Source organism: Engystomops pustulosus, chromosome 6 (assembly GCF_040894005.1).
Source record: "Engystomops pustulosus chromosome 6, aEngPut4.maternal, whole genome shotgun sequence".
NCBI classification, from domain to species: domain Eukaryota; kingdom Metazoa; phylum Chordata; class Amphibia; order Anura; family Leptodactylidae; genus Engystomops; species Engystomops pustulosus.
In genome coordinates, this window is record NC_092416.1 from 45706379 (window position 1) to 45778467 (window position 72089).

A 72089-nucleotide genomic window follows, 5' to 3' on the forward strand; every position below is an offset into this window, starting at 1 on the left:
GTATAATAATAGTAATCTTTATTTATATACCTTATATACTCGAGTATAAGCCTAGTTTTTCAGCACAAAAAAATGTGCTGAAAACCCACACTCGGCTTATACTTGAGTAAAAAAAATATAGGTTTTACCTGTTTTTTGTGGTAAAATTAGGGGCCTCGGCTTATATTTGGGTCGGCTTATATTCGAGTATATACGGTAGCTCCATCAAATTCTGGGGAACATAATCTAATAAAATAAGACATTACAGAGTACAGCTGTATGAAACAATAGGAGTGAGGCACCTGCTCGCAAGAGCTTACAGTCTATGAGATGGGTGGGCAAGTGGTGCTGAGTTTGGTCACTAAGAAAATGGACTGGTCTGTACCATAAACCATAAACCAGGCATCTGTGTCAGGTCTGTAAATCGTTTAAGAGGCTGCTGTATTGTTCCTCAGCATACAGAATTTTTATTCATGCTTCTCCTGATGATGTGTGAATAAGGTGCTCAGGTGTCATGTCTCTCGAGGGTTTACTTCTCCATCCTCCCAGCACCCTACTATCATCATCCTGAAGAAACAAACACGTTGACCCACACGAGAAAGGGGTATAGCACAATTGGTGGGCATAGTGTAAAATTATGCAGAAGTGTGTGCTGTATATATGTATGTATTTATAGATAAATATGTGTGTATAGGTTAATGCACATGTAGCGTAATGCTGCTTATTACAACAACAGCCATGTAGATAATATCTATAGGCTGTAAAAAGTACATTTCACTTTTTTTATGTCAGACCCCTAACAACCTGTGGAGCAGTGATAAATGCTGTTTTTGAGGAAACCCTCTTTATGCTTTTGGACATCAGAAAAATACTTGGATCTGCTGCACATTAGACAATATTAATAAATGTTATTGCATTAGATGATGTCACACCGCCACGTATCTCTAATAGTGAAGTAATTTTTATAGTGACAGAGCTCCATCTAGAGTGATTATATCGTTGTGCAACATTAAATACATAAGCACCTAGTTACAGTGCATTCATTATGGCCTGCATGCATCTATGGTATTGGGGATCATTTATAGTCCCAGCCAGGAACTATAGTTTCTGCAGAAAAAGCATTTGTATCCAGGCAGCGTATGGAGGCACTTCTGTCACATAAGACGATAGCAGTATTATACATGGCACATGGTGATGATGCACATTTTGTATTGGGGTGATGGATATTTGAGTTACACTGGTTGCACCTCCTTTATACCTTAGAGCTACATCATGGGATCAGATACATAAGGGACAATTAAGAGGGCTTCTATGCCATAAAACTAGTGCAGAAGACCTGAAATAATTGCAATTGCTAGCGGATCGCCAACAATCTACATGTCAGGAGGGCATGAAGGGTAGCATGGCCGGAGGTGGAATGGGCCAACATAGATTTTACATAAGGTGGCCTAAGCCTCTTGATGTATCCACCGGTTCCGGAAACGCAGGGATTTCATCATGCACATGTAAATCAACGTATTATGAATCTCCCCCATAGATTCAGTATCCAAAGCAGATTGACTACTATTTCAAATTATGTAGTGTTGTCCGCCATTGATTCCATATTGAGCATATTTAATGGGAAAGCCGCAAAATGTTGCAGGGGATTTCTATTTTAGCATTTTATAATTGTAAGCATTGTTTTTCTAATATTAGATGGTGGATTAGAGTCAGAGGAATGGTTAACTTGGGTCACATGGACAACTTACTTTACATCAAATCCTTCTGATATAACTTGATATAAAAGTAACAATGGCCCCGATCTTCCAGACATTAACCCCTTACCAACGTGTGATGTATCTATACGTCACACGTCAGCTGTGGGTGTATGGAGAGGGCTCACGGGCTGAGCCCTTTTCATACAAGGTGGCCGTTTGCTGCTCAGGGAAAGCGTGTGGACGCCGACATATTGGATTTGATCGCTGCCCACTGTGAAGTCATCGGGGGCGGTGATCAGTTACCATAACAGCATTGGGTCATACAAAGACCCAAGGCTGTCTGATTTCAACTCATTCATGACAATGTGCAATTTGCCCCCATATACTGACATATTGTAGTAGGATCAATCAGACGACCTATGGTTAAAGTACCCTAGAGCAGTGATGGCTAACCTATGGCACTGGTGCCAGAGGTGGCACTCAGAGCCCTTTCTGTGGGCACTCAGGCCATCACCAGAGATGACTCCAGGTATCTTCCTGCAGTCCCAGACAGTCCAATGACAGCTCAACCTGGTACTATTTTCTGCTTTATTGGTGCCCTCAGGTGCTGGTATCAATGAAAACTGTGACAGAGAAGGGAGTATAAATCACAAATTAAATTTCTGTGTTTGCACTTTGCGATAAATAAGCGGGTCATTGTTGTAGTTTGGGCACTCGGCCTCTAAAAGGTTTGCCATCACTGCCCTAGAGGGTCTGAAAAACAGTAAAAATAACATTTTTAAAAAGTAAAAAACATAAATAAACAAAAACCTAAAAATTTAAATCACCCCCCTTTCCCTAGAATTGATATAAATATAAATATACAGTAAACATCATAAACATGTTAGGTAACTTTGCGTCCCAAAATGTCCAATCTATCAAAACATAATAATGTTTTTTCCAAGAGTTTAACAACCGAACCAGAAATAGCACCCAAATTCAAAAATGCCACTTTTTTGCCCTTTTAAAAAATATCAAAAATTCAATAAGAAGTGATCAAAGCGCCATACAGTGCTTAAAATTGTAGAATTTAAAACGTCATCATAAGTCACAAAAAATGACACCACCCACAGCTTCAAACACCGAAGTATGAAAAAGTTATTAGCGCCAGAAGAGGGCAAAATGAACAAGAGGTTTTAATTTTTGTAAATGTATGGAAACATTATAAAACCTATATAAATTTGATTTCCCCCACGATCTGACCCACCCAAAGAATAAAGTAGACGCGTCATTTGGGATGCACAGTGAAACCTGTAAAGTCCAAGCACGCAAGAAAACGGCACAAATGCATTTTTTCACCAATTTTGTGGAATTTGGTGAATTTCCTTGATGCAATATTAAATACCATTACTATAAATTGCAACTTCTTAGACAGAAAACAAGCCCTCTCACAGCTCTGTACATAGAAAAATAAAAAAGTTATGGATTTTTTTTTAGTTTATATGCAATAAAGTTTTCTAAAAGACACCCGGGAAAAAGGGCTATCCTCACGTCCCATTCATCCACCTACCACCCCTTCTACCTTTATAGGTAAAATCGGGGGGTGGTAGGTGCCCTTTAAGTAGAGATATATAGAGCTGGTTAGTGGGCACTGTTGCACCTGAGTGCTCCAGAGGTCACCTGATCTGGGGTTAAGCACTAGGCATGATGTGACTAGTATGCCCTGGGAAATAACAGTTCTAGTAGTAGCGCCATGTTCTCAGTGGGAGGTAAGCGAGAGTTTGTCACCAGGCTGGTACCAGGAGCAATTCTTGCACAGTATCCATTAGAACAATGGCTCTTTTATGAAGTCATGAATGGCAGGCTTGCCACGAACATTAAGACGCTCTCCGCCTAGTGATACAGGGGAGGGCTATAAAGTTATAAATGTGAGAACGTAACCTGCCCCTTTACAGCGCTGCACCTGTGTGCTTAACCCAAGGCTTACGGGCACCTGTTGTGCTGTGTGCTGGAATGTCAGCTCCGCATTGTCATTGGATTTACCAATCCCCACCTGTGAGAAAAGCAAGCAAACACTGTGGGAAATCTCCTCCCACTCCAATTGCTGCCTCAGTACATTATCTCTAACCTGGGGCTTGGCCTGGCGTCAAAAGTCAGCAAATTAACCCCTACCATTCAAGAAAGACCAGCCGGGCAAAGCCAAACAGGTCCTGCCACTAGGAAAGAGTTAAGTAAAACAATCAGCCTGTTAACTGACATGATTTCTGCTCGGCTGATCTTTCTGCCCTACGGGGTTTACATAAAAGTTTTTCCTTCTGCTCTGCACGGGGCAGACAGATCAGGAGATTTGTAAATGAAACTACCTTCAGGGTGTAAAGGCTGGAGCGCCCTCTTTCAAGACACTTTCCTTTCTACAGACGTCACTGATGTTCTGGCTCTTGTAATAAAATTAAATAGTTTGTCATGCAAGAATGAAAACTTATTTTATCTCTTAATTGATTCTCACCCCATATCCAACCCCCCCCCCCCCCCCATAAAAAACGCTGAAGCTGAAGGTCCCATCCAGTGGCCAGAGAATATACCAATAAGCAGATATTTGTAGACCCACTACATCCGTGAGTGGTGCCTCTTTTAAGGGGGGTTGACTACTTTCAGAAAATAATTAATAATATTTGTCTCATAAAAAGTTATACAATTTTCCAATTTACTTTCTTATCAATTCCTCACCGTTTTCTTGATCTCTTCTTGCAGGAAGCTTCAATGTTTATTTCCTGTGGATAAACACCAGTCCCTGGTCATGTGATGTCACACAGGTGCACAGCTTGTTATATCCCTGATCATGTGATATCACACAGGTGCACAGCTTACTATATCCTTGGTCATGTGGTGTCACACAGGTGCACAGCTTACTGTATCCTTGGTCATGTGATGTCACACAGGTGCACAGCTTACTATATCCTTGGTCATGTGATGTCACACAGGTGCACAGCTTACTATATACTTGCTCATGTGATGTCACACAGGTGCACAGCTTACTACATCCTTGGTCATGTGATGTCACACAGGTGCATGTTATATCACACAGCTCTGACTACTCTCTTTCATACAACTGTATGACATCACATGACCAGTGTTTATCCTTCCTTCACAAGCCTGCTGATGCATCTGTTTTCTGTGCCTTACCATTACACAATGACTAACATCCCAATGGCACATAAAAAGGATATGGGTGCTCTGGCAGTCTTGTCCCCACCCCTAGTGCACTGAGATTTTTAAGTAAAAGACAGTAGGGAAGTAGGAAATGTTTCGAATACATGGTAAGGTAATGCCTTAGACAATGCTGTTGTAACATGTTTGTGTACAATTGACCCTCAATTGAAACTTGTAAGCATAACCCTTAATCCTAATTTTTCATCTGGCCATGTTACTGCTCTGTAATGTCTTATAGTGTCGGTATATGCACCCCATGATCTGTAATGTGTTGTTTAATATTTTAACACAAAATAAAGATTTATTAGTATTATTAATAGTAAACATTTTGGAAAATTTACCATGTAGACCAGCAAAGGATCAGCCCAGGATCAGAGTCAGAACGTAGCGGAAGGTCAGGACAGGCAGCACGGGATCAGAGTCAATAACGGAACCGGGGTCACAATGGGAATTTGAAAACACAGCAAAATGCAGGGAATAGCTTTCTCACAGGCACTAGGCAAAGATTCTAGCGGGGAATGCTGGGAGAGGCCGGCTTTTATCAGTTTCCTGGAAATGTCCAGCACCAATTAGAGGTGCGCTGACCCTATAAATCCTCGAGTGCCGGCGCATGCCCTAGAAGGCAGGGAGGGGAGCCGAGCACAGCGAGGGGCACGGGTGTGCCCGTCCGTGACACAGGGTAACCAAGGAGTGACTCCGTAAGAAGCATTTCAAGGTTCTGTATAGGCCTGAAACCAGGCCTGATTTACAGCTCCCCCAGCAACCACTGAATACAGCTCCCCCAGCAACCACTGTATACAGCTCCCCCAGCAATCACTATATACAGCTCCACCAGCAACCACTGTATACAGCTCCCCCAGCAACCACTGTATACAGCTCCCCCAGCAATCACTATATACAGCTCCACCAGCAACCACTGTATACAGCTCCCCCAGCAACCACTGTATACAGCTCCCCCAGCAATCACTATATACAGCTCCACCAGCAATCACTGTATACAGCTCCCCCAGCAATCACTGTATACTGCTCCCCCAGTAATAACTTTATACAGCCCCCTATAATAACTATATACAGCCCCCTATAATAACTATATACAGTCCCCCTATAATAACTATATACAGTCCCCCTAGAACTATATACAGTCCCCCTAGAATAACTATATACAGTCCCCCTAAAATAACTATATATATCCTAGGTATAAATAATAAAATTGTTCTCACTTTCCATCGTTCCCCCGATGCGCAACGTCCTCATCCTCCATCGCGGTGTCAGGGTGGATTTAAACAAAGATGGCGGCACCCTGCAACAGGCGGCGTCATGATGTCGCAGCGTGCCGTGACATCACATGCTGCCACGTCACACTATGCACCGTCAGTGGCAGGAAGCCATCATCTTTGCTGAAGCCTGATCGTGTATGGCAGAGCAGGGAACTTATTGTTCCCTCGCTCTGCCATAGACTAAAGTAAGGACACCGGCAGGCATTCGGCCCGCCACTCAGGGCCAAATAAACTGTTGGCGATTCGCCTGCATTTGGTGGGGGCCCCTTGGGGGGGCAAGTCCCCCTTATGATCCGGCCCTGATGGTAGAGTATACTTATATGTAGTTGGTCGGCACTCGGTGACCCTCTCCTTGTGCTCTCGGACAGGTAATAGTATATGAAGATAAGCAGATCACGGCACCTTGAGGTAGTTCAGAAAGTAAATTTCTCCTTTTTATTTGTAAAGTGTTATATGCAACACAATATACAGTACGCAATTTACTTTTTGACCTACCTCGGGGTGCCAGGATCTTCTTATCTTCATATTGATGGTAGAGTAGTTAGCTGAAGTTTTCAAAATTCTGGTTCTTTTTTCAAAACTTACTAATTGTTATGCAAAATGCTTTTAGCCATATTTTGACTTTGAGTCATTCAGGCTTGTAAACAGACAAAAGTTCAGGGGTTTCCTGAGACGGACAAAATCTAGTCAATGGAAAGAAATCACATAATATAAAAGTAGACTCATTGTTTACCTGATAAATCCCATATTGTAACAGCACTATTGCTCTGGTGCTTACTGCCAACACTTCTACAGCAAAGTAAGGAAAACAAAGAGCACCAAAGCTGCTGCACTGGAACCACAGGGGATTTGTCAGGTGAGCAATGGATGTTTAATTTATTTTGTGCCTTAAACCTCTCCTATGATACTGTGGTTTTAAATAATCTATAATCAATGTTCTGCTTGATATCCAGTTTGAAGTGTACTGAATGCTACAGATAGAGGAAACTAAGGAAAGTTTCATGCTTAATGTTATGGGGGTTGCCTCACAAGGTAGCTAAGAGGCAATGTTTTCCTTATCCCATCCAAGAAAACATATTACCTAAAATCCTCCAGTAAATCATGTAAGTCTCAACAAACCTGCAAGGCAGCTCTAATTGGCAAAGTCTTCGTAAGTACTTGTGAGCAGGTCCCTCATTTCTATTCTTTCATATGACTGTTATTACTCTGTAATGTCTTTTTTTATTTATATATGTTCCTCAGAATCAGTAAAATGCTACAGAATCTGATGGAAATATATAAATAAAGATTATTATTATCACTTCCCATCCCTGGTCAAAAGCCTCTCTCTCAGCTAAACCAGTTCCCCAGTGGCATAACTTGATGCTGATGGGCCCCAGTGCAAAGTCTGCGCCAGGCCCCCGAATATGATGTATGGTTCATAGTACTAGTCTTCTCATATGGGAAAGTGAGACCTTATGGGCCCCCAAAGCCTCTTGGGCCTGGCTGCAACCGCATCCTCTGCACCCCCTTAAGTTACGCCTCTTCAGTTCCCTACAAAGTACTAAAGAGATGCATACATATCAACAGTGTTGTCTACAGTTGGGAATTTGTTCCTTCTGGAATATGTATATTAGTTTGGCTTTTATCCGGCATTATGTCATTAGGCTTCCTGAAAGTCATACTTGCTGCCTTGCAAGGAAGCTAAAATGGTAATATTTGCGTATTTTCCAGAATTCCCCAATGGAGCATCAACAGCTCTAAATCTGTACACGGTTGCAAGGTGGCCTTAATAGGCAAAGTCTCTGTAAGGAGAATTCTTACTTACTGACCTTAGGGGTTTTATACATATTCAGATGTGTTTCATTATATCCTGTACATTGGGAAAAATGCACAGAAGTATTATACAAGTGGTCAAAAGACTGGATGAAAAATTACCTAGTGGGATATACAGTAAATACATTTTAAAAATTTTTGGGAAAATAAACATTATTTATTGCATTATTTATCAGGCACAGTGAAAGTAAGGAAAGATACGGTAAATATTGTATTTTTTTTTTTTATTACCGTAACCCATCTCCCAAAAAAAATTATAAAAGAAGATCAAATATTCACACCAGTAAAATCCAGTAGATCTACAAAGTCAACTGAAATAATTTCGAAGCCTAAAAACTAAAAAAGTCACCAATGCTAAGTCGTAAGAAAAAAGAGACTCTGGCTGAAAGAACTTATTAGGTAATGCTATTCAACTGGATTGTCAATACGAATGCTCTCTAAAACGTTCTCTTGACCATATACATTGCTCCATTGTGTATGTTCAAATTTCATCTAAAAATAAATGAAAATACAGTTAAATTAAAAAAAGTCACCAAAATTTGCCAAGGTTACCCCTCGGAGCAACATAACGACAACGGAATCAATTTCAAACTATTTTAGGTCAAGAGTTCAGTGATTCCAGCCAAGGATCCAATGTCTCGTATTAATTTATAGTACAATATTGGAGGAAGTTACTCATATTTACCTAGACTCTTAGTAGCCCCTTGCCACTTACCAAGGAAATGACACAATAATATTAAACATGTTCTCCGGCCCTGTGATCTCAGAGGCAACGTGATCTTTCCATATATTCTGCACTTACATACTTTGCACTTATCCTGGGTTCCGGACTAGTTGCCAGACATGATGGAAATGGCACTACTTCTAACATCTTGGCACTAGTTCCTTCATATGGGGAATAGAACTCATTAAATAGTTTGCAGAGGATTTACGTCTAGCTACCACAGGGTCTGCAATGCATTGCTAAGACTTCTCTGGATGGGGAATTATTATTGCTGGCAAGAACACAGATAGCACCAGAAAGAGTAATCAGAACGTGTTCCAAGCTCAGAGCTCTAAACTATGTCACCACTACATTGGTCACTTATTAAAACCATGGCAGCTGTAAACTGTGACATAAAGGTAAGGAAAATGAAGTCATATGACATGTAGGTAGTAAAATATGGGACAATAAAAAGGAATGTGGTTTAGCTTAATAAGAAACCAGTAATGTAGACTGCCAGACAAATGTCCGCCAGTTATTATCAACAAGGAGTTCTCCGCTCTTTCTGTAATTCCCATAGACTTCAAAGGAAAAGGTCTGCATTGAAGTCATTGGTGACAGCAGCTGCAAGGGATCAGCCAACAGGTATCACAGAACCCCTCTTTTGCCAATAAAAGGAGACAAATAGGTGGCTTGGATGCCATACTGTATATGTTTTCTGTGCAAAACTTTGGGGCAGATTTATCAAAGGTGTCTAAAAGTAGGTGCTACAAGACTAGAAAGCCTTACCAGATTAACGAAATGTGATAAATCTGAGTGTAAAATAAATCTGGTGTAGTTTAAGACTATCTAGTCTATCTTTGCACATCCCATTAGTTTACGAAAAATGTATAATTTTTGGCACTATTTTCCGTGAAAGTCTATTCCTCATTTTTTTTTCATGGGCTCCGCTCCTTTTATCTTACAAATCAAAATTTGTGTCAGAAAACCTTTGAGAAATGTGGTGCAATGAATTGTAGACCGTTTTTTGGTGCAAACAACAACAAAATTCTGTTTTGAGAAATCTGCCCCATTTAGTTTATCACTTTTTCTTTGGACTGCTAGGAATACAGGTACTGACACTCCGGTCGACCGTATGATACTGACAGAGATTTTAAAATTCTTTACCTAGCTTCTCTTTAGCAGTCACACGTGAGGCTGCAAGAAAAGCATCATGAGTTTCAGACACTCGTAACCTATAAGCAGAAGCATAAAAAGGAACCAAGTTATTTCATAATACTCCTCCAATGGGTAGTATTCACACAGTATAGTGATAAGTGATATGATACAGTACAATAACTCATTACTTCTTCTTTCCTACAATACCATTCATAGAGTTCTCCATCATGTCAGTCACACTGCCCCACCACCATGCCTTCCGCACTGCCCTATTAACATTGTCTCCACAGGATCACCAGGCTATTTTCAACCGTCCCACATAAAAAATAAGCCCTTACACTTTAAGTTAAGCTTTATCAGTTATGAATATGTAACGGTTAATCGGTGGAAATCTACTCATGTCTTTAAAGCAAGACTTTATGCTCTTAGCAAGAATGGATTACTTTTATCTTTGTGCAAGATATACACAATGTGACATTTACAGTAGTATTACACTTCTTGTGCAATCACCTTTACACACATAGCAAAATACAGTAAAAACTGCTGCATTCATTTACTCGATGCACAACTATTTTAACATATTACTGCTTTGCTAGGTGTCTGTAATCTGTCTGGCTCAATCCTATTTATAGATGTTAACTTGTAAAACTGGTACAGCATCTTTAAGTGCCCTTTCTTTACAGATGTTGATCCATTTGTTACAACGATAGCTCAGGTGTTTATTTGTTGGGAGTGTCATGGCTGGCATGCCCAGCAACCACAAGGGTGGAATCCTGCAAAGTAAAGCATGAACAACAGAACTTACTGAACATAGAGCAGTTCAGTGGACTTGTTGGACCCCACTTTCATAAACACTAGGTGTCCCCATGGTTGTACCATGGGGAGCCAAAGCCAAAGGAGTTAAGTGTATAGATAAGCACATTAAGCACAGTAATTCACAGTTGTCTATTGATGCAACCATACTAGAGTTACACATAGATTATCCGTAATTTTCATCCATAAAATGAAATATCATTATTCTGTCTCCTCTTGTTCTATTATATGTTGCCTTGACTTTATTTGAATGAACTTCTATCATTTGAATGATCTATAATATTAGAATTTTAACTGTTTTTTTCTTCCCCCTTTCAGATGTCATCCAATCTATATTTCACAGGTGAACAATCATGTCCGTCTTCTAGAAGGAAGTCCTGCTTATAATTTAGGTAAATGTTGTGTTTGGCAGGAAGGTGACATAGAATAACAGTGTGACAGCTTCTTATTATAGGAAGCCTGGTATGACTGTGACAGCCAAGTTCCACCAGTGGGTGTGTGCACATGATGTACACCCAGCAGGTCCACAATCTATGTAAACACACCCTGAGGCCAAGTGTGAATATACAATAAGCAGTAGGAAATGAAGTTCCCGTTTACTTATATCACTTGGTTTCACTGATCCCAGCGTCCATTGACAGGCAAGTACTATTGACCAACACCACCCAGTGACCGGCAGCATCTTTATGCTATTACCTTCTATTAACCAAGTACTATGACCTGCTAGAAACGTCTGCCTTCATGCTCCATCTCTACATAAGGAACACAAAAATAGCAAATATGTATTGTTGAGATAAATCTTTCTGGGTAATAACCAATATTACCCCATATAAATTTATACATATCTTCAAAGGTAAAGATTGATAAGAAGCTGAATCCTGATCGCTGTCCCATGTAAATATTGCAGGTAAGAAAGACCAATTTTTTTCAGTTTCACTTGACAGGATCAGAGTCGCGCAGACGACATAAAAAAAGGTTCATGAGATGAATCGCTGTAAAAACAATTGGAAGTTTGCATATTCGCTATTTTATCTCTATACATATTTATTGAGCTACCGGGTGCTGGACCTTCCAGAAGTATACTGGACTTCTTATCACCTTACATACCTCCTAACCGTTCCAGATTCAGTGGAACAGTCCTGGTTTTTGAGCGCTGTCCCGCCATCACAGGTGGCTGGGAGATTATCCCACGCTGCCCTTTCTCCTCCAGTTTGACCCGCCTCCTCCTGGTCCTGTACATAAGAGCTGCAGAGCAGCCGAAGCATCGGGAACTTCCAGGATGACTTAAAACTCCCATAATTCCTTTTCACTATAGGGTAGCTCAGTGCAACATGTTATCCTCAGTTCTTCAAACAGTCAGACCCCCAGCGATTGTACATTGCTTAGCGTATACACCTGGAAATCTCTGGACATATAGACTGAGCATATACATAGGTACAGGGGCATAACGATCGCGGTCGCAGGGGGTGCAACCGCGGCTGGCCCCCGGGAAGAGAAGGGCCGGAGCCACAGCAGTCACTGTGCCCTCCTGTAAAGTATATGGTGGTCGCTGCGATACCGGCGGGAGGCGGGGCGCACTGGCAATACCTGCAGGAGGGGGGTGCGCTGGTTATACCTACGGAGGGGGGGCGCCAGCGATACCTGTGGGTGGGTGCTTGCAATACCTGTGGGGGCGCCAATACCTGCGGGTGGCGCCGATACCGCAACTGTCAAAGATTAAAATCTGTGCAGCCGCTGTTACTCTCCTATTACTGCCCTCCAAGCTGAGATTTGGGGATAATGTCCCCTATATATAATAAGGGGATGGGGGGTAATATCTCCTCTGTATGTAATAAGGGAATGGGGTGGGTAATGTCTTCTATATATAATAAAGGGATGGGGGGAATAATGTCTCCTGTATAAAATAGTGGATAGGGAGGATAATGGCTCCTGTATATAATAAGGGAATGGGGTGTATAATGTCTCCTGTACATAATAAGGGTGTGTGTGGGGTGTTATGAAGGCTCCTGTATATGATGGGTTGAGGGGGGCAATAATGGGGCACATTTACTTACCTGGTCCTGTCGCTATCCTGCGGCGCGTTGTCCGGCGAGGATTCGGGTCCGGCGCGATTCATGAAGATCATGCGGCCGAGTTCCTACATGTGAGGCTGCTGCGCCGAGGTCCAACGGAGTTCACCTGCTTCTTCCTGGTTCATGTGAGTGCTTGATCTTGCAACACGAATCCTTTAAATTCCGCTGTTTGTCCGAATCCGTCGGGTTGTCCGACGGCCCGCCCCCCGATTTCTGTTTGGTGCAAGGCGGCGCCGATGCGCTACAATCCGAGCGTGTGCGCCAAAAACCCGGGGCAATTCAGGGCAAAAGAGAAATATTCGGGAAACCCGACGAAAGTACGCCGTTCGGGCCCTTAGTAAATGAGCCCCATAGTCTCCTATATATAATAAGGGGATGGGGAATAATGTCTCCTGTATATAATAAGGTTGTGGGGGGGGATAATGGCTCCTGTATATAATGAGGGGGTGTTGGGAGGGATAATGTCTCCTGTATATAAAAAGGGGACGTGTGCGTGTGGGTGGGAATAATAGCTCCTGTACATAATAAAAGGGATGGGGGAATTATGGCTCCTGTATATAATAATGGGGTTTGGGGGGAATTATGGCTCCTGTATGTAAGAGGGAAAGCTGCTGAACAGTGTATTAACTAAATTAACTAGTAAGAGAAGCTGCATTACTTCTATAATATTAGTATTGTACAGGTAGATGGGTATTGGTTTGGGGACATATATTTATGGGCATCTGTATTTCAGTGTTTATGCTGTTGATGTTTCTGTAGAGTATACACAGTGCTGTGTTTATATATGTGTATTTTGCATGTACATTGTATAATATATAGGGGCTCATTTACTAAGATTCCGAACGCTGCACTTTCGTCGGTTTCCCGAATATTTCCGAATTGCTCCAAAATGCCCGGGGATTTTGGCGCACACAATCGGATTGTGACGCATCGTGCCAGCTTTCACGCGACAAAAATCGGGGGCGTGGCCGTCGGACAACCCGTCGGATTCGGAAAAACCACGGAAATAAAAAAACAATTTGTGTCGCAAGATCAGTGCTTGCATTCACCGGGACGAAGAAGGTGAACTCCGGCGGACCTCAGAGCAGCAGCGACACCTGCTGGATATCGGGAGCGCGGACCTTAGTTAATTCCGGCAGACCCAAATCCTCGTCGGATAACGCGCCGGGGGATCACGACTGAACCGGGTAAGTAAATGAGCACCATAGTGTGTGTGCATTCTAAAGTATTACGTGAGGGATGGGGCTGGCAGTGAGAGTGTAGGTATATGGGGGCCCCGATTCTAAGTTTGCATCGGGGCCCACTGGAGTCTTGTTACGCCACTGCATAGATATACACTGGCAGATGGAGGCATCCTTTTTGACTCTGTATGCACAGTATGGGGGATATTTTCCAGAGCTTCTGTGCCACATTAGTGGCGTAGAATCCATGAAATAATCGCAAACACTAGCTTATAGCTAGCACTTGTGATTATTTTCCCCTATCCACCACCTTCACACCAGCAAAGTGTGGAGTGGCATGAAGGGGGGTGGCGGGGAGTGGCCTGCACTAGATGAAGCCAGCAAATTTTCATATGAGAATTTATTTGTACGCCAGACAGGGCCTGGCATTGAGATAAACGCAGCACAGGACCCCGCCAAACACATCAATAGGCCAGAGCCGGCGTATGATAAATAATCCCCTATATGTTTATGGTGAAAAATACAGAATGAGAAGATACAGCAAGCTACGTCTTTCCATTCTTCTTCCTTCCTGCTGAACGACGTATGCGCTCAGTGGAGATCAGTGGAGGCAATAGAGCAACATATTGTCCCACACTTATCAAAAAACTATGTGCAGTTTGCCTGTGTAGTGTGCAGGGTGCGTCTGATTCAGGAATTGTGGCACCCGTTCTTCATTAATGCACCATTTTTTTTTGTGCACCGTGTTTATGCTGCCATGTTGGACAGAATTGTGGCGCATGGTCCAACTAAACCCTAACACGCCCCTTTCGGTGCACATTTTTTCTGGCGCAGAAATTTTATAAAAACCGTATATTCCGGCGTATAAGACGACCTGGTGTATAAGACGACCCCCCTACTTTCCTGTTTAAAATATAGAGTTTAAGATATATTCGCCGTACAAGACTACCCCTTTTCCACGCATACAAAACACCGGTAAAAATTAAAAAAAAAAAACAGATTTGAATTTAACATGGTCCTTTTTTTAATGTAAATTCTTATGACATGCAGGTATATAGCAGGAAAACTGTCACTCATAAACATAAGGCATACAACAACAACTTTACCATCGTCCATTTTACTGTAAATGTTACCATACTGTACCTTAAATTTTTATTTTATTAAATATTCCATGCCATGTACTCAGAAGCGGGAAAAAATTCCAAATGCAATGAAAATGGTGAAAAAACGCATTTGCGCCATTTTCTTGTGGGCTTGGATATTACGTCTTTCACTGAGCGCCCCAAATGACATGTCTACTTTATTCTTTGGGTCAGTACGATTACGGAGATACCAAATTTGTATAGGTTTTATAATGTTTTCATACATTTACAAAAATGAAAACCTCCTGTACAAAAACTATTTTTTTGATTTTGCCAACTTCTGGCGCTAATAACTTTTTTATACTTTGGTGTACGGAGCTGTGGGTGATGTCATTTTTTGTGAAATTTGATAATATTTTCAATGATATCATTTTTAGGACTGTACGACCTTTTGATCACTTTTTATAGATTTTTTTATATTTTTCAAAATGGCAAAAAAGTGCCATTTTCGACTTTGGGCGCTATTTTCCGTTACGGGGATAAACGCATTGAAAAACCGTTATCATATTTTGATAGATCGGGCATTTTTGGACGCGTCGATACCTAATGTGTTTATGATTTTTACTGTTTATTTATATTTATGTCAGTTCTAGGGAAAGGGGGGTGATTTGAAATTTTAGGTTTTTTTATTATTATTATTTTTTTTAACTTTTTTTTTTTTTATTTTATTTTTTTATTTTTATTTTTCAGACTCCCTAGGGTACTTTAACCCTAGGTTGTCTGATCGATCCTACCATATACTGCCATACTACAGTATGGCAGTATATGGGGATTTTCTTTATTCATTACAATGTGCTATCAGCACATTGTAATGAAGGGGTTAAAACGAAATAGCCTCGGGTCTTCGGAAGACCCGAGGCTACCATGGAGACGGATCGCCCGTCATGGGGAGCGGCGATCCCAGGTAAGATGGCGGCGCCCACGCGCTGCTATCTCTTTGAGGCTGCCGGCAGCTTTGCCGGCAGCCCACGCTGTAAAAACACCCGCGATCGGTGCTAGCACCGATCGCGGGTGTTACCATAAGCCTTAAAGACTTACCGTCTATGGAGAGGGCTCAGCCCGTGAGCCCTCTCCATGCACCAGGACCCGACCGCCGCCGTGAATACAAGGCGGGCGGGATTACCAGCGTATAAGACGACCCCAGAGAAGACAGAAGACAAAAGTCGTCTTATACGCCGGAATATACGGTACATGTGCAGGCAGTTTACACGTTCATTCTAGTGCAAAGTCACTGGCCACTGCCAAGCTTTCCCTCAGGGAAGTCCCCAGGGATATATTAGCACTGTGACATCACTTTGGGAAACGCCCTGAACAATGGCAGCAGCCAGTGATTGGATCCCTCCCACTCTAAGGAGGTAGGGGAGGAACAGGACAAAATATCCCACTGTATGAGTGTCACAGTTCGTGAGGGTAGAACTGTCAGAGTCTCTTTGGGAAGAGTCTGTGGACTCTCTGGGCCACCGCAGGGGTTGGTATGGGACCCGCAGTGGCGGCCAAGGTAACTAATGTTGGAAACAGTTACAACCTGAGATGACAGCAGGAACACAAAGGAGCACTGGTAACGCTGGTACGGAGGGAAGACAGTGCTGGGCTGGAACCCTGGAAGGCACGGCGGAAGCACAGGAAGGCAGGAGGTCACCACTGGGCTGGAACCCTGGATGGCACAGCAGGAGCACAGTTGTACAGGAATGGACCGCAGGATACAGACCGCATGATATGGACCACAGGATAGGGACCACAGGATACGGACCACCGGACACGGACCACAGGATACGGACCACCGGACACGGACCAAAGGATACAGACCACCGGACACGGACCACAGGATATGGACCACTGGACACGGTCCACAGGATACGGACCACCGGACATGGACCACAGGATATGGACCACCGGACACGGACCACAGGATATGGACCATTAGACACAGACCACTGGACACAGACCACAGGATACGGACCACTGGACACGGACCACAGGATACGGACACGGACCACAGGATACGGACCACAGGATATGGATCACAGGACATGGACCACAGTAAACACACAGGAACACGGAGGCATCTGGAAATGCACAGGAAACTGAATCACGGGAAACGCACAGGAACGGGACCTCGGGAACACACGGGAGGCTTTCACTTCAGTGGGAAGACTTGAAGATCCGGTCGGGAGTGAAGGGTTAGATAGGAAACCCGGAAGTGACCAGCGCCAATGGAAGGACGCTGGCCCTTTAAGTTCAGGGTTCAGACTGCAGGAGACGGACCACAGAATACTGACCACCGAACACAGACCACTGGACCACAGGAGCAGACACGGAACACAGGATATGGACCACAGGACACAGACCACAAGATAGGGACCACAGGATATGGACCTCAGGATACGGACCACAGGATACGGACCGCTGGACATGGACCACAGGATATGGACCACAGGACACGGACCACAGGATATGGACCACAGGACACGGACCACAGGACACGGACCACAAGAGGCGTCTGGAAACGCACAGGAACATGGAGGAGTCTGGAAACGCACATGAAACGGGACCAAGGGAAACACACAGGAACGGGACCTCGGGAACACACGGGAGGCTTTCACTTCAGTGGGAAGACTTGAAGATCCGGTCGGGAGTGAAGGGTTAGATAGGAAACCCGGAAGTGACCAGCGCCAATGGGAAGGACGCTGGCCCTTTAAGTTCAGGGTTCAGCCTGCAAGAGACGGACCACAGAATACTGACCACCGAACACAGACCACAGGAGCAGACATGGAACACAGGATATGGACCACAGGACACAGACCACAAGATACGGACCACAGGATATGGACCTCAGGAGGGAAAAAGAATAATAAAATATTACTAGGGGTTTGTTATAAGGCTCCAAATATAATGGAGGCAACAGAGGAAATGCTGATAAGTGAAATGGATGCAGCTTCAAAGCTTGGTGAAGTACTTATCATGGGGGACTTCAATTACCCAGATATCGACTGGGGGGCAGAAACCTGCAGGTCCTTCAAAGGCAGCAGGTTCTTGTCAACAACAAAAGACAATTACCTGTCGCAACTAGTCCTGGAGCCAACAAGAGGGGGGGCACTGCTGGACCTTATCCTAACCAACAGACCTGATAGGGTATCAAAACTACAGGTTGGGGGGAACCTGGGGAATAGTGATCATAATATCATTGATTTTGTATTACGCTTTACTAAGAGCGTTCGTGAAGGGACAACCAACACTCTAAACTTCAGGAGGGCAAATTTTCAGCAACTAAGGGAAGACCTTAAAGGCATTGACTGGGATAATGTTCTCAAAGACAAAAGCCCCCCCCAAAAATGGGACTTTTTCTCATATATTCTGAAAAAGTCCTGTGAGAAACACATACCTTATGGGAAAAAGCATAAGAGGAACAAGAAAAAGCCAATGTGGCTAACTAGTCTTGTAAGGAAAGCAATAAGCGAGAAAGATAAAGCGTTTAAGGTGCTAAAACGTGAAGGTAGCGATGAGGCATTACAGGATTATAGAGAGAAAAATAAATCCTGTAAAAAGCAGATAAAGGCCGCAAAAATAGAGACTGAGAGAAATATTGCCAGGGAGAGCAAAAATAATCCCAAATTATTTTTCAAGTATATAAATGATAAGAAACTAAAAACAGAGAGTGTTGGTCCCCTTAGAAATAACATGGGGGTCATGGTGGAAGGAGATGAGGAAAGGGCCAATCTACTGAATGTCGCCTTCTCAACTGTCTTTACCCAGGAAAATCCCCTGGTGGAAGACACAATGAGGAATAATGTAAATTCTTTTTATAATGTCAACAGTTTAACCCAGGAAGAGGTACGGCGCCGCCTCGCAACCACTAAGATAGATAAATCACCTGGGCCAGATGGCATACACCCCCGGGTTCTGCATGAATTATGTACGGTGATAGACAAACCTTTATTTTTAATATTTGAAGATTCACTGAGGACTGGTTATGTTCCACAGGAATGGCGCATAGCAAATGTGGTACCAATATACAAAAAAGGATCAAATAGCGATCCTGGAAACTACAGACCCGTGAGTCTAACTTCTGTGGTGTGGAAAATATTTGAGGGGTTTATTAGAGATGCTATCCTGGAGTATCTCACTGTGCACAACCTTATAACCCAGCGTCAGCATGGGTTTATGAGAGATCGGTCCTGTCAGACTAATCTGATTGGTTTCTACGAGGAGGTAAGTTCCAGACTGGATCTGGGGGACGCTGTGGATGTTGTATATCTGGACTTTTCAAAGGCATTTGACACCGTGCCACATAAAAGGTTGGTATATAAAATGAGACTGCTGGGAGTAGGAGAAAATCTGTGTATTTGGGTAAGTAATTGGCTTAGTGATAGAAAACAGAGGGTGGTCATTAATGGCACATTCTCAGATTGGGTTGATGTTACCAGTGGAGTGCCACAGGGGTCAGTATTGGGGCCACTTCTTTTTAATATTTTTATTAATGACCTTGTAGTGGGTTTACACAGTCAAGTTTCAATATTTGCAGATGATACTAAGCTGTGTAAAGTAATAAATACTGAGGTCGATAGTTTAGCATTACAGAGGGATCTGTGGAAGCTTGAGGAGTGGGCAGAGAAATGGTTGATGAGGTTTAATGTAGATAAATGTAAAGTTATGCACTTGGGCCATGGTAACAAAAAGTATAATTATGTTCTAAACGGTCAATTACTTAGTAAAACTGAAGCTGAAAAGGACTTGGGGGTATTGGTGGATGGTAAACTTAACTTTAGTGACCAGAGCCAGGCGGCTGCTGCTAAAGCAAATAAAATAATGGGGTGTATCAAGAGAGGAATAGATTCTCATGATAAAGACATAGTTTTGCCCTTATACAAATCCCTGGTCAGACCACACATGGAATATTGTGTACAGTTTTGGGCACCAGTGTATAAAAAGGATATAGTAGAGCTGGAACGGGTGCAGAGGAGAGCAACCAGGATTATTAGGGGAATGGGGGAACTAGAATACACTGACAGATTAAAAAATTTGGGATTATTCAGTTTAGAAAAAAGACGACTGAGGGGAGACCTCATTACAATGTACAAATACCTGAATGGACAGTACAAGGATCTCTCCAAAGATCTTTTTATACCTAGGCCTGTGACCAGGACAAGGGGGCATCCTCTACGCCTAGAGGAGAGGCGATTCTACCATCACCATAGACAAAGGTTCTTTACTGTAAGAGCAGTGAGACTATGGAACTCTCTGCCGCAGGAGGTTGTTATGGCGGACTCTATGTACATGTTCAAGAGAGGCCTGGATGACTTTCTGGAGAGAAAAAATATCACGGGTTATGGGGATAAAACATTTATTTAATTCTTAAAGGTTGGACTTGATGGACTTGCGTCTCCTTCCAGCCTTATATACTATGATACTATGATACTATGATACGGACCACAGGATACGGACCGCTGGACATGGACCACAGGATATGGACCACAGGAACACGGAGGAGTCTGGAAACGCACATGAAACGGGTCCAAGGGAAACACACAGGAATGGGACCTCGGGAACACCCGGGAGGCTTTCACTTCAGTGGGAAGATTTGAAGATCCAGCCGGGAGTGAAAGGAGCGGCCGGGTTATAAAGGAAACCCGGAAGTGACCAGCGCCAATGGGAAGGACGCTGCACGCTGCACGCTGCACCCAGCACCCCGGGATAAAGAGCACAGCCAGGAGCCGGGAGAGGTAAGTGTGGGCAAGGGGACGGGGACGGGGACAGGCAGCCACTTGAGCACGGGTGTATCCGCGACATGGATCGTGGGAGCACTTGTGACAATGAGCATTTAGTGAGATATTTCATATCCCTCTGTTGTAAGATTCTTCCCGACATAACCTTACAACTGATAACAAAACGAGATGTGAACGCAGCTTATGTCTTAATTTTTAAAGGGCTTTTTTTCTTCTAATGATCCTTATCATAATACTTGAGTGATCAGACGTAACTTGTCAGAGAATGAAGTTGAAGATGAATCATTTTCTCACACTGCCGCCCAGGAGAAGTTAAACAGTACACCGTGCCCACCAATTATCTGATTGTGTTCAAAGTAGTCCCTTATGTGTGAGAAATCTACTTTGTAGCATTTGCTTTGGCTTTTAGGGTCCTGTATGTGGAACCCATCTATATTGTCTAATGGGCTATTTGAAAATGGATTTAAAAATCAGACAGCAACTCTAAGAACTTTATATAGAAACAGTGACACTTAAGTCCCTCTCTATATTATGTCTACAGGTTAGTAGCAAACTTAGTGGGTGGTTTGGGTGGCCATGTACCCTCTAGAGACCTTTGGCCCTGGTCTTTCACACAGACCCCTCCAACTGACCACATCTTTATGATAGTGATGACAAAGCATTGGTGATATTTTTGCCCCCTGGAAAGCCCCTTTGGTTTTCCTTATTGCTAGTCCCTTATTTCTGTAAAATGGACAATCCACCCAGCAATAAGATAGATCAACAAAGGTCTAGAGGGAGTTGCTTAGACTACCGATGTGAAATGTACATATATACTGGTATTGGAAAACATATGGACCTCTTGGGAGAGATTAAAAAGTAGTGCCTCAACTAGTTTAACTCTTCACTCCTTATCAACACCTAAAGGGGCAGCCACCTATGACGGGCCTTGGTGCTGAAGATCTGGGCACCAACTTTAAAGATAAAACTGATTGCATTTGCCAGGAAAAATATTTCTCAGTCCACTCACTCCATTAATCCCCTTCCTACGGTACCTGTTCGCTCTCTTCCTTTGAGCCAATCACAGAGAAAGAAGTGTCCAGGCTCCTTTCCTCTGCTCGACCCATTACCTATATCAGTGACCCCTTCCCCTCACATCTCGTACAGTCTCTCTCCCCCGCAGTCACTTCTCACCTCACTAAAATCTTCAACCTCTCTCTCCCTTCTGGTGTGATCCCCTCTTCTTTCAAGCATGCTGTTGTTGCCCCATTACTAAAGAAACCTTCCCTGGACCCATCCAGTTGTGCTAACTACAGACCAGTCTCTAATCTCCTTTTCATCTCCAAACTCCTGGAACGCTTGGTCTATTCCTGACTAAATGGCTATCTCTCAGCGTACTCTATCCTTGTACAATCTGGTTTTTGTACTATGCACTCCACTGAAACTGCTCTTTATTAAAGGAAACCTACCACTTGTAGTGGCAGGTTTCTGAAGGAAATACCGGGCACCAGCTCAGGGTGAGCTGGTGCCGGAGCTTATTTTTGTTAGTGTTTTAAACCGCTGTATAGCGGTTTAAAACACTTTTTAAACTTTATAGCCGGCGCAGGGAGGTACGCGCTCGGCGCTTACCATGCGCGCGGCTACATAGGAAGTGAATGAGAGCCGCGGGCATGGTAAGCGCCGAGCGCGTACCTCCCTGCGCCGGCTATAAAGTTTAAAAAGTGTTTTAAACCGCGATACCGCGGTTTAAAACACTACCAAATATAAGCTCTGGCACCAGCTCACCCTGAGCTGGTGCCCGGTATTTCCATCTGAAACCTGCCACTTCAAGTGGTAGGTTTTCTTTAAGTCTCCAGGAATCTCCTAACTGCTAAATCCAAAGGTGACTTTCTCTCCTCATACTTCTGGATCTATCTGCAGCGTTTGATACTCCTCAGGATGCTTTGCTCCATTGGCCTGAAGGACACTGCCCTCTCCTATGTTTCTTCCTATCTCTCTTACCGCACTTTTAGTGTCCACTTTTGGATCTTTCTCTTCTCATTTTCCTCTGACTGTCCATGGTCCTCTTTTCCCTTTGTACTGCCCCCATCTGACAAACTATGAGCACATGTGGTTTCCAGTATCATCTTTATGCTGATGATGTACAACTATATACTTCTGCACGTAACATAAACCTTGCCTGTTTTCAGAACACTAGTGATTGTCTCCTCTCTTATATCATGTCCTCTCTCTTCTTGAAATTTAATCTTTCTAAGACTGAACTTCTTAACTTACCACCATGTACAAACCAACTCAACTCTGACCTCTCCATCTTGGTCTGTGGGATAACTATAAACACCAAAGCAGCAGGCCCAGTCTCTTGGGGTTCGGCTGGACTCGGACCTCTCTTTTGCACCACATATTCAATCTCATGCTCTCTCTTGCCACATGCATCTCAGAAACATCTCTAGAATCTGCCCATTCCTTACAACTGAAATCTCTAAAATGCTAATTGTCGCTCTGATTCACTCTTGACTAGACTACTGTAACTCCCTACTAATCAGTCTTCCACTAACTAAACTCGCTCCTCTCCAATCTATTCTTAATGCAGCAACCAGGCTTGTCTTTCAGACCAAACGATACACGGATGCCTCCAGTTTGTGTCAGTCACTGCACTGGCTGCCAGCCTCCTTATGAGTACAGTTTAAAATAATAACCCTCATCCACAAAGCTCTGCATAATGCTGCACCTCCCTATCTATCATCTCAGTCTATTGACCAACCCGAGTGATGTTAGATTAATCTCTAACTTAATTTGAACCTCTCAGTTATCTGGAATGCCCTTCCCTGGACTATCAGACTAATACCCAACCTCCTAAGTGCTCCTAAAACCCATCTCTTTAGGCAGGACTATGACATGATCATTTCAACTCTCTTTACTAACCTTCTTCCTGTCTGTTATCCAGCACACACTAGATATATACCGAGCTCCAGGCTTCTCTGCAGTTTCATTTATATTTGACTTTGTATATAAAATGGCGGCTGATAACTGCTTCAAGCAGCTGATTTTTTATCAAATTATTGTATTCTGTTCCCTAATAAAGAATGGCTGGACCATTATACAAGCTCTTCTACCTCTTGTGTCACCCACTTCATCCTCATAGACTGTAAGCTCTTGTGTCACCCCTTAATTTTCATAGACTGTAAGCTCTTGTGAGCAGGGCCCTCATTCCTATTGTTCCATATGACTGTTTGAACTCTTTGAACTCTGCAATGTAGTATTATATTTGTATATGTCCCTTATAATTTGTAACGTGCTATAGAATATGATTGCGCTATATAAATAAAGATTATAATTTTTATTACTGTATTTATTATGCATTTATTGTGAAATCTGCTTTAATATTTCAAGGCAAGCATCATTCTTTTTAACTCTGTCATATATACAGGGGATTAAATACCTGGAGGTACCCAGAAAAGGAAGGACATCAATGAGTAACATGAATCCGGATCAGTACAACAACAATAGTGACTTGAAGTCATTGGAGGCATTCGTCATATGAATTCCAAACAGGCTTGGAGACCAGGTTAAACCATTTGATTTAAATTAACTTTGTGAGTTCCCTTTGAGCTTTAAGACTGACTTTTTTTTTCTTTTTTTTTATAAGTACCCACTTCTGTGCATTGAGAAGTTTGCACTTGCTTGCAGCTGAATAAATAAGAGTGCCGTTCTCCAGAGACACATATTGATTTTCCACAATCCTTTATGTGAACCTTCCCAAAGCCACTCAAGGTGCTGAGACTATGGAATGCCTTGGAAGTAAGACTGTTCTATAAATGATGGGAGTTGTTTAACCCTTCAAAAACGTCTTAGCTCGCCATTCGCATGATTTTAAGGCTTTTTTTTGCTATTTGGCACTGCAAACACAGACATACATTAATGTTTGCCGAAGCTTAACGTAAGTTACATTCTCCAAGTTTAATGTATCATTTTACACAAGTCAAATAGAAATGTGTAATGGGGAGAGTCACACGGGCACCAGCGTTTTGCCTTTTTATAAAAGATTAACAGTCTTATTTCCATCCGCCTAGGATTTAATTACTCTTTTTATTTTTGCCCCTGTGTGGTCTATGAAAAAACTAATGTTCACCCTAGACAGAGGATTTGTAGCAATCATAAAGGTAATTGATTTATTCGCCATTTAGCTCTGTGTATGCATTGGAAGAGGAAATATAGCATTGGACTGCACACCTGCCTATGGTAATGTAAAGCTAAAGATGGCTGGTAAATTAAGAAAGTAAAAAGTTCAAAATGGATGGTCTTATCTATATTATACTAAGGAAATATATGTAACAAATATCTTTCCCAGAGGGTGTGCTGGATAACAAAACACAATGGAGGATATTCAGGGGTGTAAATACAGGGTTAGCCGCCTTAGCAGCTGCTATGGGGCCAGCAGTGTCAGGGGGGCCCAGATTTAGACCTGAAAACACTAAAGAATGGAGGATTTGCATCATTATATACATATTATGCTGCACATTGTACAGCGTGATATGCATATAAGGCTACATTCACACGATGTATGCCCGCCGTACCGTAGTATGGCGGGCATACATTGGCTCTGCGGAGAGGAGCAGGGGATAAGCGCTGCTCACCCCCGCCCCTCTCCATAGGAAGATACAGCGCACGGCGCCGTAACACGGGAAAAGATAGGACGGGGCCGTGAGCCCATAGAAGTGTATGGGGGACATATATCGGCCGTACATACGTCGGCCGTACATATGTCCCCCATGCATGTGTGTGAATGTAGCCTAACAGTTCACAGTAAACAGTTGAGATAAAAAATGTTGTGGGAGCAGGACAACCGAACGGCAGGACTAGGAATTTCTCATCTCTACTTCCTGCCATATACTTCCTCTATGTGGTCAGAAGCTACTGGGAGAATGTTGTATAAGTGTACAAATGTACATATCAGTGCATAAATGTGTAAACATGAGTGTATAAATGTGTGACCATATACAAATATGTTTATTGTTGAGGGGGAGGGGCCTGCTATGGGGCCCCGCCTCTACTAATTACACCCCTAGGGACATTTATATGCAACATGCCCCGTTACAACTGTTTTGTCGGAATTCTGCCACATTAGGCGTGATTGGGCGGGGTGCAGGTTGGGGTGTGAACCACCCAGCCCATCGTATTTAGTGTATTTACTGTAGTCTGCAGGCAGAGACTATAGTTGAAATCTCTACCAGGTCAGACATGGTCTAACCTGGCAGAGAATTCCTGACATTGTAGTCTGATGTGATGCTTTAAAGGTCAGGTGTCATTTAAAGAAGCTACTGGGTCCAATGGGGTGAGATGTAAGGCAACCCAGATGGTGTCTATTACTGTACCACTCATCAGACTTCCATTGATCTCATGAACTGTTCAGAACATAGGTCAGCAGTATCGAAAATGTACCTATGTGAGTATATGTTTTTAAAGCATCTACTAAAGTGGCGTAGAAGCCCTGAAATAATCGCAAATTCTAGCGTATTGCTAGCGTATATTTTCCACCACCTTCACTCCAGGTTGACGGAGGAATGGGCCAGCAAGGGCCTTCCTGTCCATGCATCAACGCACGCACTGCAGCTAGGGAATTATTAAAGTGAAAGTCATGGCTGTGCTTATTTCAACGGCACGTCCGTTTGAGGGGAGGTGGGGCTATCACATGCTGGTGCAAATGCGCTAGCGTGAGGTAAATAACCCCCAAAAAACGCAAGTCTAAAACATTAAATTCATTCTCAATTAAGATTTCTGCCTTTGACCAAGAGATCCAGTTTAAACCTTTAATAGGTGCAACTTCAATGATTCTGGTCCAAATCCTCTTTCTATCACCCACCTGTCTGTGTCAGCCTAGAAGCACCCATATGTAAGTAGAGTTATAGTACAGTCCTTGGCTGGAGCCGTAAGACTGTAAGAAGGGTGCTGAAAATTTTGACATTGGTCATCAGGAATGGTGAAACATGCAAAAAGTTTGGGTTGATGAAGGTTCCCCTTTAATACTAGAGGTTCATGAAGTAAAAGTTTTATCTTTCTCAAACAGATTCCTTTCTAAAATAAGAAGTCTATTCAAGAACAAGAAGACATGTTCCTCAAAAACCAAGAGTATCCATCCTTCTAGGTCAATACAAGAATTAAAAGTCTAGAAAAAGTGAAATCTACACGAGGGAATCATCTCTGAACAAGATCTACATTTTAGAGCCCCATCATAGAACAAGAGGTCCATCACTGAACATGAGTCCAGAACAACATGTCCATTCTACAACAAGAAGTCCTGGCTTTCCAGGGTATTATCATGTTATACTTGGCACATAGTCATTAAGTATGGGTGTCAATAAAGTAGCATGTAAAGTTTTAGTCACAGGATGACATTTTATTTTACCACTGAAGCCTTTCAAGTGCAGCACGCTACCGTTATGCTCCCCTGCGTGTTATTTTTGGCTCACCTCCTCAAGCTGAAACCACTCCAGCTTCTCAAAGGCTGAAGTACAATTTGATATTGGTCCTGAATGTGGAAAATAAAAGTTTAAAATAAAGAAACATTGCAGCTGGATAAATACCAAAGGGGAACTTGCCCAAGCCAAAATCAACCCCCGCAAAAAGACCTGCATCTTACATGGGATATCCCACTATATAGAGAAAAGAAAACAACCTCCTGAGCTTCGTTGGGAGGATTATTACACTTTTCTATAACTTGTGTTATTTAAAAAGTGAAGTGAACGAGAAATGAAATTTAAAGCATGTGCAGCTTTTGGTTGTCGACCTTTTAATATTTATGATGTTTCTACAAATATCTAGGCAGAATATCAGTTGACCCAGGATTCTTAAAGAGGACCTGTCATCCTGAAAAAGCCCCCCAACATATGTGCCCCCCATAATCCTTTCCCTAGCCCCGTTCTATATCTGCAATTTCTTTTAAATTTATGTTTCTTTTAACAGATCCGACCTCTTACCAAATAAGAGGTCTGATTCTCGTATGCCCTGAGCTAGAAGTCGGCCTAATTCATAAGGGGGGTGGCCGACACACCCCCTCAACCCCCCTGTCAGCAGAGACCTTAAAAGAAGTATCTCATATATTGCGTAATTGCTGTCCGCTCTCCATGATGCCGGCCAACAATGTGAATAAGCAAGCCCATGTTCGCAGCGGCTGTCAATGCGTTGTGGCCGCATCACGGAGAGCCGGCAGCTCAGGGGATACGAGGATCTGACCTCTTATTTGGTAAGAGGTTGCATCTGTTAAAACAACCTTTACAAACGTAGATTTTAAAAAAAAGCAGATATAGAAAGGGGCTAAGTGAAGGATTAAGGGGGCAAATTTGTTGGGGGGCTTTTTCGGGGTGACAGGTCCTCTTTAAGAAACCTTGCCCCAACAACCACTGCTTGTATAACAACACCGGTTTCATCTCTTAAAGAGGTTGGCCAATTATACCAAACTTTAGCAGGCTAAGTATAAGACCATCATATGGTCATCCATACTACACTTACCCTGTTAAAGGGACGTGGGACTTCCTGTGACATTCCTGGGACTTTCAGTGGATGGAGGGCCCCATGCAATCATTAGTGTCTGCACACCCACTCCAAAAACTAATATGGGAGCGGTTATGACCAAGTGGTCATAATGACATCATAGCCCCCTCCATCTGCTGGAAGCTAGCAGGACACTGGGCACTGTAAATGTATTGCAGATACAGGATAAGTATAATATATGTGTCCCTGTAAGGATCTTATACTTGCCCTGTTAAAGTTTGGTATAAGTAGCCATCACCTTTAATAAGCGATATTACCTCCGCTTTTTGCTAGTATTAGATTTTATGTGAGCTATATTTTGTGTAGTTCTCAGTTCTATCCATTGCCTAAGCTGAAAATGTATCCAGATAGGACGATCACCTCATATAACATGATGTTTCTTTATCTCTAGGTCAATAATTGTATAGAATTTTACACATTTCCAATCTGTTCCATAGGATTTACTTTAGAACTGTACTGTTTCTTTTATGATTTGTTATCCTCTTACATTAGGTTTTATTGTTCCACTTGCATAGACTGTACACATTAAATAAAGGAAAGGAAAAAGTGATAGGTAACCTTACAATGGCCAGCATTGTAATATGGATTAGTACAAAGATCACATTCTAAAAGATCATTAGGACAACATTTGGATGATCTTTAACAGTATTCATTTATATATTCAATGATCTTTTCAAAGTTTGGTGTAGGTAACAAGGAACCGCTTGGTCAAGGAGTCTAGACTTATCTTGATTGGTCACATAAAATTTGGGCCCCTTTACAAACTATAAAATCATAGTTCATAATGATAGTATTATTGGTACAGAAAACTAAATTTGGACTATGATTTACAGGTCAGTCGGGCCAGGATAGTAATATGGGCAGGGGCGTAACGATCGCGGTTGCAGGGAGGGAAATGGAGGGGACGGTCCTGGGCCAAGCCTGTCACCTCTTCCTGTGCACGGTTTTAAAATAAAGACTGCTGCGGCCCGGGCATAAATATGCTGCCTGCGTACTGATTGATATGTGGGGAGTGGCTGTTACCCAGGTCCCATATTGTAGCTTAGAAGAGTATTGGAGCTATGACAGAGCAAGAAGTGATACACATGGACACTTCCTGCTCTGTCAAACTGTTTATTATAGTAGCCTGTAGACGGAGTGCAAGTCTGCAGGCAGCGAAAAATGCTGCCAGCGCTGGGTGCATTACTGTGTGCTCAGGAGAGTGAAGAAGCCGGGAGAAGCACAGAGGACTGGAGTCCATGTACCCCAGGCCAGCCCCTGCCGATCCTAGCAGGCTGCCGCAGGAGATTTCAGAGACATTTGGTAAGAGTGGAGGCAGCCGCTGGTCATTTTTATTGAGTGGAGGCTGCTGCTGGACATTTAGGTGAGTGGAGGCTGCTGCTGGTAATTTTTATTGAGTGAAGGCTGCAGACGGTCATTTTTATTGAGTGAAGGATGCTGACCGACATTTTTATTGAGTGGAGGCTGCTGACGTTCATTTTTATTGAGTGAAGGCTGCAGACGGTCATTTTTATTGAGTGAAGGATGCTGACGGTCATTTTTAGTGAGTGTAGGCCGCTGTTGGCCATTTTTATTGAGTGAAGGAGGCTACTGCTAGACATTTTATTGAGTGGAGGTTGCTGCTGGTCATTATTATTGAGTGGAGGCTGCTGTTGGTCATTTTTAGTTAGTTGAGGCTGCTGCTGCTCATTTTTATTGAGTGGAGGCCGCTCTTGGTCATTTTTATTGAGTGAAGTAGGCTGCTGCTAGACATTGTTATTGAGTGGAGGCTGCTGACGGTCATTTTTATTGAGTGGGGGCTGGTAACGGTCATTTTTATTGAGTGGAGGCTGCTGCTGACGGTCATTTACATTGACTGTAGGCTGCTGCTGAACATTTTAAATGGAGGCTGCTGTGTGATGTGTGGTAAGGGGGTGGCAGCATGATGGGGGCACTGATCCAAAGTTTGCATCAGGGCCTACTGCTATCTTGTTACCCATTGAATATGGGTACAATAATACTCTCATATACTGATTACCAGGCAGTAAATTTTGCAAAAGAGGGATTTCCTCCCGTATAATGTCACTATATTCATTTCATAGGGGGAATACATTTCCCTATATGACAGAAGTGAACTTGTACATTAAGAGATCAAAGGACTCTATTCTGCCAAGTAGCTGTCCGCATCCACTGTATCACCTATATAGCCGGACTGATAAAAGGACCGGTACGAGCAGCACAGCCGACCATAGGTCAAATCCACACTTTTCCAGAATAAAAGGAGCAAAGGACTCGCCGCACTCCACATATACTACACAATTGGAGGAAGGAAATGTGCTTGGCAATAGCGGGTCCTTTAATCAAAGATCTGAGTATTAGGATGTTAGAGACAGAAGAGGAAGATAAGGTTCCTGAATCAGTGTTACAAGTGCATGGGAGGCGTTTCATGGCCCTTAAATAACACACAATATTAAGGCAAACATGTGATAAACATCTTCCTAGTCTTGTCAAGGAGCCACACGTCCCTGTAGATGGAGGCCCTTTAGCTGTCAAAAGTTAATTTATTCGGCGTTGATGCAGGCAGCATGAGAACAGTGCACCCTAGTGGCCTGGACTGAAATTGTACAATTCTTTTGCTTGCTTTTATGTGCCTGCGGTATTCTAAGGGATAGTGTAGTAACTTTATCATATATGTGGGGTGCTAGAAAGTATATAACTGTTATTCCAAGAATTGAGACTTATTACCTATTCTCATGTGATAAATACTAGACTGATGAAGGTCCAAACCCATAGATTTTTATCTCAAATGATCCTTACCCGGTTAAACATGTCAGTGGTAGTGATATTGATATCAAATAATGATTTGGAAAATAAAATAATTATATTTTATAAATCTGTACTCCTGATAAAGTTTGGATATTGTGGATAACTTGTGAGTACTGTGGCCTATCAATGGCTACAGTGCTGACCCCAGTAGTGTTGAGGTGACACATCACCACTACAGCCAATGATTAAAATTATTTTCTAGCATTTTATTGGGACAATTCTTTAACATCTCACATCTTTTTTTTTTATATATATATATATATATAAATATATATATAAATATATATATATATATATATTACTCGATGTGTTGTTTGTGAATTATGAATACTTGTGTTATATTGTATATATGTATTGACGGTTTTATATTTCTGCATACATTGGCGGTCATTTACTAAGGGCCCGAATCGCATTTTTCCAACGTGTTTCCCGAATATTACCGTTTTTCCCTGAATTGCCCCGGGTTTTTGGCACACGTAATCGGATTGTGGCGCATCGGTGCCGGCATGCACACGACGGAAATCGCGGAACCCCACGGATTCGGAAAAACCGCCATATTTTTTTTTAAAAATGTGTCGCTTGACAGGCACTTACCTGCATGCAGCCTAGCTTGGTGAACTCCAGGGAACTCCGACAGACTTCAGCGCAGCAGCAACACCTGGTGGACATAGGAAGCACTACCTTAGCGAATTGCCGGAAGACACGAATCAGCGTCGGAGAACCCGCCGCTGGATCGCGAATAGACCGGGTAAGTAAATCTGCCCCAATGTTTTCAAAGTGTTTTTTACAATTATAAACTAATAAAGTTTGATAAAATATCATGCCTATGCATAACTGTTTTATGGTTTCTGCCCCATTAAAACAGTTTAATGTTTAAGCTGGACAAACATTTCAAAAAGTAATTGGTTTGTCTCTTGTGGAGTGTTTTAGGCCATTTTCTGAAAAACCCATTGATTTATTTCATACCTGCTGACCAGGGTGTGATCCAGGTTGGGCGACAGAGCCTCCGTATGCCCATTGAACTCACATGGCGGCATTAAAAATTCAGAAACAAAACATCTCTCCTGTTCCCTAAAATATTCCCTAGTTTATTATAACAAACAGCCCGCTCATGGTTGTTTTATATACAGCCCGATCATAGTTGTTTTATATACAGCCACCTCATGGTTATTTTATATACAGCCACCTCATGGTTATTTTATATAAAGCCCTCCTTACCCCCTATGGATTCATTAGAGACAGCCCTCCTCACCCCCTATGGATTTAATGGAGACAGCCCCACTCACTCCAATGGATTCTTTATGTACAACCTTATGAGGGCCCCCCAAGCAGCTCTGGGCCCTAGCACTTGCCCAGGTATGCCCAGTGCTGGCACCGGCCCTGCTGCTGACTGGTCTCCCTTACTATGAATTTTGATCCCAACCCAAGTTTGTGGGAAGGCTACACATTCCTATTGATACCTTCCTACAAGGGCTAAAACCCTACATCGTTATTGGAGCAAAACCATGTGTGTACAAGTATTACACATGTTTTGTATTGTGTTTTTGCCCTTGTGTGATCCTAGTCCTCACCTCTTAACCACAAATTTGTGCACAACTAAATCACTGATGACTTTCCTGATCAGTCATTGTGGTATGGGCTGAGATTTCGCCATCCCCTATGTCACAATCTATTGCAGTAAATGTTGTTTCACTAAGGCATTTTTTATTCAGACTACCTTGAGCATAAAAATACAATTTTAATGTCTATTGTGGTAGAACGTTGATTCTTCTGCCCTTATAGAGTGGATACCACCAACAAGGATTCCGGGATGTGGAAGCAATCTAATGCTCAGGGTATATTCAGATGTAGCAGTAATGTGCCACACAACATCAGTAATAAAAAACAATATTGTAAAACTATGCAAAATTATTTGTACCATGTTAGCTGGTGGTTATATACGGTAGATATAAACTGAGAGTCCTCAGTTGTTGATACATTTTATTAGATAACTGAATAGGGCTGTTGACTGCTGTAAGCTCTTGGTAACTACTCAGGTCTCTTCTTTATGGTATGAGACATGAGACAGCATCCGATTAGAACTATTTTTTTATACTGAAACGGACAGAGCAATACTGTAATAACTAAGAAAAGTGATAAAAAACAGAACAATCAATTTAAGGAGACATTTAAGCAGTTACAGCAGTAGATGGGGCGGCTCACTGGCTGAGTGGGTAGCCCTTCTGCCTTGCAGTGCTGGAGTCCTGGGTTCGAATCCCACCTGGGCTAATATATGCAAAGAGTTTGTATGTTCTCTCCATGTTTGGGTGGGTTTTCTCTGGCTTCCTCCCACACTCCAAAACATACTGGTAGGTTGTTTAGATTGTGGGACCAAGCCCATAATTATCTGAGAAGAGTCAGCTTTTCATGAGATGAGTTACTTTAAGAGGATGAAGGAAGGGAGAGCATCATTTCAGAGGCCCTAATCTTGACATCTATAGTACCCAGTTTCTGATACAGTGTAGTACTGTATCAGCTTCCATTCCCGTGAAAAAAAAAAAACAGGGACAATGCCGGGGGACACCTAGAGGGACTGCAGAGGTAAGTACATATAGGACAACCCCTTTAAGAGTCATAGGCTAGGTTCACATCACTTTTGTTGTGCACGCTCAGCGTATGCATTGGGAAAGCATGTACAGCAGAATGTGGAGGTCAATATGTGAGGTCTAATAGAGGTTTTAAGCTCCTTAGGCCCAGAGTTCACATGTTCTTGGCTTCAATAATAAGAGTAATGTATTTCCCCGATTATTTCACATACACGGCTTCATTACACTTCTGAATATTGTATATGTGGGATATAGCTATAATTCAGGAATTAATGATATCATGAATTACTCCCCTTCTATGTGTCTGCTCATCTGACCAATTGCTGTGGTTTTAGATTACATAAAACAGGTTCCTGATATCTCAGACGGGTCAATGGGGAGAGGTCAGACAGGTCACAGAAAGTGAAGAACTAAGACACTTCTCAAGACTTCCAGTAGATCCGACCACCATAGACATTTGTAGCATAACCACAGGATATGCACAAGAAATAAAGATGGTGCATATACTGTAAAAGAAATATGTATTGTACAGTCCAGACTAAGGTGTTCCTTGGTTTTTACTCCTGAAAATATTTGAATGCAATTACAGAGTAGTGTAATTCATTAACATGCAAAATCTTAACAACCGTTGTTATATTCACACACACAGGTCAGATAAGCAAAGGGATTTGTTGATTTGTAATCTGCAGATTTTCCAGCACTGAATCTAATCCATTTTTTTCAGATTGGCTAAAAATCTAGAGCTATAGGGCAGCATGGTGGCTGAGTGAGTAGCACTTCTGCCTTGCAGCGCTGGAATCCTGGGTTCTAGTCCCACTCAGGTCAACATCTGCAAAGAGTTTGTATGTTCTCTCCGTGTTTGTGTGGGTTTCCTCCAGCTCCTCCAATTTCCTTCCTCCCTAACATACTGGTAGGTTGTTTAGATTGTTAGCCCCATGGGGACCAGGACCCATTTGTCATGCGCTGCGTAATCTGTGTGCGCTATATAAATAAAGAATTATTATTATTATTAGCTACAGCTTTCAGTCATTTCAGAACCTGGTGTTAGGGTTAGCATTAGGGTAAACTATAATGCTAACCCTAATGAAAAAGAACAAAATTAGATATGACCTTTTTATTTAAAAAAAAAAAATTCTCTGATTTAGGGAACTAGAGGGGGGGTATACACCAAGTTCTAGGACAATTATAGCAACATTTGATTTGATTTGGACCTGAATAGAATCCTTTGGAATATTCAGTGAAGCTTTGGCAACTTTGGAATTTTGAATGGTTGGCTCATCTCTAATTTTCAGGAAGAACAACAGAACACTGAACAGAACACACACAACAGAACACAACACACCATGCAGTGTTCCCTGAAAAAAAATCAATTTAGTGGAAATGTGAGTATTTACTAAAATATGCAGAAAAGTGGGTAAATTATCTTATATGATTACAACATCGGAACAACCGAGCCATCTACATACTCCCATGTCCTAGGTGGGAGGTCATATTCTTGCTACAGGAAATCTTCTTCACTATATACTGTACAGTCCTATTGAGTGGAATTCATCTCTTACAGAATTAAGGAAAGTGTCCCTCCTCTTCCTCCGGGCAGTTCCATAGCTTAACATGCCTGTAGGCTTGAGCCATCAAATCCATGAATTTCCCTATAAAACTGAGTGCTTGGGCACAAAAGCAGGCCAATAACATCACAAAAGGAGATTTGTTCTGTGGTTTTGCATGTTTGCAGTTTGTAAATATCTTTTACTGGCTTGTTTGGAATGCCTTGCAGGGGATTAACACTCACTGAGGTCCTGAATGTCACCCAAAGTTTGCACATTTATTAAGCTAAACAGGTTGCAGGAGGTTTACCTATCCCTCTTCCAGCATGGCAGGGGGTCTGCCTTACAGAGGAGTAGACTCAGGTGCAGCCTGTGCGCACAATGACAGGGGAATCCTTTGTGTTATCCAGGGGACTTCTTGGCGAGCGACAAACCTGCTCCCTGTACTGGGAAGAAAGACGACTATAAACTACTGTGGGGTCCCCACCTCCGACCCCTGATCACTATACGCTTTCATTCAAGCAAGGTTCCTTCATTATCTAGTATCATCTTCATTTTAGTATTACAGATTACCTTAATAGATTATTCATTTATACTCCAATTCTCCACTTCCATTGTCAGATAATTCAGAAATGTCCATGCAATGTGCAGGGTAACAGCTCAGTATAAAAAATACAGAATTTTAGAAACAGTGGGAAGAAATTTTTTTTGTGATCAAGAACTGAAACACAAGAGTCCTCCAAAATGCTCCTCAGAATTAACCATATAGAGTAGATTTATCCAGGATGAACTTCCTACACTTCCTAAATTTCTATATCTCTTCCTGCCAAGAGAGAAAACTTGCTTAAAGGGAACCTGTCATAAGCAGTAACACCACTAAACTACCAGGCCCCCCACATAGGGTATGATATTTTCATTCTGGAATACCCTCTGTTAGGCTATATTCACACAAACATATAAATGGCCGACGTATATACGGCATACATACATCCCCCATAAACTTCTATGGCCTCACGGCGCTGTTCCGTTCCATGAGGGCGCGTTCACACGTTGCGTTTCGGCCTGCGTTTTCATTGCGTTTGAAACGCATTACAACAGATGAGAAGAAGTGATTTGCCTAATTACATTACTGTTAACATTTCCGTTTACAAAATGCATCGTTGACACGATGTTAACGCAAGCATTAACAACACGTTAGGCATGTGTTTTGTTAACGCATGTGTTAACATTGTGTTAACAAACTTAAACATTAATGTAATTAGGCAAATCAGCTCTCATCAGCTGTTGTAATGCGTTTCAAACGCAATGAAAACGCAAACAAAACGCAACGTGTGAACGCGCCCTCACACGTAGAAAGATAGGACATGTCTTCATCTTGCTACGGAATACGGCGCCGTGCGCTGTGTATTCCTATGGAGAGGGGTGGCGGTGAGCTGCACTCATTCCCTGCTGCTCTCCCCGGTGCCGATGTATGACCGCCGTGAATGTAGCCTTATATGAATACTTGACCGTTTATCTAGAAAAATATATACTAATCATCTGAGAAGAGTTTTTCATGAGATGAGTTACTTTAAGAGGCTGAAGGGAGAGTGTAATTTCAGATGCCCTAATCTTGAGGTCTGTAGTCCCTAGAAGCACGCTTACTATATTAAAGATTAGAACTTCATCTTTCAAATGGCATCAGGCTTGTAGAGATACAGAATCGGAGATACAAAGACATATTTGGAAATGTGAGTTGAAGATAAATATGAGGGTCCTGACTATTCCTTTAACCCCTTATGGGAGTGTATGTAGAAGGCTCACAGGCCGGGCCCTGTAGCAAACACCCCCCCCCCCCCAGTGTTAACCTTTTGATAGCCGTCGGCCATGCTTTTTTTCACTGCACCCAAGTAAAGGGCAGGGAATATTCAATACCGTCACTATGAAGTGCAATTTGTTACCCAGAAAACAAGCCCTCACACAGCTCTTTACTTTGAGAAATAAAGTTGTAGATTTTTGAAAGTGGGGAGTGAAAAACGGAAATGCAAAAACAAAAAAAGGCCCTGATAGTTAAGGGGTTAAGATTTTTGTCTGGTACACCATACCAAAAGCATTTTACTATAGAGCCCATGTTATGGTCATCTGATGTTATGCTCCCTCACCAGCCTGTATGTGACTCATCTAAAACAAAAAATGACGCTCCTCTGCTCATTTGCATATGACTTTAGAGGAGATTATTTTAAAGGTAAAGAGACAAGTTTTACTTGAAAGTGAAAATTCTCTTAATGATATTTCTCATCTTAGCAGAGGGGGCTGTTATTTTAATCAGGTAAAAGCTGGTGACAGGTCCCTTTACTTTATTAAAAGGTGTATGAGGCGACTGAAGACAGCATCTACTCAAGCTAGGAGGTGGCATAGATTGCAGCTATAATTTAGGCTACTTACTGACACCAATTATAGTTGGACTGTTTCAGTTTAGAAGCAAAATCAACCATGAAACTTTTACGCCAGGAGCTTAGACAAAAATATGCTAAATCTCTCCTAGTGTACACTACATAGTGTATATAAGGGATTTTTAATATTCTCTTCAGTAGCCTCTTCATGGCATGTAGCTATTGCTGCCGCGATGATCTTTCTTTTGCCCCAATGTGGAATTAAACAGCCAATCAGTGACCTTCTTAATAACACTTAATAACACATCTGACGCCCCTTGGGCTTTCTTTATGGTGGAGGAGATTATAAACTTGTCCTGGTATATGTCCTGCATATCTGACATTACCAGTATAATTAACCACATTATCGCTGGCAACAGTTCCAAAGTGTAACAGGGACCGATCCGTGGGTCACCGGTTATTTTGTGAGCAATCACTTTCTACGTATTAATTACTAAGCAAAGAGGAGAAAGTCATTATCGCCTCTAAATAGATATTTAACATCTGGTAACAAGTGGTAATGCCACAGAAATTTGTGAATAATTCTCATGAGCAGTTGTGAGAGTGCGGTTTTAGTGGGCTGGGTTCTCACAAAATTGTCAAAAATACTGTAAAATTCCTCCTGAAATATTGTTTTTGAATATTGAGGGCAAATTCCCTAAAATTAACAAAAATGGCAAATAAAACTCTAATGTTACCCTATTTAAATATTACTTAGTTACAGTATCTTAGATTATGGTGAATCCAGGAGACATCCGATATCAACCACTTTTTCCTGTAGTGTTCTAGGACATGAGGATGTATCAGACCGTAACTAGATAGATCTACTCCCATCTACTCTCCAACTATAAAAGCGGATTCAGTACCCCATTCATTTAGATTTAAGGGGAAGTGGGTGGTGAGCATTTGTATCGGGCGCTGGATGACTCTTCCGAAGGAGTATATTTAAAAAGGTTTCTTTTATTTGAGATACACAGAGCGGGCTAAAAGGATAAAAAGATCATCCGAACAAAGCGTTTCACGCTCGTCATTTAGATTTGGTGCCCTTACTAATTTTCTATGGACATCCTACAGATCCCTTTTTAATCTACAATACATTTTTTTCTTTTGAAGCAAAAACATTTACTCCTGGTTAAAGGTAAACTTAGGTTTACAAGTGTATTAAAGGGATACAAAATCCATCATGATAAACCAGGGACACTTACTCATAGATCCAGGCAGCGTGACTGTGGAAACCTTCTTATATCTTCTATAATCAACTATGCAATTGAGCTTAAAGCCTGAGTGATAAGACACTCCCTTTAACCCCTTAATAACGCGGCATGAAAAGTCGTCAATGACTGGGCATTTTTAGCAGATTTGTGGATGTGGTGGTTTACGGGCCATCATTTTACTTTTCATTTCGCTACTTTTTTTGCAGCATTTTTTAGGGGCAGATTTACTTACCCGGTCTGTTCGCGATCCAACGGCGCGTTCTCTGCACTGGATTCTGGTCCGGCCGGGTCCGGCTGCGCTGAAAAGCATCTGAACGCACTGGAGTTCACCGGCTCGGGCTGAGTGAAGGTAAGCGGGTCCCAAGTGACACATTTCTTTTTTTAAATGTGGCGGTTTTTCCGAATCCATCAGGTTATCAGTCGGCCATGCCACCCGATTTCCGTCGCGTGCATGCCGGCGCCTATACACCACAATCCGATCACGTGCGCCAAAATCCCGGGGCAATACAGGGAAAATCAGCGTAAATCGTAAATATTCGGGTAACACGACGGGAAAACGCGAATCGGGCCCTTAGTAAATGAACCCCATAGGGTTAGTTAGAGACTACAGTTCTTAAAGGTTTTTCTTTCATTTTTTTTTTTTCCTTATTGTGTCATTTTCATACATAATGGAGCACATTTACTAAGAACAGGACAAACCGCACTAATGCCTGTGTAGTGTGCAGGGGGCGCAGGATTCAGGATTTTTTCTGGTGCACATAAATCTTCATAAATCTGGCGGCCCCTGCAGTACCTCAACAGAATGCACCACTTTTTTGGGGTGCACATTTAACATGGGGCGTGCAACACATTCCTGCATGTTAAATCTGGCGCACGGTCCGACTGAACACCGGAATGCCTCCTAATTTGTGTTGCATGATGCCTAGTGCAGCCGTGCCACAAAAGGGTTGTGTGCAACACAAATGCGGTGCAGACACTTCTTAAATACCTGTGCAAGCAGTTTGAACCTAAAAGAATGTGCAAAATCTAAAAGAAACGTGCACAGCCCTTATTAAATGTGCAACAATATATATTGTTTGGGTACACAGGGTAACTGTGACCCTTGGTAAACATTTTCATGTTTTATTTTTTACATTTTTCAATGTATCTGGAGCATCTATAAAAGCCCCAGTTATCGGAGAAAACGGCCCCCAGTGGAGGTATATGTGTTGATCAGAACTGTACTGAGTCTGAAGAGGCATTAATAAACCACTTCTACCTTCTCTCTGTGCAGGAGCAGGAGAAACTGCAGTGTCTCCAGAAGACGTCGCTGCAGACTCAAGGGGGCAGATTTACTTACCCAGTCCAGTCGCGATCCAGTGGCACGTTCTCTGACGAGTATTCGGGTCTGCCGGGATTCGGGTCTGCGCTGAGATCCGCCGGAGTTCATCTTCTTCGCCCCGGTGTATGTGAGTGCAGATCTTGCAACACAAATTCTTTTATAAATTCCCTGTTTTTTCCGAATCCGTCGGGTTGTCCGACCATACCCCCCAATTTCTGTTACGTGAAAGCCGGCGCCGATACGCCAAAATCCGATCGCGGGCGCCAAAATCTAGGGGCAATTCAGTGCAAATTGCCGGTATTTGTGCGCGATTTGGACCCCTAGTAAATGAGCCCCAAGATGTCTAAAGTCAGTGGGTGTTTGGGATCGAGTTAAGGTTTGTTGAGCTCAAAACAATTCAGTTGCGACGTTTCACTGAATTTTGCAAAGCAGACATCAGGTGCTGGGTACATGGCGTTCCTCATAACTATTTTTACTGGTGATCTATCCATATCTGATGTCTCCTCAGATATCGGACCATGTTGTCCCTAAACACTATTGACTTGACTATTTACATATGTCGTTGTGTGATCCAGCTCCATTCCCTGGAGTCAGTGTAACGGTTATGGACATTGTGTGTTGAGTAAACACAACTTTTAGCACTTGGAACATTCCATGTAAGAGAAGCCGGTCAGATCTACAAACATATGAAAGCACCAAACGGTGTCATACAAAAAAAGGTTTTGTCCTACACGTGCACTATGATTAACTTTTCAAACATCTTTTATGTCTTTGTGTTATTCTTACAGTGAACCGCACATCATACAGAAAATATTTCGGCTTTTAATGTATCTTTCATTGTAGACTGGCTCCTGTTGTGTGGTTTGAAACCTGTCTGTGTCTGTACAGGAATAAATGCGATGATTTGTGAATGTGGGTGCTTTCCAAGTAGCCTCGGGCAGATCTTAGCAGTCTTATTTGTTGGTGCACTTGTGGGCTGTGCTATAGGTGTAGCAGTGATGAGTGCATCATTGAACTGTTTTTTGAGTGCACTATAGCTCCACGATACTAGTTTGCAATATGTAATATATACTGTGACTAATGGATGAGCCTGAGAGCATCTCTGAGATATTCGGGTTGAGGAGGCAGGAGTCATTGTTCCAGTAGCTCCAAGGAAGTTGCAGCTAATATTGATTTCTCTGTAAGCAGCTTCATCCTCGTAGCCACCGGCCAGAGCACAATCATGGCCACCTTTTCAACTCTGATGTCTCTGAGGGGTACAATTTTGATATAGGGAATATTATAGTGTCAGCTCTATACAACCCTGCATGATAATATAATATTGTGATACCTACAATGGAACGTGGTCAGATGAGACACAAATCGTTGACAAAACTGTCTTATATCTATATAATATTTATATAATCTACAGATTCATAGATACATGTAGGGTTAGAATTGACATTTCTGGGACCCCAAATAAAGTTTCCGAAGGGTAAAGGACGTATTATCTATCTTTCTTCTGTGCTATAATTGTAGACTGTATGGGCACCCTGAGGATATGTGAGAGATGTAGGTCAGCATTTGGTTTCTTCCATATTCCCACATCCAGCTGTTTTTTGGTTTCTGAGACTCAGCTACATTAGCACCCCTGACACTCCTCTGCTTTGGGAATATATATCAATAAAATATGTAAATTGTGTTATTGTTCGAACTATAAATTCTGAGGGTGTGAGTTGGTTACTGCTTTTGACGGAGTCATTTGGTTGCGACTAAGCTCTGCCTATTAGAGAAATGGGAGGTCAGTACTAAGTTCATCCCAATGTCCATATTGGGGATGGTTTTCCAACCCACCACTGTGATTTAAAGAGAGACTTCTGTCCTTGTTTAACAGCAAAAGTCTTGGGGGCTCTGCTGGCGACATTGTCGTGGGGGCTCTGCTGGCGACATTATCATGAAAGCTCTGCTGAGGACATTTCAATTTGAGGGGGCCTTGCTGTGGAAATTTCATTAGAGAGTGGAGAGCTGTATTTCCCACCTTAGGCTTATAACCAAGTCAATAAGTTTACTGGTTTATTTTGTGGTAAATTAGATGCCTCCACCAATACTTGGGTCGGCTTATACTCGTGTATAAGTATATACAATGCTAGCAAAATCTAATAACTTTGTAATAGCTCTGTCTACAGTTGGGTTCTATTCCTTTTGGAAAAGTCTAGCTATTGTGGCTATTATCCAAGGGAATGACACTAGGCTTCCTGAAAGTCTGACATTGATGTAGAGGGAGCTGCCTTATTTAAAGAAAATCTACCATCAAGAATGATAAACCAGGGACACTTACTCATAGATCCAGGCACCGTGACTGTGGTAATTTACCATCCATAGCCTCCTTCCTTATAGAATCAACTCTTGCAATTATTCTAATGATGGGTGTGTAGCCAGAGCCCCTCAGTGCTGCAGAGTCACAGGCTTTCACAATAAGAAGAAAATGTCTCACCCAATCTCCTGGTCTCACTTTGGGGGGGGTCTTGGTCCATTGTAACAGCTTAAGCCCCTTTGGCTCATTAGCATAGTTTAAAAGTTGATTTTAGGAAGAAGGAGAACATAGATAACAAATTTGAAGATTACCACAATCACATGGTTTGGATCTATGACTAAGTGTCCCTTCTTGACATGCATGATTTTGATGGTACCACTGCAAAGAATATTAACCCTACAGGGATATTGTATCCAAAAATGTATTTATGCTTGTTTTTATATGGAGAAATAAGAGCTGGACCTCAGCTGTTCCAGGTACATTCATGTTCTGCATGATAGCCTCTCTGACACCCCTGCCAGGCTGTTGATATCAGCACTTCTCCATGGGGACTTCTTAACCTTCCCGAATGTTGACTTATCACAGTTTTGTTTTGTCTGTGTAATAGGTTGGGAGGTCTAAATACACAGACAGGTGACACTTGTCTCCAAAAGATAATGTCCTGCATTAACACTCATTATTGTAACCTTTCTTACAACAACAGACATTACAAGCTGATACAGAAGCAAGAAAATCACACTTGGTTAACAAACATTGTCCACCGTGCAAATTCACAGGGACGTGACAGAGATTAGGAGAGGATGTGGGTCTATTTACTGTGTAACACATGCCGAGTCAGGTACAGTATATGCTTAAGTATAGGCTATAAGAAACTTTGATCATGAACTTGTTAATTGGGAAAACTATTTAACATGTTGTGGATTGACTCAGAGTTGGACTGGCCCAGCAAAAGGTTCTAAGGTGGGCCCTGGCTTGAACCCAATATTGGACCTGTAAGACCAGGAGAAGAACCCAAGCCTTCTAGGAGCAAATGGCCACCCGAACTACCAACCAAATTTTATACTGAGAAAGACCTTCACCAATAAAATCTTCATACATCTGTTCCTGCTTTCCATACACATGCACACAAGCCATCTCAGAACCTTTGAAGGACCTCTAAAGGTCCTGAAACCACAGATGGAAAGCAGGCACCATATGTAGGAAGTGATTCCAGACTTGTAGGGGCTATAATATTCATACAGACCAGGACTCATGGCATTGTTCACCCACCCCTGTAAGCCACTACTGTCTATGTGTAAGTCCCTAGAAAGTTCCCATCACTTGCCTTGTCTGATAGTTCCAAGTCTGGTTCTAGATGCGCCTTTTTCTGGACTGTCTGGCAGCAGTATCCCCTCTCTACCATCTAGAACATTTGAATGCTCGGTCGAGCCAAGTATGCTTCTACTTTTTGGTAAATCCAACCAGAATGAGACTTGCTTTAACACTCAACCACCAGCTACAGCCTTGCTCTAAGACTAATTATGCAACCAACATCACGTGTAATAGCCTAGAACCCAACATTGAGGAGTTTAAGAGATTTCCACCAGACCACAGGCCATTTGCGCCCTCCATTCTTCTTGATCAGGAAATTACCAATCAATCAAATATTGACTTTATGGCCTGTTCCTATATGTATCTTCTTGCTGCACTGCTTCTATGACTTAACTTTTAATCTTTCTATACCTAATCAAGACGATGCTGTAAATGCCTTAGACGCCTAATCCCTCTTAAAAGCTTAATTGCCTACTGGTGGGAAGTGAGTCAAGTATTTATCATTTACAGATAACTTTTTTTTTTCCACGCTATAAGCAGTGCTCTGCATGTGCTACAGATTACAGGCTTATCCCTCACATCCTCTGCTCTGATGCTCCTGAGTGCATTCGGAGGAGGCTCGGAATTATATTGAACTAAGCAACTGATCTTAAGTACAATCTTCACAAAACACGGCTGTAAATACGTGACAGAGCTGAGCTCACAACTTTATGTTTTACAAAAAAATTACTTAAAGGAGATGGACACGGAATTATAATTGATGGCCTTTCCATAGGTCATCAAAATCTGAACAGTGGGGGCCATGCTGTTGGGTCTGTGGTCGGCTCCCTATGATAGCTGGAAGTAGTAAGCCCCATTTCTTAGCAGCTTGTCACCAGTTCAGAAAATAACAAACCAATAGGACAATTATAATTCCGAACCATTTTTGTTAAAGAATTGGACATGAATTCCAGTTTAGATTGGAGACGTGTTCTGTTCCTTTGTCAAACTAAGGCTCCTTGGGCACCAGTAAACCGCGAGTCCTCCTTTTTCTATCTATAACATGCACCCAAGAACTATCAGAAAGTATATCTAAAAGTTTATATGGAATATAAGATCCAATAAAAAAATTAGATCCTTGTGGCATGTATTTGCTTCCAAAGTCAACTGTACCTTGGGTCATCGTATGCTACATTCTTGGGACCTGTTATTGCATGATGCCCTATCACCCTATTATTGCCTCATACCCTGTTATTGCATCATATCCCACAAAAGGATAACCACTTGTGTCTATGTGATTTTATATAAAAAAAAATTAACTGGTACATAAATGGTTGGTCAACGTATATTGTTAATTTGAATACCAGTGCCATGAATTTTTCGATTTTATAACTCTGGCTATATGTCATGGCCTATATATCAAACTCCTAGCAAATTATATTTTGGGCTCACCATACCTACTATCGGGTGTTATGACATCAGTTCTGTAAAGTACCTTTCCACAATCAAGCTTTGTGTCCCTGATGAGCACGGATTGTATTATTTCTGTATCTGTGTCTGTATCTATTTTCAGTTTCCTTGGTATCTGTTGCTTCTGGCTATTCTAAGCCTTTCCATACCTATGGGCAAGCCAGGACTGGAGAAAGTGCTCACTCATGAGAAAATAAGGGAAATGGCCATAAGTATCATAACTGGGCTACTAGTGAGCTAGGTCTAGCATACACTTTTTGAAGAGTTTAAAGAGGACCTGTCACCCAAATTTTCGGCACTAGGAGCTGCTTACTAAAGTAAGCAGCTCCTAGTGCTTGAACAAACGCCGCAGTGTTAGATTGATAGCGTTACCGGAAACCTCCGGTAATGCTATCAAACACTGCAGCGGGGTACAGTGTAATCATCGGATCGCCCCAGTCGTTCCATAGGCCAGCAGTGACTTCCGCGTGCCAGGCAGTATGCAGCTCCAAGTGCCGAAAATTTGGGTAACAAGTCCTCTTTAAATGAAGCTTTTCTGGAGACAAGGGGACAAAAACAAAACATTTTTACACAATAATTTTTTTTTTTTACAGTTCTCACTAAGAGGGTAAATAATGAATTGTATTTTAGATTGGGGTGTTATGAAGGCAGCGATGCCACATATGGGAGTTTTTTTTTCAAAATAATGTATTTCTTGTTTTATTTTGTCTCAGGAGATGACCAGAAGGCACAGTATATTATGGCTGTCAGTGTGAGGCAGCAGATAGTCTGCATATAAGATCCAGCTTCTGGCTTTAGTTTTGGATTACCATTGGCAGGCCTAGGGACCTTTGCTAGGCCTCATGGCAACTTGTGGGTCGGTTGTGACTGATGCAGGGGTTTTGTCTCTTAGAACTTCTTAGCCAGTACGGTACAGTCTAGAGCAGTGACCTTTCTAGAGACTGAGTGCCTAAACTACAACCAGTAAAATGAAGGTGAAGAAATTTGGATTATCATTACAGCTTTCCTCCGGGATGCCATGAGCTGGGAGAATTTCAGGAGCTCCAAGGATAATCCAGCTCTTTCCATTCCATCTTGCTCCTTCTGTAGTGCCAGACTTCTCAAGATGTGTCAATTTATAATACTGCTGAAAACCCGTGCCGTAGGTTCGCTATCACAGGTCTAGAGAGTGTAACTCATGACTGGTGCTTACACTGACCACAGGCATTATAGCAGGAGACACAACATGGAGTTAAGGTAAAGAGTTAGGCCCGTTCCACACTTGCGAGTGTAATGCGATGAACTCGCATCACACTCGCAACGCAAGCTGCCGGGAACGCACGGCCCGAACGCTGCACACCGGGAGTGAACTGACATGCTGAGTTCACTCCCGGTATGCAGCGTTCCGGCCGTGCGTTCCCGGCAGCTTGCGTTGCGAGTGTGATGCGAGTTCATCGTATCACACTCGCAAGTGTGGAATGGGCCTTAAGTAAAGGTTAAAATCCTAACTGAGGAAATCTTACAGAAGATAACAACAGACCAGTTTATTACTAGGTTCATAATAATTATTGGTTCCGAGCTGATTTCACTTTTAGGTATACTGTACGAGTGGCTGCATGAGCAGTGGAATTTATGAGGTTATTGTAAGATAGAAAATTCTGTGCCATAACTATTTATTGGGAAAAAGGTGCAAAATACCGGCACTTCAAGAAGGACGTCACAGGGTGCAAATAACAAGTGTTTCCTTTATTGGTTTAAAACGCCATAGACACGAGGACTACTAGGTTGACGCGTTTCGATGGAGACCGTCTTAATCATAACCTGCCATACACTCTCTGAGCTAGCACCTTTTATGTTGTTCCGCTGTCACGTGAGTCGAGTCGCGCCTCCGAATCACATGACAAACACTCCTCCCACCCAGTCACATGATCGGAAGCGCGGCTCGACAAGCGCACAGCTCAGGTAAATGAATACAATTTTAAAATTCTTAGTTGCAAAACTTTAAAAAGATGCGCTTCTGATCAATTGGTATCAGTTGTTACATCTTTTACCAACTGAACATCAGCAAAAATGTACAATAGGAACAACCTATGATATTACGATATGTAGTGTGCATTGCTTTTGATGCACGATCTCTTATTTGGAAAACCTTACACTCTTATTGTTCTAATTGCTAAAAGAGTATAAGAAAAATATATCATAACAATCATATTAATGTATGATAATGAGCCGTTCTTTAGTAACATTCCTAAAGATTCAGAGACAATTAGAACTGGAGTTAGAATATCATGAAATACACATGGAGTGACACATAGACCTAAATGTACATCACATGTGTCAAATACACGGTATGTATCACATCCATATGTGTGCATATGTGTGCATGACATATCTAAGATACTCAAAAAACATGCAATACATTACTACAGCGCTAGAATAACATAAATTTATGGAGTGTACAGGAAATTCAAGAGGGGCTGAAAGTAAGGGAAATAACGGAGGAAATATCATAGCATTATCTAGTATGTTAGAATTATGTCCTGTCTCTTATTCATACCCTGTGGGGTTCTGCTTTCCATCATAAAAATCCAGTAGCTTTCTCTATTTAATAGTTTCCTCTTTATACCTCCTCTAATTGGTTGACTGACTTTTTCAAAACCAGTCCATGTGAAAAAACTTGTGGATTTCTTATGTGACTCTCTAAAATGCCTAGAGGCTGCTGATATTCCTACTGCCTCATTGGAGATGTCTGATAAATGACGACGTATTCTGACCTTAAGGGGACCTGTAGTGTGTCCTATGTATTGGACATTACATTTGGTGCATTTAATGGAATATATAGCATTACATGTATTACAATTGAGATATGATCGAATAGGATAACTTTTGTTGGTGGTGCTCGATGTTACACTTGTGTCTACCGTGATGTAACTGCAGGCTTTGCATTGGGCGTGTCCACATTTGAAGCAACCTTTGGTATTTAACCATGATCTACTGGAGTTCTGACTCCTGAATAGACTAGGTGACAGAGACCCACCTAAAGTGGGAGCCTTTTTCGACACACATTTAATACCATCGTCTAATATGGTGTGTAGGGTTGGGTCCTGTAATAAAATCGAAATGAATTTTTGGACAATTTTAGTTATTTCTTTGTATTGTCTACTATATGTTGTAGTAAACACTATAGGAGTTCTGGATTTCTTTGTACCTGGAGCATTGCCCCCTCTTCTATTATTATCTTTATGTTCTTTATATTTTAATAAATCTTCTTGTTTGATGTTTCTAATCTTGTATTCCGCTTTCTTAATGTTATTTGTTTTGTAACCTCTTTGGTAGAGCCTGACTCTAAGATTAGCTCTTTCCTTTTCAAAGTCATCATTATCTGTACAATTCCTTCTGAGTCGTGTTAATTCACCGTATGGTATGTTCTGTATCACATGTGGGGGATGGCAAGATGAAGCTAAAAGAGTAGTATTCCTCGCCATTTCTTTCCTGTAGGGTATACTTTTAACTCTATTATTTTCCCCTATTAAAGTAACATCTAAAAATGGGATGGATCTCCCTCCAAACATGGATGTAAATTTCAAGTTCATGGGGTTATCATTAAGATAACCCACAAAATCTTTAAAGGATGCTTCTGAATCCCTCCACACCCATACCAGGTCGTCTATGTATCGGCCAAACCACACTATAGATGCCTGGTGTGGGTTGGAAGATGAAAAAACATATGACATATAACTATTTATTGAAGTTAAAATGGTTTAGAATTTGGGATATTTATAGCATCTACATCCTTTAGGACATGACTCACAAAGATAGGGGTCCCAAATCTTGCAGTTGCGGTGAATGTAGAATTGGTTGTGTATACAGACATACAGACTCTATGATTCCTATGATTTCTCAGTCTAGCTGGACATAGAGGCTTAGTTATTCACATAACGCCTAAATGTAGGACCCACACTGATCACTGGCGTATTATCCGGTGTACCACCAATATCCCAGATGGTAATACCCTTTTAAGTCGTATTCACTTTTTTGGGATTGAGTTGTAATTCTAAACACAGCCTAGACTGGCAAAGTTTCTTTTTTATCCTTGGCAACTTTTAACATTTTTATAAATAGGGTCTGATATATAAAATGATTCTGTAGGGAAATACTCTCCTTCAGAATTGATTTAGGGAGTGACAAGGAAACTGTTTATTCCCATGTTTTGTTCTAACAAAAAGTTTTGTTTATAAGGTTCATTTTTGTGTATTGGAATCGGTTTGTAAGAAGAAGGACCTTGTGACTAAAACAAACATTTAGCGTTTCCATACAGACCCAAATGACTACATGGTAAAATCACCTACAGAAACACCTACTGAGCAGGGAGGCTACAAGTGACTTTAGCCTTATTCCTTTGCTCGGTGGGACAGCTGGTTTTCCCCAACTATAAAGACTACCTGGAAAAGCTGAGAGAAAGGCAGGTTAGATGAAAGGCAATGGCATTGTTCTTACAATAAAGCAACTTAATAGCCTATCAGCATGAGAAACCAAATTGGAACTGGAGTGTGGATGCAGAACAAAGGGGATTGCAACACATTTAGAAAATGTCTTGTTTCACTGATTTGCACTTCCTGCATTGGAGCAAAACATTGACCTATCAGATCTTGTAAGGAGAATGTGAAGTGGACTCATTAGCTTTCACTAAGTAGTCTGTTTAGCTACAGGGTATTGCTGCAGAGATTGGCATAAACTTTTATAACTGTTCTCAGTATCTGCTAGTTCCACCAAATTATTATTTAGAATATAAGTCAATGATTTAAAGGAGCTCTTGGTATTCAAGACTCTATGGTTCATTTCAACGCGTATGCCAACTCCCCTTAATAGTGAGAAGGAGAAATACACCACACACTTTCTATGGATCACAGTTCAAGTTGGTCATAAACATCAGATGAAAGCAAAAGTCAACAATTTCCAAAAGCGTCCACTAGCTTTGCTTGAAGCTTGTTGGCCATTGGCATGAAGTGAAGCTGTTGGGAAGATATAAGATGCCATCAAAGTCATTATTAAATATAGTAAAACAGCATTAGAAAGCAGTATGGGACTGGGATTCCCAAAGCTCAGCCGATAAAATAATCATGGTAGCCTTCAACTAGTCCTCTACATCCAATTGTTGGTGTTAAAGTTTTTAGCCACTGGAGGAACCCCGTTAAAAATAAGTTAAAGAAAAATCGGAAACCTGGTTGTAGATTAGAGCATACTGCCCTTGTATGGTACACAGACTTTTTGGGTATTTTGGCTTGAAACTTTTAGCCTCTTTAGCTTCCGACTTAATAGATTCTTACATTTACAAAACTTTAGATTTGTTCATACAAAACAGAATAATGTTGGATGAGGCGGTCACCTTTCCATTTTTTAGTGATGTTGGAATAAAAAATTATCAGGCTACAGGCAGTCCCCGGGTTACGTACAAGATAGGGTCCGGAGGTTTGTTCTTAAGTTGAATTTGTATGTAAGTCGACACTGTATATTTTATCATTGTAGATCCAGATCAAAAAAATTTTGGCCCCAGTGACAATTGGAGTTTAAAATTTTTTGCTGTAATGGGACCAATGATTACATTACATTACAGACACCTTACAGCTGATTATTGCAATCTGGGACTATAGTAAAGCATTCAGAAAGCTTCACAAGAGGTCAGAGGGCTCTGTCTATAACTATGGGTTGTCTGTAAGTCGGGTGTCCTTAAGTAGGGGACCGCCTGTATTAGATTTTAACTTGTTATTAGGGAAGATATGTCTTTGCCAATGGTTTACAATGAGATTCAGAAAACATACTCAGTGTCGGACTGGAATACCTTGGGCCCACCAGTAAAATCTGATCTTGGGGCCCACCACAGCTGTAAGTTTGTTACTTAATCTATTAATGTAATCATATAAATACATAGGATAGTTTAGATGCTCTATGCTAAATATATTTTTTAATTACTATATCTACTAATGCAAGGTCTGGGGGCCCACCAGTGGATCCACCTGTTCCCCTGTGGGTCAGTCTGAGTCTGAACACACTAACTTGAAGTGGGGAGGAATAGAAGAGTTAATATATTGCATAGGGTGGATAATGGAGTATGCAGCTTTCACTCAAAGTCATTGAGGTCCAAAGCTACACAAAATCTAAGATACCTCAATGATGTTGTTTAGTAGTTTAAACACAACACAATTAACACAATGATTGCCAGGACATATGGGAGGATCTGACGCCACAAGGTGAGCTAATGACAGAGACAAGATTCTGCAGTGGAAATAAAAATAAAGGCAAATAAAATAATTAAAGAGAACATCAGCGGCACATTTCATCTGAAGTGGCTCTCATCAAAGAAGAAGTAAGGTTCAATCCCACATGCGCTTCTCTACGAAGAATGATAAGAAGACACATTATCTCCCACACTTCAGCAATGAACTCAATGCCATTATGTGCTGATGTTAATTTACTAGCAGCCCGTCTATATATACTGGACAGGTGCACGAGGTCCTGCATTCCAGGTCTCCTGAAGAATAGGCCTGATTTGCAGATTAATCAGAAGGATATTGTGTGCAATAAAATATTCAGCCACTTAGATATTCATGCTCCTTAGCCCCCAGCTACACCACATTTACGACTTCCTGCACATGCACTCCACCAGCTTCCAGCCCAGAGAAAGGGAGGTAATGAGGAAGAAAATTACCAAATAATAGGAAGAAAGTTATTTCCATTAAGCTGCATCTGTACAGAAAAAAAAACATTCTTATGAATTTCATTTTATTGGGGATCATTTAAAAGTTAATTAAAAAAACGCTTTGTTTGCTTTGTTGCCATTTTCGTATTTCAGATATATGAACATATGCATCATGGGTGAGTTTTTGGGATCAAGCATTTTTATTGTCCTACTTTTGCTTTAGAAATGTATGTTAAAGGGGTTATAATGTTAATAAAGTGATGCCATTCAAACAATAAGATCAATATCAGCCCTTTTTTGTCTGTCCAGTGTTTAATGGAAGCCATAATGGAGTGCCAGCACTTGACTGCTGCCCATCTGTATTTAAGGAGAGAGCAGGAGCACTGGTTGGGGATCGGCACTGTTTAGTGCTAGAGATATAGTATTTTATTTCTATTTTACAACTTTTGCAGTGTAGTGTTTTTTTTAGTTTTTTTTAACAACGCAACCCATTTAAAGTGTCAAAGCCATTGAAAGAGATCCTGTCAGGCACACATATCCAAATTTTAAGTGGGCTATTTTATATATATACATATATATATATATTTATTCTGGCAGTCCCCGGGTTACTTTCTGTAGGTTTGTTCTTAAGTTGAATTTGTATGTAAGTTGGAACTGTATATTTTATATTTTTGTTGCTCCAGACAAATTTTCTTTGGTCTCTGTGACAATTGAATTTAAAAAATGTTGAATTTCCATAGGAACCAGGATTAACAATAAATCTGTATTGCAGACACATTTAATAACTGTTACAGCTGTTTATTGTGGCCTAAGGCTAAAGTACAGTAAATTACCAATTACCAGAGGTCCGTTTGTAACTAGGGGTCGTATGTAAATCGGGTGTTCTTAAGTAGGGGACCGCCTGTATATATTTTTATTATGATTCAATTTTAAGAGAGGCTGTGAGTGGAAATAGGATAGAGTCACAATACACATTAGAGCTAAGAGATTTTTGGATTCTGTACAAATCTGGCAACTTTCAAGCACCAAATCGAACTGGTATAGTTTTTTAATCATCTGGTATATATGATAATACGAGAATAAAACGTAGCTTTTATTTTTTCAAATTATAAAAGATAGAGAGACAGAGCTCTGAGTGCACATTTGTATGTCTAATCCACTGCTGAACCAATTGGATGCTGTGTGTGTATACTGTACTCCAAAAATGGTTAACAGCAGGGAAAAGGTGACATAACTAAAAGTGGGGTGTGATAATGGATTGGCTCACACCCCTGTTACTTTATAATGAGGAGGTGTAGTCACTATCATTTAAATGGTAGAGAAATGATAGTTTGTCAGGTAACTGCAGGTTCGTATCCTGCCTATTCCAATCTGGCTTTATTTCTGTATAGATTGGATTAAGATACACTGACTTAAACTCAAGACTAATAGCAGCCAATCTTAAATTCTGTGGGCAGACACCACTCAGTTTTTGAGAAGCTAATAGGCTGACTGAGCTATATATCTTCTGCCTAGACTGGCTTGAGTATGAGCTACTAACACTTCCTCACTAATAGATACCCCTAAGACCCGACGCGTTTCATTTTGCCATTATCATCAGGGGTCTTAGAATTTGGCATGATGAATAAGGGTATACGATATAGAGCTGCGTGCGGTGTGAACGCCCGGCATAGTCGTGGCCGTGGCGCGCGCCCGTCTAGCTCCGCCTATATACAGAGTACTGAGCCCGTCATCGCTAACGAGCCCCCCTCGCCTGACCAATCGGGTGTTCGAACGTCACTGATGACGTATAATCTATGGGCGTGAAAGTTCGGGCATCTCTGGATGACAGGTCATGTATGGGCGTCATCCAGTGTGTAGGCGTCTACATGTGTCACTAGACAACACTAGATGTTTGTAGGCGTCACTGGTGACCTGTAAAGTGTGGGCGTCTTGTTTCGACCAATCGGATTGAGGGGGATTTAGTTGGAATTCAGGTCAATAAAATGATTCCAGAAGTGTCAATCCAGAATGCAAAAAACCTGTGGATTTAGTAATAATGCATAGAATTTAGTGTAAGCTTACTGTAGACTAGGCAGTTTTTACATTTGAAGGACATAGTCCTTCAATCTTGTGTCTGTACATTTATACTGGTTGTCATTAAAAGGTTAAAAATACTCCAGATTTATCACAGTGACTGAAGCCTGGTGTTGGAGTAGGCCACATCCATAGATTGTGTAACCTAAGATATATACCACCTCTAAGTTGTCTTACTTTACCATAAAAAGTTTGTGCAGTGATAAAATAACAATCATAATACAATAACATCATAATACTTTTTACTAGTTTACAAATAAAAGTAAATTTTTAGTGTTGGGAAATGGATGTTATATGACTGGACCACTTGTCTTTTTGGAGACTAAAATAACCACACAATTTCCATGTGAAATGCGTCCCCCTTTTTTACGCGTGGTGAAAAGGGTATAAGGCCAGGTTCATGGGTGCTTTGGAGGTAGATCAAATTTTTTCGTCAAGCAAAAAAATGGACACCCAACAACCCCAGTTACAGTCAGTAGGAGCTTCATCTAAACCTCCATTATTTTTACTGTTGGAAGCCTGAAATGGGTCCGGACAATGAAAAAAACAGCACTAATATGAACTTAGCCTAAGACACATAATAAGGTGCTGCACATTTTCGGAGATTTAGAATGATAGGGGTTCATGAATCTTACCAGTTTTAATGTTGTAGGCCCTTCATAGTTTTTCACTCTTCTGCTATGACGGCAGCACAGCCCCATCATACATTGTTATAATGTTTATATATAAAAACCAATAAAAACATTAAATCTGAAAATATTCAGAGTATTCATACAGTAAATGAACATAACTATGTATGGGGACCACCCAAATCCAGCCTTGGATTTCAACATTCCTAATGCTTTAGTCTTCTTTCTATAGGAGATAAATCACTGAGGGAGGTGGTCGGCATTGGCTTTTTCCCATCTCCCCATTGAAAACACATGGATACTTGGCTGAGACAGCAATGTATGGGTATGGGGTTGTTTGGAGCACATCTTAGAAAAGAATAACTGTTCTGCAGGGTAACATAACATGCATTGCTAGTGCCTGTGACTTTGGGGTTGATAGGGTTTATAAAGTTTAGAGGTCAAAGTAGGGAACAGCCTATTCCTGGGTTTTACATGATGCCCTATTTGTTGTGTGGGTCAGCCTGGGTGGTGTGTGGGGAAGGTAATAAAAGTTGGTGTCTGGCTCTTCCCACACCACGAGTTTCCCTGCCTTTGCAGCATTTGCAGATAGAGATTCATGGTCCTAGTCCTCTGTACATCCTGAAGGGATAGCAGAGAATGACGTTGTAATTACAATCTGGGGTGCTGTTGTGGTACCCCCTATGGCAGTGTTGGTGAACCTTTAAGCAACCCTGCTTATTTGGTGCCAACCAAAAATTAAAGCAGTAACTTATTGCTCCCTGTTCCACAACTTTCAATCATATTTGCCTCCTGAGGACAGCAACACAGTAGAAAGATGGAACATTTTCACCATTTTAGCTTCTTTCCAGTTCCCCTCTGCACATAGAGAATCGTGGGGCCAGCAGGAGGTCCTCCAAAGATATGACTGAAAGCAGCATCTTTTAAGTTGCTTTGAACTGCAGGAAGATTCTTTGAGTCCTATCCGGTGTGCTGGGGCGATGGTCCGGTGCCCACAAAAAGGGCTCTGAGTGCCGCCTCTGGCACCCATGCCATAGGTTCGCCACCACTGCCCTATGGCCTCTACATCTACTGTGCCTACCGAAGGCATATGCACTTACCTCTTCCAGAGCAGGCGGTCACATACATCTGCTTGCCCACCTCTTCCAGATCCCAAAGCTAAAAGCACTCCTCATGGTGGGATAGGAGTCTAGCTCAACCTATGAAATCCCGCTGTTAGACATGAATGGCATGTCCATGAAAGATGGTATTTGTGTTAAAGGGAACCTGTCAGGAGGATTTGGGACATTAAACCACACACAAATCCCTTTGCCAAGTCAGACCGGTAAATGTTCGCTGATTTGTAAAAACAGGGCAGGTACACCACATGCATGTCCACTCAGCCGCCGGCTGCACCCCTCAACGCCCACACAGCGTGAAGGTGGCGTAGTCGGCGTAATAATCACAGTTTTTGGCATTGCACAAAAAAATTGTGATTATACCAGTGCTTCTACACCCAAAAACTGGCGTAGAAGCACGGATAAATCTCCCCCTATGTGTCCATGATAGAAAGAAGAATTTCTCCTAAATCAAGCTTTCCCGAAATCGGAGGATAGGAACAGTAGCTCCATAATAAGAGATGATCGCATCCATGTAGGTAATTTGCGGTGCATACATTTAATTTCTCATTTGTTATTATAGGTTTCATGTCTTTGGAATTTCACCAAACAGGGCCCCAGGATATAGTTATCACAAGGCAATTGATCTTGTGTCTCTACCTGCCTAGGTTGCATCATATAAAATGTGGTTTCTATGGTAAGCACCTAATCAAGTAGGAATATTGTCTATTATACTATTATATGTATAGCTTTATTCTCATGGAAAAGGAGAAAGGGGGGCTATTAAGATTAGTGTGGACCCACATAGCCACGTGGGATAAAATAACTACACAAGGATCTTTCATGCAGGTATAGGTACAACTTTAAGGCACTTAATACATTTTCATATACCTCAGACTCAAGTCTGTTCAAGTCAATGGGGTCAAACAAACAGCACATGGATATTGTTCTTTTGTCACATATCTATCGGTTTTAATTTGTTTTAGGTTAGAATTAAGGATGACACAAATGTAGTGAGAAAAAGGACAAACACAACACAGACCTAGGGTGTTACAGCAACCAAGACATGAATGAATCAGGGCCACAATGAAAGTATAAATCAGTTCCCACCAAAGGTCCATGATACATGAGCATACAAGGGAGTAAAGGAAAGACTCAATCCTCTGCAGTATACAGGAAGGTACACGGTGATGTAGCACTAAAGGATTCTACATACAGTGATGTCAAAATACATGAATAATACACACAGTGATGTCACCGCACAGAGATAACACACAGTGATGTATTATAAAGGGATACTACATACAGTGATGCCCTAATACACGGATAATACACACCATGGGATTACAGTACATGGGTAATGCAAACAATGATGTTACAGTACAGAGATTATACACACAGTGATGTCACAGCACAGGGATAATACACACAGTGATGTCACAGTACAGGGATAATACACACAGTGATGTCACAGTACAGAGATAATACACACAGTGATGTCACAGTACAGGGATAATACACACAGTGATGTCACAGTACAGGGATAATACACACAGGGATGTCACAGTACAGGGATAATACACACAGTGATGTCACAGTGTGTGGGATAATACACACAGTGATGTCACAGTACAGGGATAATACACACAGTGATATCACAGTGCTGAGATAACAAACACAGTGATGTCACAGTTAGAGAATAATACACACAGTGATGTCATAAATCAGGAATAATACACACAGTGAGATCACAATTCAGGGATAATGCACACAGTGATGTCACAGTACAGGTATATTACACAAAGTGATGTAGTGTAGAGGGATACCACACAGGGTGATGTCATAATACAGAGATAATACAAAAAGTGATGTCACAGCACAAGGGTATTGTTTTTCTTTTTTCAATCTTGGAAAATGTATTTCCATATTCCCCGAATCCCCTAGTGGAGCATCAATGGTTATAAGTCTCCACACGCCTACAAGGTGGCCTTTATTGGCAAAGTCACAGAGTCAAACAGTCACATAATATATACACAGTAAATAGACGGAGTAATGTTACATTGATCACACTCTTCTTTTCTTTTCCTAATTCTAAACTATGTAAACGTAATCTCACAGGGTATAAAATACACAGGGTAATCGCACAGGCTCTAAAATACATGATAGTGATAAGGTTGTCAGACAGTGGGGCACATTTACTTACCCAACCGCTGGAGTTCACGAGGGACGGAGTGTCCGACGATCATGCACTCAGACGCAATTCACTAAGATCATGCTCCCGAGATCCTGCATGTGTCGCTTCCCTGCTCAGGTTCGCCAGAGTTCACCTTCTTCTTCCTGGTGCATGTAAGTGCTTAAATCCTGTGCTCAGTGAGAATCAATCAGATCGCCTATTTCTATTGCATGAAAGCTGCACCACAATCCAGTCACGTGCGACACAATCCCCAGTCAAATTCCTCTCAAAGCGGCGCAAATCTTGAAAACTTTGAAAATCCTACAAAAGTGCGATCCCTGGACCCTTATATATATAAGCCCTAGTGTGTTTCTAGAAATCATTCAGTTCTAGGTTTTTATTTTATGCCCTCCCCCCCCCTAAAAAAAAAACACTTAGCCAAGGAATTAGAAGGGTCATGGGATCTCAAGCCTCAAGTTTGTTTGTTTTATGTAGAAAATCAACTTTGGCGGAGAAGTTTGTTCAGAGAGAGGAGAGAGAAAGGACCTGTCACCTTTCAGCCTATCAACAAGAACACATGAGTCTGTTTCATACTTCCACTTCTTCACATAACGTTGACAAAAAACTTGTGCCAGATCCGTATCCATGACATAAAACCATAGCAGAGTTCACGTTACACGGTGGGGCATGTGCAGGAGTCTTCTTGTATATTTGTGGTGGGGCGGCTGTGCACAGTCTGTACTGATTTGTACAATCTGTTTATTCCATTGAACCGTTTCTCTTTCCAAATTCCATATTGATAGAAAAGTCATCAATCCAAATGATATTACCACCCTGTATATTAGGAAAGTCAACCCATGTGCAGAGAGATGGGAGTTATTGTGATCACTTGCCAACAAGTGTGTGTGTGTCAGGAATTTACCATGAAAAGTTGTCTCAGCTGCACGGGAAAGAATATCATATTTACCTAACTGGTTTTAATTATCATAACTGAAACATCCAGACCAGCGATCATGGCGGCATTGAGAAAGTTCCAACATATTCCATGGATTCTTAGTTATTGTTCCAATATGTACAAGTTAACAGAAAAGGTCAAGGATGGGAAACCAGTGGTTTATTTTATCTTAGAATAGAAATCTTCGTAAATCGTCCTTTAGGACTACCATGAACGTTCCCTGGATTGTTACCTAGCCCTTCTAAAGACCTGAACAATACAGTACCTAGACAAGAGGGGGTGAAGGTTTAAATATGAGGAGTTTGGGAAGTAGCTGGGATGCTGGTAGCTATGTTGGCCGTCATTGAGTCTGACAATAAGACCTCACCAACAGGACACTACTTACTTCCAAACTAAAGACATCACACAGTGATGTACTCATACAGATAGTCTGACCAATTGCTCATCAATTCTGTAGTGATCCACTTTTCCTACACGTTTCACTGTGGGAGAAGTAGGACTAACAACTGCCCTCAGGAAAGAATGCAAAACTTTATTTAGAGTAAAACATACAAAAAACACAATTAAAGTTTACCATCCAGAGCAATGCAACCACTAATTTCATACCGTATTGCACATGCCCGTTACACCAAGATGAAGAAAAGGGGCAGGGGTCAGGTACAAAAAGCAGCCAATGTCATATTGTCATATTGCACATCTCTCTTAGGCCACAAGAAGAAGCAGCACTCATGTATCTAATAACCATCACACTAAGGCTGCATGCACACAAACGTGTGCCGGCAGGGCCGTAGCCGGGTGGGCATACATTCTGTGCCACAGAGAGGAGGAGGGGTGACCCTTCCCCTCTCCATAGCAATGCATAGCAAAGGGAAAGATACGACATGTCCTATCTTTTTCCTGTGTGCGGAGCTGTACGGTGCCACACGTGTGCAAGTGTGCCGTACATACATCCCCCATACGGTAGTGTGAATGCAGCCTAAGTACTCATGGATATCGTGTACGCACACAAAAAATAAGAGGTAAGAGGTAAGAACGTGAATGCCTCAAACATGCCAGGACATGCCAGGACGAGACCAAAAATAGAGGTACCTACTAGTAACACAGAGCAAAGGGGAAGGCAGGGGACATATTTCAGTCCAGCGTTCTTGGAGTCAGTCGAAATCTGCAATTGCAATGCAATGAAGACTTGTACTCCTGCAAGTAGCATGACTGAGGTTTTCACTACTATAAACATCACATGTTAAGCACAGTCAGTAGAGGGGTCAAAACTGAATATAGACTTTTGTTAATGAATGGTCATATAGAAGACCAGTCTTCTGATCTGATTCCATAAGAAATATATGAGGAGCTCCCATCACTTGCACTTTTTGTGTAGTGTTTTTCAACAAACTTTTATGGGACCATTTTGGCCATATGCAAAGTCCTAATTCCAGAATGGTCAGTCCAGCCCTGGGCAATCAGCTAATGATTTACATGCTGAATGCCCAAGATGATGGTACATGAAACCTGGACTGCCACACAACTGGAACACTGATACTCTGTATAGGGACACAAAAAGGATAGGATACCAATATTTTAGTCATAAAAAAACAAACAACCAAAACAATAATTCCATTCAATGGACCAATGGAAGAGAATCAAGAAACTCATTAATGTTATGATACATCCTATAATTAAAATTTTCTAAGACAAAACCCCTCTATTAAACATGATTCCCCCATACACAGCTTGGCTCAGCTTAACAAGCATGTGTTTTCAATGGGGAGAGGGGAACAAGCTGATGCCAGACTCTTCTGGGAGTGGATTACAATCTGAAGAAACAAATAATTGAAATCCAACATGTTTGAGTCTTCATTGACATCGATTGTTGAGAGATGGAAAACCCAATACAGGCAGTCCCCGGGTTATGTACAAGATAGGTTCTATAGGTTTGTTCTTAAAGTGAATTTGTATATAAGTCGGAACTTTATATTTTATAACTGTAATCCCAGCCAAAAATTTTTGGTCTCTGTGACAATTGGATTTTAAAAATGTTGGATTGTCATAAGAATCAGGATTAACGATAAACCTTAATTGCAGACATCTTTGATAACTGTTATAGCTGTTTATTGTAGCCTAAGGCTAAAGTACAGTAAATTACCAATTACCAGAGGTCCGTTTGTAACTAGGGGTTGTCTGTAAGTCGGGTGTTCTTAAGTAGGGGACCGCCTGTACACCAAAACACCTTAGGCTAGGGAAAGTCATGCGAAGGAAACATGGGTATACTGGTGCCCAACACAATGAGAAGGAAAGGAGGGTTAGGGTGGAAGGGGAACATAAGTCATATGTAGGATGCAGTCACTAGTAGATAACATTAGAGCTTTCTTTTGACCCTGAATACATGGTTCCAGGTCAGAAAGAACTGGAATTATGTTCAAAAAAGTAACTTCTACCATACTTTTCGCAAACATCAAACTCCAAGCGCAGAACCCCTATGTGACCTTCTATAAAGAGTTGTATCTCCATGTCATCTCTCATCATTTACGACTGCAATTGAAGTGTACAACATGTGGACAACCCCAAGTTTATGTTTCTCCATGCTGAGTCTCCTCTCCATGGTCGGTAAGGTTTATTCATTCTTGACTTTCCTTCTTTTTTCATTCGCAACTTTGAAACCTGTGTGTTTTCCCCCTCATTTGCAGCAAAAGCTTTAATCTCAGTAACAAGGTTTTGTCTTCTTACCTCCTGCCAGTGGATTTGCAGTAAGACAATAGGCTGTTTACACTAATAGACCAACACAGATACAAACAGCACAGTGGAAAGACAGTGGAATTCAACATTTCTCCATCTGTTTCCAAAACCAATATTGACCCAAGACCCCTGCTTGGCTGCTTTAGTCAAATTGCTAGCAGACAAATCAAGTTGTTTCATTGCAGACCCCAGGAGTTAGGTATAGTGGTGCCCACCACAAAAGGAGTGTGAACGATGTCTTGCCAGTGGCACAAGCGAGTAAGCCAGTATTCTTTTTAGTAAACTGCAGGGGAGACCCTTTATAAATGAGCCAAGAATTGTGCAACTGTGTTGGTTTGATAAAAAGGGATTGTTTTAGGATCTCAGAAACAGGATCATCTAAAGATGGGGTTAAAAAGTTTAATGGTCATTTTTCATTGCAGTACTAATAACTAATGAATTCAAATGTTCAGGAAATTATGGTTCATTACCTTACAGTTTGGATGAATTGATGCTAGATTGTCTAGAGGGCAACAAACTAAAATTTTACATGGCACATAGAAGATGTCTACTGATCTCTACTGATTTTTCAGCTAAACATTGATACCTTTACATTGGCCAATTGATAATAATGGTTTGGGCAACCTATACCCTGATTATGAACGTGCATTTTGGATGTGGACGAGCGCACATCCTCATGTATTTTAATGGACAGCAGCTTCTAGAGCCTCGTAGACAACTCTAAGGTCAAATTATGGAGCAGGTCTTATTTCTGCCCAAGTTTGCGGCACAGTCAGTTTTCTTTATAGTCATTGGCTTTCGATCCTGTCTTGTGGCGATGACACTTGGGCCTCGAACAACAGACCACAGGCCCCTTTTTTACAGCCTGTGAAAATCACATTCTAGTGCACAGGGTTTCTTCTAGGTATTACGATTTCCTATAATATTCTGAAGACATAGAAATATGTAATGTAGATGGTGAGCCCTACAAGGGAGAGTAGAGTAGGGTGACTCCAATATTGTCTATGAAGTGATGCAGAATATGTTGGCGCCATATAAGGGAAATAAATGCATTAATAAGAAATAGTCTTCCAGACTCAGGGTGCAGCTACAAGTCCAGTTTTTCAGATGCAGTTTTTGAAGCCAAAAACAGATGTGGAACGTAATGTGTGAGGACTTATCATTGAGAAATGCTGCTCCTCCTCTATTAACACTCCACTCCTGGTTTGGCAGTCAAAAACTGCATCTGAAAAACTGAACGTGTGCCTACGCCCTCAGATTCTGTTAACATACACAATAGACATTTGCTCACTGATTTTTGAGTGAGATAGACAGTTTTCGAGTGGATGAAATTGGTCATTTACACAATTAAGAGTTACAACAATTTACCAAAATGGTTGATTGATCTGCACTGACGGTATTAAATCACATCAGATCAATTTGGTTTGTTTCGGCCACGATTGGGTACCATGTGTTTTGTTTTGCGCTACACAAAGTACACAAAGTACAAGCCTCATGATGCTGGTGATACAATTAGTTATGAGCCTATCAGAGCTGAGCAGTTTGGATACGTGACATTGTACATTGGATACGTTGATTGTACCGTAGGTTCACTTGGTACCTAGTTAAAATCAGGTTTAAAAAAGTAACTGGTACCAGGTACTTTCTAATGAGGATAAAACCGAGTACCATGCTGTGGAAAGGGGGCAAAAATACAACATAGAAGAACAACTTTTTGCCCTGTTTCTGCCACGATATTGTTCGTAAAAATCATCAATCTTTTGTATATACAGACACTTAGAGACTAGTTGAATACAATCGTCCTAAAATCAATATATGTATATAAAAATGCAAGTAGATTCTAAATGGTAAGGTAAACTCTAATCCCCAATTCTACTGTATCAGACTTATCGTAGCTCCTGGGTGATTAAATATAGATAGAATTTCCAGGCCTCTGTATAAATGCATCGCTCGTTCCTCTGTGTTTTTTTTCTGTGTTGTGAATTACATTTCTCAGAAGAAACAGAAAGTAGGAGAAAGCGATACTGCATGATCTTTGTGCTAATGGGTATATTACACCATTAGCTCAAATTATAGGAGCTGGTGGAATAAGCATTGTGAAGTCCCCGGAGCCTCGGAGTAACCTTTAATTAAACTGATTGCTTTTTGAGAATTCTTTATTAGCCTCCTAACTTCCTATTAGGGGAAGCAATAGAAAGCAGTAATAGAAGTCATGTAGGTACCTGTGCTCATTGATGTCGAATGAACTGAAGGAGAACAGTGAATTTACATTGCCAACGGGCAGCATATTTACCCTCTGCTGAGCGAGAGCTGGGTCAGTGCAACTGTTCAGAGGGAATTACCCCAGGCAGCGCACAGCACAGATGATTAACTGAGGCAGGGACCCCTACCATGATGCCGCTCTCCTTCCCTATGGTGGTGCTGAGTAAACAGTATTTGTCACTGAGGGAGGGGGAGCTATCCTGACAGCATGCTGTGCGTGTGCACACCCAGGTGGTAGCATGAGGCAGGCAGCATGAAAGGACCCCTGGTATTCTGCACTATGCATTTGCAAAAGCCGGATAAAGGATTTTTGCATAACACACAATTCAACATGGGGAGCATAGAGGGAGGGGGGAAGAGCGAATAGTTAACATGATGATGACACAGAGCGGAGGTATCAAGGTAAATTCTGGAATATAAAACAGAATTCGGAATTCATGTATTCATTCCGCAGCGGAAATAAAAATTAACCCTCTGTCAACCTCTTAATATTTGACTGGTAGATATTTTTCCATTTTTAAGTCGTGAGCCAATATAAGCTCTGACGAATCTATGCCGGAAATGTGAATATCTACATATAACAAGAGAACATAAGTTGCCTACATCATTTACAAAACTGTGAGGAATAATAAGCACACACACACACATACATATAAAAATGTATATACTGTATAGAAAACATCATTCATCTTATAAATTATCCATTTCCACTCAGGCTCAGTTCACACCTACATTTGTGCACTATACCCGACACAAAACTCTGCAGTGAAAAGGGCGTTTTGCTGCTCAGTCGGACCGTGGGCAACTTTTAACATGCAAAATCCGACAGAAGTGTGTCACACGTCCCATGTTGAAGGTGCACCAAAATAAAATGGTGCACTCTGTCGGAGCAGTGCAGGGAGCGCCAGATTCATGAAGAACAGGCGCCACAATTCATGAATCTGGCGCCCTCTATACGCTACACTGTTTTTAGTAAATGTGGACCATTGTGTCCGTTTCTACCACTTCTGTAAATGCTTCCGTTATTTGAGATGAAAAGGAGATGGAAGTTGCCATCTCAAATAACAGAAGTGGTGCAAACAGACATAAATGGAAGGTGTTAAAAGTGTATTTAAAAACATTTTTGTTAAAATAATTTAAGAGACAGAAAATAATAAAATAGGTCTGAATGCAGGTGTGAACTGGGACTTACCCAAGGCACTGCTGATCTCTACTTCTTGGTCCATTGTTGGGGTCACTTTCTAAACCACTTCCTGGTGATGTGACCAATTTGTACAATATTGGTGAAGTGAGTAATACCTTTTTGAATGTAATTTTTTTTGTCCATTTTTCACATAATCTACCCTAAGGAAACCGCTTTAAGGCCAAGGACACACGGGACAAAAGGGTCACAGCAATATTGGGTGTTTTTGCTGCATGTCACCTGCCACACAACTTTCACAACTTTGTTGCAACTGTAGATAGGTGAAGGTCAGACACTACTGAATTTGCGGCAACTAACCCTTGTGCACCACGGGTCCCTAAACTAAATCAGAAATGGACAAAAGTCTGTCACCAGTGTGTAAAAGTTGAAGGCTTTAACTACATGACTACAGTACCTAATGTACTGTCTACGCAAGGATCTTGAACATTGGGGCCAATGTATCAAGACTGTTGCTTTCTTAGGACATCTACCATCAAAATCAACCATGATATAACAGGGACACTTAATCATAGATCCAGGCACCAAGAATGTGGTAATCTTCTTATATTTGTTATCTATGACCTCATTCCTTGTAAAATCAACTTTTATAATTATGCTAATGTGCTAGAAGGGTTCTGGGGGCTGCAGACTCACAGACTGTTACATTATGCAGACTGTTACATTGTTACATTTTCTCTCATTGGGGCACATTTACTAAGAACAGGGCAAACAACACTAAATGCAGTTTGCCTGTGTATAGTACAGAGGGCATCAGATTCAGGAATCATGGCGCCCGTTCTTCATGAATCTGGCGCCCTCTGCACTGCCTCAAAAAAAGTGCACCAACTTTTTTTTGGTGACCCTTATGACACAATTCTGTCTGACTTTGCACGTTAAATCTGGCACACGGTCCAACTGAGCACCGAAATGCTCCCTAATTTGTGTTACATAACACCCAGTGCAGTTGCGCCACAAAATGCAGTGTGACACATTTGTGGCACGGTCATTTCTAAAATACCTGTGCAAGCAGTTTGCACCTAAGAGGAGGTGCAAAGTCCAACATAAAACTGGTGCAAGGACCTTAGTAAATGTCCACCATTGTTTGAGATTACAGCAGGCAGACAGAGGGGGGAAATACCGAGGGGGAAATGCTCCTGCACAGTGTAACAGCCTGTGAATCTGCACTAATGAGGGGCTCAGCACTCACACACCTGAATTGAAATCTATGCCAAGCCCCAGATTATAGTAAATTTGGCTGGCTAAGGTGTCCCTTGTTCCACACCCCACCAGTTCCACTTTTTTTTTCCATGCCTAGAATTTGTAACTTTTTCCTGCCGACACACCAAAAAATGTACGTGAGGTATGATACTGTGCATCAGGCCCCAATGACACTATATTTATGACATAAACACAATAAAATATGTTTTTATAAAATTCTAAGACTATGGGGACACTTACCTTTTCTTATTACATGGCTCTACAAGAGAAAGGTGGATCTGTTTGGACAGTGTACACCCTGCTGTACACACGGATACACACAATGCTATTTAGGATTAACTGGACTCATTTGAAACTGTATAGAAGTCCACACAAAATGCCCTGTTGTGTTCTGTCTAACATGGGGAGTCTGAGACGCATCTGAATATGGGGGAATGTATTGGTCCTTTAATATTAATGAAGGCTTGTATACACAGAGCATTCCCTGGTACAATAAGTTATTACAGGTTTAGGGCTCTTTCACATTGGCGTTGGTTCTCACGTCCGTGGTTCAGTGATTTCCACGGATGCCCCACAAAGCCATCGATTACTATGTGTGTCGTGTGTCTCACATTGGCTTGTATTTTCACCGATCCATTGTCCGGGGAAATAATTATGAAACGTCCTATTTTTTTCTCAGATGTGGATCAAGGAAGACAATAATAGCCCAGAAAAAAAACGGATGAAATATCAGGTTTTTTTCACTGATGAGGCTGAAAAACCAGGTGTGAGGTTCTCAAAGCAAAGTTAAACCTTCAGGTTTTTTGCAAACACGGAAAATACCTGACCCACAGCCTAGCGCTCCTCTAGGAGTGGGTCGTAAGGAATATGCAGTCCGCTTGTTCTGCCCTGCCAGCTGAGTAGTTCAAGGAGTATGCCTGACCTGGCATGCTGCATCTTTGCTAACCACAGACAAACAGCACTGCAACCCATTATTGAGTGAGGTTAAAGTTCAACCACTTGCTGCTACTCAACAGTCCACCAGCCTCCTAGTCACTAAAATTGAGGAGCCATTACTACAGATAATTGGGCTCATTTAATAAGGGTCCACAGAGAGCATTTTCATCGGGTTTCCCAACGATTTCCAAATTCCCCCGGGATTTTGGCGCACTAGATCGGATTTTGGCGCATCGGGGGCCATGGCGGCCAGGCAACCTGACGGATTCGGACAACGCACAAGATTTAACATTTCGAATCGTGTCGCAAGACACGCACTCACATGCACCGGGAAGAAGAAGGTGAACTCCGTCGGACCTCGGTGCGAAAGCGACACATGCAGGAAATTGGACGCATGACCTTAGTGAATCGTGGAAGACCAGAATCCTCGTCGGACAAGGCACCGTGGGATCGCGACAGGACCGGGTAAGTAAATCTGCCCCAATGAGTGCAGGACAGAGGGGCCTCCTAAAGAAGAAATGACAGGTCTGTGAGAGCCAGAAATCTTGCTTTTTTTCTAGGTGACAAAATACTTATTTTCCACCATAATTTGCAAATCAATTCTTTCAAAATCAGACAATGTGATTTTCTTGATTTGTTTTCTCCCTTTGTCTCTCATAGTTAAGGTCTACTACCTATGATGTCCATTACAGGCCTCTCTCATCCTTTTAAGCAGGAGAACTTGCACAATTGGTGGCTTAATACTTTTTTCCCCCACTGTATCTCACTTGGAAGACACAATTGCTCCTGTCCCTGACAAACTCTGGTCTCTAGAAGGATTGACAGCCGAGTGGGGACAACAAGCTAATGATCTTGAGAATCACCTTTAGCAAAAAGGAATTTTGGGATAACTGGAACGCCTGGAGGTCAATGACCTGGTAAAATACATGGATCAATGTCTGAAAGAGATACCGCATAACACAGAATTCTCACCACCTTTGGTGTAGTAAGGGCACACAGGGTTCCAGCTCTCTCTTCCCCACCAGGTGACCATGCGCGTCCATTGCTAGTCCATTTGACCCGGATGCAGCCTTGAGAGAAGCTTCATAGAAAGATCTACTGACTTATCAGAATTCATCCGTGTCAATTTTCTTTGAATTTTCAGCAGCTCTACAGAAATCTAGGGCTTTCTTCTTGGGGGTTAAAGCATCTCTGAGACCTGCAGCTCCTTTGCTCAATGGGGTTCCCTGCCCTCCTAAACATGGTGTATGAAGATAAGATCCCCTTCTTTACTTTGCAGGCCAATGTGGATTAATAGCTAAACACTTAGCAGAGGCTTCAGCAGAATTAAATACATTTACATCGGATTACACTCATTTCTTCTTGACTCATGGCTCCAAGACCTTGAGATATAATCTTGTAGTCTTCTTCTGTGAGCGGGGCACTTGGAAACCAGAGATTCATTATTGGTCACTGCAGAATTTACACCCTATAGTGAATACGTCGATCTGAGCTCCTGATCTTATGTTCCTCTGTAGTGTTGGACATTTAGCAGTTTTGCCTTCCTGGTATGTTTATTGATATTGGCAGGATTTTATATATGTTTTGCAGCATATGTTTTTTTTCTTCTCACTGGATCTCAGAGATAACTCTCTGGAACTTTCCAGGCAAGATGGTATGATGAACTTCCCTTAGGGGAGGGGGGGTCCATTATCCAGTCATGAACATTCTTATAATATAGAATGAACATTAATAAATATCACATCCTATTGGTCAACATGTAAACATTTCCTTCCCAGGCATATATTATGCAGCTGCAATTCCAAATTGAGACCGTAGATGGCACACAGAGGTGATCAGTCTCTATGGACATATGCAATCTGACAACACAATCCAACCAGTGACCTGGACCAGTTAGACTGTTACCTTGGTCTTTTGCCTCTGTCGAGTTGGTGTTCTGGAATAAAGGAGCTGTGAGTTGATGTTTCACATCCCTTGTCTCAGTGTGATCCCTGGAAATTGCATGGGCCTCCCCTCTACCATCTACCCAGGGATCCTCACACATATATACATCGGGAGTGCCCCAGGGAGAACTGTTTCCATCCATCCGAGGCATCTCCCTGTTTCTTACAATCCATCTGTTGGACACCTGCCCAGCGTGGAATAAGCTAGTTCCAACTGTACCAAGCGACCGTGACCCAGTCGAGCGCTAGGCCACCTTCAATCCAGCCACTCTGGTACCAGGAGAATCTAGCTCCCCCCAAGCCAAAAGTTCAGGCCCAGGTGGGATATGTTGCACAATGATGCCAAATCATTTAGAGATTGAATGCCCAATCTACAACCAAAAACCCACTTATGCCTACACAGAAATGTAATCAGCAATTTACTGCTCCTTGCTCTGCCACAGCTTTCAATCGTATTCGAGCTTTGTGGACACCAATACCGTTGAAAGAAGGAGGGGGATTTAGATTTTGATTGTAGCATCTGTAGCATATTGTAGCATCTATGGCCTGGGTGCCCACAAAGAATGCGTTGAGTGCCACCAACAGCACCGATGCCATATGTTCACCACCACTGGGTTAGGGATAATTGTGTGGTAACAACATTGCGACAGCTGGAATTCCCCATTAACAGCAGAACATGGGACCCCAAGTCTTCCTATACTAGTAATGACTTTAGAGATCAGTTAGACCTGAAAAACATCCAAGATGAGTCCATTGTACTCTCTACTGATTTCTAAGGGACTTCTGGGATGGCTTACAGATAAAGCCCTTCCTAGAAGTTCCAGGCTACAAAGGGTAGTAAAGTCCGGCTGCTAGGGGTCTCAGCTGTTAGACATTTATTCCCCATACTGTGATTAGAGAATGTATCTCTTTAATGGGAAAACCGCTTCAACTTTTAGCGATTGGTACTATAGCAATATAGGATCAGATTAGGCATTTAGCTTTTATCCCAATTGTGATCAGTGAGCTTTGGGCACTCCTAAAGGATTTGTCCACTTTCAGCAAATAATGGATATGGTTTGTGTAAGGAAATGTCATCCAATTTTTCTATATACTTGTGGTCCAACAAAGCAATACAATTGTTAGAACAACCTAAAAGATCTGTTAATTTGGAGATGCTCTGAGGTGGGTGTGTATCCCCCATAATTTGGCCTTTGTCATAGTTTATCTCACCCTCTCAAACAAATGCATATGGTGGCCATATGCTAGCAGTACGAACAGCAGCTAGCATACGGCCACCATAGGAGTGCAATCTGCACAGTAGCTCTATCTTTTGTCCTAAGTACGGCCCAGCTGCACGCCTCCCTATGGAGAGGCGCACTCAACCCTATGTCTGGGTCCCGGCCCAGGAGTAGCATCCGTTTATTTAAAGGGAGCTTTATGTTTCCCCATTTTTCCTGCTTCCAACAAATTGGGGCAGATTTACTTACCCGGTCCTATCGTGATCCTGTGGTGTCCGACGAGGATTCGGGTCTGCTGCGATTCACTAAGGACGTGCGTCCAATTTCCTGCATGTGTCGCTTCCGCACCGAGGTCCGCCAGAGTTCACCTTCTTCTTCCTGGTACATGTAAGTGCGTGTCTTGCGACACAATTCTAAATGTTAAATCTTGCGCATTGTCCAAATCCGTCGGGTTGTCCGACGGCCACGCCCCCTGATTTCTTTTGCGAGCAAGCCAGCGCCAAAATCCGATCGCATGTGCATAATTCCCGGGGCAATTCGGCTCAAAACGGAAATCGATGGGAAACCTGATGAAAATGCGGTCTGCGGACCCTTAGTAAATGAGCCCCATTGTCTTCAAGAGCTGACTGTTCACCTGCTGGATTATATTTACCACCCCTTGACAGATGTCAATGATATAAAATTTAGAAGTTTAAATTAGTGAAATACACTACCAGTATGTAAGCATTACTGACTCGCCTGGAGATTTTCCAGGAGACCTTAGCTGATACTATTTTCCAGCAGCCTCATTGCAGTCCCCTCTAATTATTAGTAACCGGTGACTCACACACTATTAAGTGGACATTATAAAGCTCGGCAGAGTTCTTTATGAACTGTGGGGGCTTTATATAATATAACAGATATGTTATTATTTTCATTGCAGGGTCAGTAACGTGCCTCTCACCACTGTCGGGTTTAACACATGTGATCCGGTTGCTTGGGAGACAGCCAGAGACGGATGCTGCGTCGCTCTCCTGTTATAATTAGTTTGGTTGCTACAGGTAACCCCAGATTTATTTGTTGGAGGAGATATTGACGTCAGCGTTCCCGGGAAAGCTGTTCTCAGGTGTGATGAAATGGAGAATGTGAAAGCTTCACCCACACAGAACAGAACTGCAAGGATACAGCATGTCATGATCTCCAGTCTGGGCCATATTTCTTCTGTCTCGCTAGAAACCTGTGAATCAGAGAAACCTCAAGGGCTGCAGAGCGTCTACAGCTCACTCATTGTAGTGAACAAGGCAGTGACCGGACCCAGAACATACAGACACAACTTTTCTTCTCTGCTCTTATAGCTGGAATCAGTGGGGGGGGGGGGATACAAACTTTTTGTCTTCTGAGAAAAATAAATTGCATAGCTTCATAGGAGACCATTGCAATCAACAATAAAGAAAATCTAAGTGGGGTTCTGCAATTGCCAAGAGTACATAAGATAAAATGTAAAAAACATATATACAGTCTCTGGGAAGGATGATGCTTTGGGCCAGTAGGACTCCACAGTTGGTTTTCCCTACAGTAGATGCGAGGGTAATAATACAACTCGATTACTGAGATTTGGTCATTTGTTGCAGGTGAAGTCCATAAACTGATCTACTGTGACAGTACCCATTCTGATTTATTTCAGCTGCTGTCATCCCTTCATCCTCATCCAAATCAATGTCTACCTCTTCCTTGGTTTGAGTAGTGCTTTGCGGTATTTATGTGTATGTGGAAAAGCAGAAAACCCCTGAATACATTTTGGGT

At 41.9% G+C, this 72089-nt stretch overlaps 1 long non-coding RNA gene across 2 annotated transcripts; it reads left to right on the plus strand.

Annotated features, from left to right (window-relative positions):
* Positions 1–10949: 10949 nt before the first annotated feature.
* LOC140065672 (uncharacterized) lies at positions 10950–27507 on the plus strand. Of its 2 annotated transcripts, none has more exons than XR_011848011.1 (3): positions 10950–11023; positions 24156–24665; positions 26793–27507. It is a non-coding gene; the product is annotated as an uncharacterized lncRNA (long non-coding RNA). The 2 variants fall into 2 exon arrangements; XR_011848012.1 differs by having other exon boundaries at positions 24156–24499.
* Positions 27508–72089: the final 44582 nt, after the last annotated feature.